This window comes from Carya illinoinensis, chromosome 12 (assembly GCF_018687715.1).
Source record: "Carya illinoinensis cultivar Pawnee chromosome 12, C.illinoinensisPawnee_v1, whole genome shotgun sequence".
Taxonomy (NCBI): Eukaryota; Viridiplantae; Streptophyta; class Magnoliopsida; order Fagales; family Juglandaceae; genus Carya; species Carya illinoinensis.
In genome coordinates this window covers 26711732-26770621 of record NC_056763.1, presented here as the reverse complement: position 1 = coordinate 26770621, position 58890 = coordinate 26711732, and the positions used below count along the sequence as shown (strand labels likewise).

Sequence of the window (58890 nt, the reverse complement as noted above, 5' to 3'; positions counted from 1 at the left end):
GAATATTTAGTAAATTGAAATATAGAAGAAAATACAAAAATAAAAGATAAAGTAGTTTAAAAAAAAATTGAACATTAGATATTATTACAAATAATTAGGGTATACAAAAATGGTAGGTGAAAATATTTTTCCTCTAATATTTTCATTTGTTTATTTCATTGTTAGCGCATAGTTCATTTAAATTTTTCCACGCAATGAATTTTACACAAAATTCTATTAAGAATTTAAAATATAAAAAAAATAAAACTTAAAATGTTGTAAAATTTTATTTGTTTTAATTTATACATTAATAATTATTGCAAATTTAATAATAATGTTTATAAAAAAAATTACTTTTTTAATTCATACATTAATCATTATTGGAAATTTAATGATAATGTTTTACAAAAATTTCATTACTTAACTATTAGCACATAGTTCATTTGTAAAATTTTATTTATTTTAATTTATACATTAATAATTATTACAAATTTAATAAAAATATTTATAAAAAATTTTCAATTTAGTGATGTATTATGGAAAAATATAAAAAATGATGTGTTGCTTGGGGTTGGCTGTGCGGTAGGAGAAAATGGGAAAAAAAATTCATAAATAGGCTAAATTGAAATGCAGAAGAAAATTAAAAAATAATAATTTAAAAAAAATTAACATCAGATATTATTACAAATACTTAGGGCATACAAAAATGTTAGACAATAATATTGTTCCTCTAATATTTGCATTTGTCTATAGAGTAAATATTTTTATTATATTTTCTTTTTTATATAATAAAAATATAATAAAATTTTAAACATTAGTTTATACCAATTGGTAAGATGATATTATTATATTTGCATGAAAATAGCCTGCATGGAAATTTTGAGAGTTTTCAGACCGTTGACTATGTAATCGATTTGCAATAGCATACATGAAAGTTTTGTTTTTTTATAAATATTGAATTTATCTATATCATTTCTTATTATTGTTAAAATATTTTTTTGATGTATTTTTTTTTTTCAAATTTATTGCTTTTGCTTTATTGTTCATCAATCTGGTTGTTATCAATTTCTTGTATTTACACTGTTTTTCTATTTCTCTTCTACTTCTTGGTATGTTCTTTTCTATCTCATTTAAAAAAATATTATTCAATTTATTCATATTTATATAAATGCACTTGTAATTAAGATTAATTATTGATATTATATCTTTATTGTGTCAATATTTACTTTTCTTATTATATTAATTTCTTTTAATACATTTGTTTTATTTTTGATATATATATATATAATTAGTATATATATTTTGTCCCCACTAGGCAAAGGTCCGAGGGACTTTCCTCTACTAGTATATAATAAAATGTTAGTAAGATATTAGTCTGGCATATAATATTACTTTTTAATAAATAAATCACCTGTAAATGGTTTTCAAAAACAAAAATCACCTGTAAATGGATACGTCACACAGTACGTATGCCGCCGAAAGATAATCAATGAACCATAGACATAGACTTAAATAAATAATAAAAAGAAAAAAAAATGTCGTCACGTGCGTACGACTAGATCAGAGACAGAAAGGATTAGATCCGAAGACGTCATGGCCTACTTAGAAACTCGAAGAGATAACCACAACAATAATAGTCTTATCATTTTTTTATTATTTTTTTTATCACTTTTTTTAATTTTTTAAAAATTTTTCTTTTACTTAATAATTAAGAAAGTAACTATCACTAAAATTATATATTTTTAAAAAATTTTTTTAATAATTAAGGATGTCAAAAAAATACTTAAAAAAATGATAAAAAAATAAATACACTACAAATGATAAAATAATAATAAAAAAGTGATAAATATATTATTATTCTTTATATAAAAATATAATAAATAATATTTAATTATTTAATATTATATCATAAAATAAGATAAATCAGAATCATAAGTAGCATTATTCTGCTATAAATACTTTTAAGTAATGAAAACCAAGGGCAAGAACGTCCGTAGAAATTCCACACAAATGGCAGAAACAGAACCAAACATGAATCCAACTGCAGGTACGAAGAGGTACTTAAAAATTATATCTAATATTATTTTTAACCTTTTATGGTACAATAAGATCTTGCTTAGAGATGAAAAATTTATAAATAATAATGAAATATTTTGTAAATAATAATAAAATTATTTGAGTTAAGATGTTTTATATGATTTTAAAAATAAAAAAAATATTATAATATAATTAAAATATAATTTTTTATTTTTATTTAAAAAAAATAAATTATATTTTTTGTTTTTGTTTATAATACTTTTTCTCCCTTTGTTGATTTTTTTAGTATTAACATTTGAGAGTTAGATAATCAGCCGAGAAAATAACGATTTAGGAAAGACAAGTTACAACAGCTCTGAAGCTGAGTGGACCCCCTGTGAATGGATGATGTCGCTGAATACGTATGCCGCCGAAAGAAATATAAGTCAATGAAGCAACGCTTAAATAAAAAGAAGAAAAAATGTCATCACGTGCCTGATAGAAGAGAGCAGCCTATTATTTGAAGCTATTTTTGACTTGGGAGAGGGTGGGTGGCCTAACAATTGGTGGGTAGTGGTGGGTGAATACATTTGGGTTGATTTCAACAAAACCAATTACTATAAATACCTGTAAGCTTTTAAGTAATTAAACCAAGAGCAAGAACATCCATAGAAACAAATGGCAGAAACAGAACCAAACATGAATCCAGCTGCAGGGACGAAGAGGTACTTAAAAATTTTGATTCGTTTGATGTACTTGGTCAAATATAAATGATGATTTATGTGCTTCTGCATATGTATCAAACATCATCTTCCTAGGATTGCAGTTGTAACTGGGGCCAACAAAGGGATCGGATTTGGGATATCTAAACAGCTAGCTTCAAATGGGATCAAGGTGATATTGACTGCTAGAGATGTGGAGAGGGGTAGTGAAGCTGCTGAAAAACTCCAGGCTGCTGGATACTCCGATGTCTTCTTTCATCAACTTGATGTTACCGACCCAGCTAGCATTTCTTCTCTCGCCAATTCCATAAGTTCCCAGTTTGGTAAGCTTGACATACTGGTACGTACGTGTATTCTCTCTCTACGCTCTAGCTAGCTAGCCATCTTCCTAATGAAAATTATGGGAACAACTGTTGGTGTGAAGATTATTGTCCATAGAATTATTCTATTATCAAATTAGTGTGTAATGAATATCATCATCATAAGTTAAATAATAAGATTTGATTTATAAAATTCAAATTTTAAAATTTATTTTTTAAATTAAATTATGTTACGCGGTATTCACACCGACTTATAAACAGAATTTTTCTTGTGCATATAGCTTCTTTAATGTTTGCAACTAGTTGATCATTATCTTTCTTTTTTCCCTTAAATGGGAGTAAACGTATCTTCTTCTTTCTCCTGCTTTAGTAGTTCTGATATTGAAAATTGTTTCAAAATTTCAGATAAATAATGCAGGGATTACTGGAAGCATAGTAGACCCAGAGTTTCAAAAGAACCACGTACTAGGGCTTGATGAAGTAAGCGTTTTGAGTTGAATGTTTCTTTTCTCCATTTCAAGAAAGGAAGTTTGTTAAAACGTGAGAAAAAAAAACTAGCATTCAGTCATGTATTTTTGAGTCTATATTCTATGTTATTTACACGGCATACCATGATGCAGATAGTAGGAGAAAAAGCCGAGTCCGTTAAAAAATTTGTGAAGCAAACTTACGAACATTCGAAGAATTGTCTACAAACAAATTATTATGGGATGAAGCTAGTTTCCAAAGAACTTATTCCACTTCTTCAATTGTCTAACTCCGCAAGAATAGTAAATATCTCCTCTGGCCTGGGACAACTACAGGTAACATATTATTAATTCTGCTATTTTTTGATACAACCATGATAATTCAAAGCACTTGAAGAACTTTATGGTTGTTTCTGATGATTAGTTGCAAGATTAGAAACATTGCATCTTGTGATTTGTGGACAGTTGTATTAGAAATTCTGTAAACATTTGGTGCTGAAAATGGTTTGGACCAAGTTGGAAAGGTTTTTAAATTGTCTGTTTTGTATTTCAGTTTATTTCAAATGAGAATGCAAGGAAGGAGCTAGGAGATGTAGATGAACTCACAGAAGAAAAAGTGGACAAGGTGGTTGAAGGGTTTTTAGAAGATGTCAAGGAGAACCTGGTAGAAATCAAAGGGTGGCCTAAAATATTTTATGCTTATATTGTCTCCAAGGCAGCTCTCAATGCTTATACAAGAGTTCTAGCTAAGAACTATCCCAACATTGCCATTAACTCGGTTAGTCCTGGCCACACCAAGACGGACTTGAATGACAACACCGGAGTGTTGAGCGTCGAAGAAGGTGCTAAAGGTCCTGTAATGCTGGCTTTGATGCCAGAAGGTGGGCCTTCCGGCCTCTTCTTTGAGCAGACAGAAGTGGCAGCCTTTTAACTGATAGCAGATGCAATATAATGCAGTTACTTATCTTTTATGCTACATTTCGTTGCAGTTTCATCGGTTCATGCAGTTGGTATATTTTTTCCCCCTTTTTTTTTTATTTTTTTATTGGGAATCTAAAGTGGAGATTGAATAAAGCTATCTGGCTATGTTCATATTTGATCAGCATATATTATAAACAAGCTATCTGGCTTCATTATAAGCTACTTGCCTTTGTGATTTCACAAAACATCTTATTTCATCTCATCTTACTTAATCATTATAATTTTTTTTAATTTTCACACAAAATAAAATAAACAATTCAATTTTTTCAAATTTCAATACAAAAATAATATTAAAACAATATATTTCAATAATATTTTATTCAACTTTTAACTTTAATCTCATCTCATCTCAACTTTTAACTTTAGTATATTGCAATTTGTTTTGAAAGTCAAAGGAGTTCTTTTTTTTTTTGGTTGACGAAATATAGAAATCCATGTTGAGGAATCGAGAAACCGTGAACTTTCATATTTCTCGTGTTAAAAACTAGAGCATCCCTCCATATTTCTCTGGGCAAAGTAGCTACATTTTGTGTTTGTGTGTGCGCGCGCGCGCCGTGTGGGTCTCAGAAGGTAACCATAGATTAAAACAATTTGTTCCATATAACATCAGAAAACTGAAAAATTGGTACACGGTTAACGCAACGCTTCCATTAAAAACCTTTCCAAACTTCCAACCCACTGCATGAGACAACAGTTGCTCACTTGAATGTTTCTTTTCAAGAAAAACAGTAATTAGAACAATGGGGTCTTTCTATTTTCTAATCGAGACTCCTGAAAATTAGTAGTTTCTCATCTTCATGCTTTAGAATGGTTCTGGGCAGCATTTCGTCTCGCACAGCACCCCACAAAGTATATCATCGACTACATTGCACAACAATGAAATATGGAAGTCAGGGCATTATTATTTACTGACTGAACGGGCGCTATGGAAAGATTACTTCCATGATTGTCACAAGTTGGTGAGGAATAGAGTGGAGTGTCTTACCAGGACGACAAATAAAACAATATTGAAGACAGCTACTACTCTCCATTCAATTTTCATGTATTGTGCAACACCAGCCCTGGCGATTGGTGAAAAGCAAATGTGGGAACATTTTCAAGCAATGTAGGAAAAAGAGGAAAAGATCATGAGTACAGGTGATGATTACTTGCAGGAATCACAGTTATAGCACTTGGTGACCCGGGAATTCTTGTAAAGTTTGCAATCCTTGCTGGGGCTGATTGGATGAAAGCTCAAGTCATAGTATGAAGCATTGACAGCAGGATAGCCACATCTGTAATTGAGTGGAATTTCAGAAAATAATAATGTCAGTGACATGAGTCATCACTATTCTGAATTATTGTCTGCCATATACTGCATGTATCATGTAAAGTGTAATGTCAAGAATAAAAACAAGCTAATTGACAATTAAATTTATAAAAACCTTGGAGAGAGAGAGAGAGGGGGGGGGGGTAAATTTTATAAATGAACAGTAAGGGACCTACTCAGATGGTGGTCGGCAGCAACCAGCTTCAATGGGACTCAGTTTTGCCAACTTATATTGTTTGAGAGTCTGAAATCCAGAACTAAAAAAATATTGAATCAAATGGTTGGCAAAAGCAAAAACATCGCCATTGTTTTACACTGGAGACAGATGAGTAAATTCAAGATAAAATTTTCAAAATCGGACCTTGTATTTTTTCGATAAGTTATTGCAATCTTCAGATTTCACAAGACAACTCTTCAAACGCTTCCAGTTCTGAGTATTGTTCAGCTAAACAAAAAGACCAACAGCTAGAATAAATACAGGGCAAAGTCTCACAACTATTCTTCACGTCGCTAATAACTAAAGATTCTCACTTGTTTTAGAAACCATGAATGGTATTCTTGAAGCTGGTACTCTTTATACCTAACCAGGTGAGATAGATTAGTCGCAGACATGCAAAATAGAATCAAAACAAAAAAGGAAGTGATGGCAAATTTATACCATTCAAAAGGAATTTCTACAGTAAATACCACAAAACGGCATTTTATCAACCAAAAACAAAGTGAAGGAAACGCTATCTGATGAATTACATGCATTCTCACCTCAATCCAGCAACGCTATGACCGGATCCATTATTCGTTACAATAAATCTACAAATAAAGGCAGGAAGTTATATAATTTTTTAATAGGTAAAAATTATATAATTTTTAACAAGCACAAGTAAAAGAGGGCGACTTGTTGATAACACTTCTAATTATGGACCAAAACAAAGATCAAACCATTTACACAGAACATGTCAAACAACATCCTCGTTTTCACTGAATCCCCTGTTTTTGTCACAGCATTCACTTAAAAGTAATATATAATACTATTAATTTTATAAGAAGAATGATCCCAATAGATCTGAAATACATAATAAAATGTTCCAACAAAAAATAAATGATCCAAACAAAATTGGAGCATATATGAAGTGGATCAAGGTCCCTCAAGTTCGGCCCACATCATGTCACTCTCTGTCGCACTTGAGGCCCTCAAGATTGGGTAACAACTTAGGGGGATCTTTTTAGATATGAATCAGGGGTCGCCCCAACCAAATAAATTCAGGGCAGTGTATGAGCATTCGATATGTCAAAACACACCATTTTGGAATATTTACTTCTTTAGTTGTAAGAAAACATACCAAGCCATACTCAAACCATCATTTCTACAAATATAACACCTATTTACTAGATTTCTCTCTTAAATGCGATTATCCCCTGAGAGAATATTCCAATAAGTAGCTTTCAATGAAAATCAAATCTCAATAGGCATATGGGCATATTTAGATTGAAAACTGCGATGTCAACATTAAAACTTATACATTAGCAACTAGAGCAAACTATAGAATAACATAACAGGGTTATTGCAGAAAATATAAAATTCTAATGAAAAAATAAATTATAAAGTCCTAAAAAAGGTTATGCAAGGCCTATCATAAGCTTCACTTGAGATGACAAATCACTTCGGCTTCACATATACTTACGCCATTACAGTGAATACCAGAATTCCCACCAAAACGAAGCACAACATAATCAGGTACTGCAAGAGAAGCGTCAAGGTCTACCCGCAAAAACAAAAAACAAAAAAGAGAGTGAAAAGGAATAATGTAGGTAGCACACAAATACTCATTTTGAAAAGGATACAATCCACAAGAGTATGGAGCTGTTTTTGAGTGCGCCAAAAAACCCGATTATAGATCTGATGTTACGGAAAACAGAAACGTGAATGTTTAGAGAATAAAGAGTAGGGAAAAGAATTGAAGTATGTGAAGGTGTCAGCGTCCATTAACAGAGAAAGAAAAACTTACATGACAAAGATAAAAGCACCAAGGCCTAAAACGGGGAGAGTGAGAGACCTTCGACAGCCATCGTGATGAGTGCTCATCCATATTCCAAAAATTATGACAGCTACGGATAAAAGCTGTAAAATGAGAAAACAGGAAGTGAGATCAAACCCCATATGGAAATTGTCAAAAGGCACATGATTTACTTATATTAACCATCGATGAGAGTTGTCCGTATCTTTTTGGTAAATAAAATTTCAAAAATAAACGGGTAGCGAGCTAAAAATATGGTTAGCACTACATCATAATCCAAAAACCATGAAGAAGAATGTGCAGAATCAACTGTAAAAGCATTTTGAGAGTAGATTGAAAAGTAGGAATCCGGACTTAGAGCGAATGACGGATAAAACCGATATGTCCGAAGTGACACAAACAGGCATTAAAGAGAACTAAAAAAGAACCCACCACATAAGAGAAAGGCGAAAGCCAAGAAATCGAGCACGCTTAAAGGATCAACTTTCGAAGTGAAAAAAATCAGGTAGATTATAAACAAATTAGAAGGAAATGAAGAGCACAAAGCTTACCATGGTGAGAAAGTTGATCCATCTGATAACAAAGGTGCTTGTTCCGATTCCCATTTTCACTTTCCCTACTTTACTGTCAGAAATTCTGTGTGGGAATTTATGTTCAAAACAAATAACCAAATATAAAAAAGAAATAGTTCCTTCTGAGCTCTGGAAGAAGTGGTACTCGGCACTGGATGAAGAGGGAGAGAGGGAGAGAGAGAGAGAGAGAAGTTGGGGGGGGGGGTGGAATTGGAGGAGGAGAAGGAGGGCTTGTCCTGTCCATGAAAATAATATAATATTATAAAGTAGTAAGGGCATTATCCCCGATACTAAGGCTATGTAAAAGTTTTAATAATAAAAGAAATAGATCTTAATTTTTTAACACTTTTTAAAATAAAATCCAATTTCTTATTATAAAAATTCAAAAATTTGGCAAGTCATTTCTCCTCCGCTCTCCATTAATAAACCCAACGGTCATGGTTCATGTTCTTTATTGTATGCCACCAAACACGACACGACATCCCGTCCAACGGAAAGCTGTGAACGAGGCAGAAGTCAACGACACGGGTTCAACTAACGTTGATAGTTGTGTGGGAAATAATAATAAATATGCCGGACCCCTTGGGTTTTTACTTCCTATTATTTTTATTTCAGAGTTTTAAATAAATTTAAAATTTAGAACAAAAATAAAAAATTTGTTTACATTGCCTACTTGAAATGAATATGTATTTGCCTTCCGTATCATTTAAATAGTAAAATGAGATCAATTCAGATAAAAATTAAAAGTTAAATAAAATATTATTATAATATTTTTTTTATTATTATTTTAAAATTTTAAATAATTAAATTATTTATTATATTTTATGTAAAAATTTAAAAAAATTATAATAATTAAATAGATTAAACACTTCTTACATTCAAACGGACCTTACACTCATTCACGACATCATTATGTTGTCTTACATAAACTTTATACATCTTCTATTATTTTACCACTTATTTTACAAGAATTATGCCAAAGGACGCTGCTAGCGTGCAGTCCATATTGTGATTTATTTTACAATAAATTACACTTTTTAATTTCTTTTTCTTTTTTTTTCTATATTTTTTTAACATATTTAAATATTTTTAAAAAATAAACAAATACACCAGTTCACTAATAGTCAATTCTTTAACTATTTTTTTTTTTTTTTTGGATAGAACACTTAACTATTAAGCAAAAAAATAATAATAATAAATTAAATTGCAGTCAAAGAGAGGACAAATCCATGAAGCATACTATCATTTTCCTTATGCCAAAAGAGAACATTCATGAAAACCTTAAAACCTAAAGCTTAATGAACATGAATCCCAACATGTGTGATGTGTCACATTGTTGATTAACAGTTACAGAGACATTCCCATCTCCTGAGTATATCATACACTCTCCACAGTCAAAACCAGCCAATTATTACTTCGTAAAAAGTTGAAACTAAGATCTAATTGCCAGAAACAGAGTACATCTAGAGATTCCATACAAAGTGCCTATCGATTTCGATGACCATGAAATCGATGGTTAATCAGCTGCATTACTCCCTCAGAGGAAAATAAAAAGACCACATTTGAACTGAATTACTAACGCAAAGTAAAAAAATAATAATAACTCTACCACTATAATTGATAGTTACAACTTGAAAGAAAATTACAGAAACTTGCCTCTATAAATATGATCAAGAAATTTCTGACCCTTCTGGCCTTTTAAAGATTTTCGTGTATCTTTCTTCCTCTAAATTTATTGGCGAGCATAATATGGAAATTTATAAAAACCAGAGAATAATAAACGACTATTACACTTTGTTGGTACATGTTAGAATTGCGGCTTTCATCTCTTCTTTACCTAGTGATGTTTGAACAATCACCTGCCCAAAATCATGATGAGAGGGATGAGATTCTAAAATTGAGCAAGATCAAAACTCTTATTCAGGAAGGAGAGTGATAGGTGGTTGAGTGATCTAGTTCTGTTGGACACCACCTATACAAGCAAATTATGACATATTTACCTCTTGTACTTTGTTACCAGATCGAGCTAGTAGCTTGTATTGATTCTCAAACATGGATGCCATATACACCTGCACCAGAAGATAAATGAATGAACATATTTTATAAATTGGATTCCAACCCAAAAGCACTAGAAGATCATATAGTCTTGATGCCCACATATCATGCACTCGAGAAAATGGAGTTTTACAACTGGGACTCTGGTACTGCAAACATAGTCAACATGTAATCTGGTATTGCCAACATGGTCAAAGAACCAGAGCATTTGAACTGGCACTTCCCGAAGTAAATGATTCTATTTAATTTTTATCAACATTTTAAATATTAACCCCCTGCATTATATCTGGAGATCTAGGTCTTTGTACCTGAAATGTTGGAGCTAAACCCGGGCTCAAGAAAAAACGGCCTTTTGATACAGACTGGATCCCTTCCATTTGTTGCAGTTCTTTGATAAGACATTCAATATCAACCCACTGTCCAAACACAAATAGAAAGCACATAGTGATGATAAGACATTCAATTGTCATAATACTATTTTATACAAAATATAGTCAAGACTATTGTTGTATCAGTGATTGTAGTTTTAATTCAAATATTCCAATTGTTAACCAGCTGTCCAAAGTAGTGAAACGGCCAGTAAAACTGACAGAATTATTCATTTAACTCTTTCATTTGCACCCAGGGGAACATAACCCCAAGCCCAAGGCCTTTACCACTTGAGCCAACCCCAAGGGGTTATGAATGTTTTCAAGACTTTCATTCTTAACTACAATCTTTATCAGTGTACTACCGTTCCCTGTAAATTAACCATGATAACACGAAGATAATTTAGTCCTCTACTCAAAGGGAACTTATCTTTAAAATAAAAAAATAAAAAAAAAAATAAAAAAATAAGGTCCTACTCAAAGGCTGAACATACTAACCTCAGCTTCTGCTTGAGCCACTTGTAGTCGCCCATCCAAGGGATTACGATCACCAACTACAGATTCCAAGGCCTCCATCAATGGATCTGGCTGCAACAGAAGAGTATGAATTTCAGTATACTATTTATACATACTTTCTTGATAAAAAGATAGTAATTCAATTATGGACAAGCAGATAGACATAGATTACCGAAATCTCCTTCAGTGACAAAAATATGCGTCCAAGTGCAAAATCCAATTGGTGAACCTTTGCCTCCACGATCTAAGACCACAATGATTTTCTTTAAAGTTCAAAGAAGATGTACATGATATATGTATATACATATATGTAAAGTGCTCCACAAGGTTTGGCTCTAAACAAAGCACTGAAATGAGATTGTAAGTAGGAAAGGCATGCAATCATTGTCAGGAAGATTCACAGCCTTTTACCCTAAGATTCATCAAATTAAATCAAATACTTGAATAAGGCCAAGTCATATTGAGGGAAGAAATATAGCTAATTTGTTATGGCATGGTCCTTCAGTAATACCTGACCAATTTTAAAGTATGACGAAGGGTCCAGAGTGGCATCCCATGAAACTTCTGTCTGATGAATCAATGCAGGCACTCCTTCAACCTTCAACAGATAAGTCAAATTTATGATGACAGAGAATCAGGTAGAAAATCTCTATGTCAATCATGTTTCCATGTTTTGTTACTCAATGGTCCCATTTACATGTTTTAACAGCTTCTCATCAGCTGTAATAAGACTGATTCCAAGAACGATGAGCAGAAGACCTTTAACTTACCTCAACAAAAATACCAAAATAAGTAATCTTCTTGATGCCACATTTCACAACATCCCCAACTTGAAGTTTAGCCTGTTACAGTACATGCTACAAGAGCTTCAAGACTGCATATTTCTTAAATCAAATTCAGAACCGAGAATGTGAAAATAGCTACTTTAAAAGTAAAAGGTCACAACTTGCGTCCTTCAAGTGCAATTTCTTAGCAAGCTTCTATCCAGGGTGCATGCTTGTAGGTACGAAAAGTTACCATCACACTTCCAGCCAATACATACATACATATATATATATATATGTTCATTTTTCCACTATCCTTTGCATGAAAAATTACGAAAAGAAGTACCACAAAATAGTGAAAACTAAAAGCCTTGAATTTCATACTATTTGACAGTATTGCTCCCGCCATAATGTGGCAGTTGCTTTCAAGCACTTAAAGAGTGAGCATAAAAAGAAAAAGAAAGGACAAAGAAATGAATCCAAGAAATGTCGCAAGAGGATGTAGCTCTAACCATGAGACTTCTCTTTTTGTCAACATCTTCTTCCTTCTCTTTTGGCTTGACTGAAAATACAAGCTTTCTAAATGTTCTGTCTGCCAACACCACATTTACTTTGATTTTCTGCAAGCATAAATTTTATAAAACTCCGAGATTGAATAGTCAAGTTTTAAAATCAAATCAGTTTTTTTTCCAAACCTGGCCCAAAAAGGATGACAAGAATTTAATTTTCTCTTGGTCATAAACTCTAAGAAGATCTTCCAATTTCATGTCCGCTGATATTTCTCCTACAAGACTTCTATCAACTTTTGGATCTACAGTTGAGTTAAGAGGAGTATTCCTGTTTGGTACATCATAACTTCCAATAGTCCCTAAATTTTGTCTATACATTGATGGGTCTAGGCCCTTCTGTCTCAACCATGACTCGAAAGCCAAGAACTTCCACTTGGCAGTAAGGTTACGGTATGGCAGAAACCCTATCAAAGAGCCAAAAGATACCTGTCAAGTGGTTCGATCAAGCTCAGAAAATCTGTAAAGATGGAAATTCTTAATTTGAAAATGCACATCATAAGGGAGAAGCAAAGCAGTGCATACTAAAGCACATTGGACTGCTGTCAAAAGTGCACTTACAACAAAACCTTTGGTGCTAGAGCTTATTAACTCCACTTCTCCCCTATTTCCTGTCTTAAACAGATCTTGTGCCTTGCTCCAATCAGTATCTTCGCTTCCCTACAAATGTAAGACATACAGTGAAGACAAAGGACTGGCACACTATACTGCTCAAACTAAACAAAATAAGGTTCATATAATCTGACCTCCAAAGGTGATTTAGCAACAAGATCGTCAAGCTCAGCAGCATTACCATAAGCTTCAGAATTCATGAGTACTGTCTCTCCTCTGATAGACTTTGGAGTTCTCTTCACGGATTGGTCTAATCTAAAGCAAAGAAACCTGCTAATCAAACAAAACTAGCAACAGAAGAACTGCAAATACAAAAATAGTAAGAATGACTTGAAGCACCTTTTTGGTTTTCCTTGTAGTGCAGCTTCCATGAACAACTTGGCTCTGGAGTCGACTGAATTTTTATCAGGCAGTCCAGTCAATGCAGTAACCTCCTGACTGGATCTCATATCACCCTGTTCGAGTGGCTGTACTCCTTAAAAGCCCCATCACAAAGTTAATATCAATAATTATAAATGATTAAGATGAATGCAATATAGAGCCACACCTACATTGGATTCAATCTCTTGCCCAGCTTCATTTGAAAAGAAGCCATCCTCGATCTCCATGAAATTGTCTTTTGTTGCATTCTTAATTCTGGTAGGTTCTGGCAAGCCTTTCAAAACACTCTCTCCAATATCATCCTGGACTTCAACTTCAGCACCCCCAAAGTAGTCATGCTCGTTCACAAGTTTTGTATTGGCATTCACTGGTTCAGGTCTTTCTAACAGTGTGAAAGCAACAAATTCATCATTTGCTTCTTCTTTCCTAATATCCGATTCACTAGTATCAACATTGGCATTCACATTGCTATAAGTCTCTTGTCTCTTCTCAGTAACTTTATTGACATTCACTGGTTCCGGCTTCCTTAACAGAGTCATATCACTAAATGTATCCTTCGCTCGCCCATTCCCCATTTTTAATGATAAATTTGGTTTATTCCTCAACTTCGACGGCTTTTCTCCACCATCATCGTTATTGAACAAATTTGGTTTTCTCAGGATAACATTGGGAACACTACCTTTAGTCTTAACTGCCGCCTTCCTAACCGCTTGGCTTGGTTTCTTTATCTTTGGTGGCTCGTCATCAGCTTTCAGAGTGAATCCTTTCTTGGGCACAGGTCGAACCAAGTTCAAACCATCCAACGAACTTGATGGCTGCACTTCCTTCGACCCATCAAAAGGAACCTCCTTTATTTCCACTAACTTACCTTTTCTCTTATAAAAGTTTTTCTCAATTTCAAGATACGAAGCATCTGGGTTCGCTTTTCTGCCCATTATCTGGAACAAGTAAATATATAACCTTCAGATAGAATCCCATCTAAAAAATAAATATAAACAAGAATAACTAAAACTATGATCAAACACTAACATCTAAGAAGGCACAATTCCAATAAACATAAATAAAAAATAATAATGGCAGCCCAAAATGACAACCAATACGTGTGTCGTGTGTCTTGTGTCGTGAGAAAGGAGGGAGACCTTGGCTAGGGTCAGTTTGGGGTCCTCGCCGAGCAAGTGACCATACTTGAGCTCCATCTGATCCCATTGGTCGAGCTTGGGAGGATCTCCATCTTTAGAAGCGAAAACAGTGAATCTATTACCCTTTTCCCTGGTGATGAATGAAACGGTTGTGGTTGTTCTTCTTCCTCGAGTGCAAGAGAACAACAAATAAGGACTGGTTTGGCTCGTGAAGAAGGAGCTGGTGTTGGCTACGGTGCCTGCACAGCTGAGAGAAATTAGACCATCCATTTTGTCATCGGAGTTTGGGGATTGCGGGATAGAATTAGAAAGGCCCGGGAGAGGGGTTTTAGTTATCTGGTCGAGAATACCGACGTGGCATTTTGTCGACGGAGAGTTTCTCAACTTCGTCCACTACAGTACTAGGTTGTCATTATGACAGAATTTCCCATTAATTAATTAGTGTATCAATAAATAGGGAAAAATATTTAATGCAAAGTCGTATGGAAATAAAATTCGGTATTTACAAAAATACTATCTATACTTATAATTATAAAAATAATAAAAATTTAAATTAATAAATATTAAAAAAATAAAATTACCACTTAATACGTATATTATGAGTAAAATTGCATTCAGAGCTAGCAGCATGATAAACTTTTTTCCTTTTCTGACATTGTTACACACATATATACAAGCAATTCTTGACCATTCAAGCCAACATCCTAATAATTTACATTTACCACTGGAATTCCTTAGTTCTCACAAATTAGATGTTTCGTTTCACACACACGTACCAAAGAACGCTAAAAACCAAACATCAGATTAGCAGATAAATACAAATCAGAAAACCAAGCCAAATGAAGATAATAAAATAGGCAAAGTCCACTTCGATGAAGTCCTCATTTATCTTTGTTATGAGTTCTTTCCCAGAGAATCTCAGTAGCTGAAGCATCCAAGAAGATTCCTAGGTACATATCCAGCGGTTCGAAACTTTGTAGCTGTGTCCTCTACCTTGATGATTTCTTCCCATCTCTTGGCTTCAACTGTGGCCCTCTTTTCTTCAGCAGCCCTGTGGATCGCAGCCAATTTGTTTTTCATTTTCTCTCCATATTCGGCCTTCTTTTTCTCAAATTTCTCCTGTCATGCAAGAGTCTTTCAAATGTTTTTCAATCAAGTATATGAACTGAATGTCACACACCACCATTTTCAGACTAAAATTGTCTTGGCCATCTAAACATACCATACCAATGATACCATTTTAGTTGAGTAGGTGACAAATTCAAAAACTACGAAATATCGAGGGAAAAGATAGAAAGTGGTTAATTGATATAATTACTTAATCCCAAGCCTTAAAGCTTAAACTTTTAGGTGTATCCAAATCCTGATATGCTTATTAAGAGTGTCTTGGTGTCCTTCAATAAAAGCAGATAAAAGTTCGATTTTTCTCCCTTTCACCAACGAACCATAATACCAATACGGATTATAACATTGTCATATAAAATGGTTTCTCAAATTTTATTTTATTTTTATTAGTAAAATGGTTTCTCAAAATTATAAGGTGAATAAAGAACTTGAAAATGGTTCTTTACTGTGATATCTTGCCAACTCAACAGAGATGCAGGATCTATATTACCAGGTTATAAAGGAAAAAAAAATAGCAGCTTCCAAGTTTAATACCTCAATCTTCTTGAGTTGTGCATCTACTGAAGCTTTGCTGCTGTTTTCCCATGATTCAACAGCAGATAGCTTTTTATGTGCCCTGTCAAGCGGAGAAAAAGCTCATCATAGAAAGAGATTGAGAATATATGCTACTAATCGGGTGCTTCCTTCAGGAATCAATTTCTTTTGATTCCAGAATCAACTTGGACACTACAAATTTTACATGTTGACCCTGGGGAAGATCAAGTCCTTAAACGGAAGATAAAACAATGAAACTAAAAAGAGGTAACTATGAGAGCCACAACCATGGCTCCCAAGGTCACCATGGGAGCCCCCTATGAAGATTTCTCGCAGTGGGTCACTAATTTTTACCATAAATAGTAAGTAACGTAGTTATATTACCTCTCATTTAATGACCAAATTGATACAATTAAGGGACAACTGTTAACACAAATATAAATGATTAAATCTACCTTGTCCCATCAGCTTTTAAGATTTTGGGATAAGTGTTGATTTCATAACAACGCGCAACAAAAATTTCTTTGGGGTCTGTCACTAATCATGGTTTCATTGATTTGGGAGTGAGATTATGATGATAGTTTCTAGGGATTGTCCGCAATTTACCCATAAACTTTGTTTTGTTCAGAAAGGATAAATATGAGTTTGGTCATGGCTGGCAACTTAGATTGTATTACCAAAATCTGGACAGATTAAATGTGTCAAGTCTACCGATGTAGGTCATATTTTGAAGTCATATTCAACTTAAAAAACGTGATTGTAAACAACAAATGGTTTGTCGAGTTTGCAGTGACCAAGAACTTGAAGAACATTTGAGTGAGTGCATGCAATGCTTTTGCCAAACAGATCTAAATTGATAGACAGAAAGTTCTCTAACTCCTGGAGGCAATTTGGAAATGCATGAAAAATGATATCACGAGTAGGTGAAAGGGATAAGAAAATTTTGAGATAGCCTCTTACTTGTTCTCTGCTTTTGTCTTTTCGCTTTCTTCCCAAGCTTTAATTAAAGCCAGCCTCTTCTCATTTGCAACCTTTGCAAGCACAGCATCTGAAAAAAACGTATCAAACAGTCACTGTATCTCTTACAATATCAAGTAGTGCACGAGAACAAAATTACCTCAGGCATTTACCTCTGTCAACCAAACCCCCCGAACTTTTCTCAGCAGGAGGATCTGCAACATCTGATTCTTCAAACTCGCAAAACACAAAATTGGGATTTAGAGACAAAATGTCCTCATTATACGAAAAATGTGGCCAAGGAATCGAGTAAATTAGAAGGAAAAAGAAAATCAAGTGACTTATTGCACGATAACCAAGGAAGATCATTTTCAGAAATTACTTAAGCAAATAAGAACTGACGACTAACTCTAGGGCTCCATTTCGTTGCAAAAGAGGTACAAGAAAATAATCGAAACTCAAAAGCTCAAATGCATTTTTCCACAAAATGCGAATCCGAGAAAACTAAAAACCTCCACCCAACTAGTATAAAACAAAAATATTTGTTGAAACTTCCACTCTCTCGCTCCGTTTTCTCAGGAACCAAACACGGAGAGAGAGAGAGAGAGAGAGAGAGAGAGAGAGAGAAGTCACTCACTTTCTTTGACCGGAGGAGCAGTCTTGTGGTCAGGAGGTGGGATCACACCCTTCTCTTCGGCAAAGTCATTTCGAGCCGCATCTTCTTCATTTTCTTCCTCTTTTTTCTCAGGTACTTCCAGCTCCTTATCAACTTTCTGGGTCCCCTCCTCAACCATAACGTAATCCTTGAATTTAGCCACGGTTCAGGCACCTCAAAAAGGAAACGAAAAGCTACAGTGGTGAAAGAAACAGCACAAGCAGCTAGCGTCGCCCAAACTTTGATAGAAACTCCGACAAGATGGATTAGAAATGTTGCTGGAGAGAACACATAGGGAGTATGAGGTGGTTGCGGTGGTTGGGAAATATCGCTCGAATCAACGCGGGACCTTGGCCTGGCCCACTTAACTTTTAGGAATAAAGGATTTTCAGCCAATTTATTACCAAAAATTCCAATTCAATTCCACCTCCAAACCCTTACCACTTTAGATCATTCAGAAACGCTTCAGACCGGTCGGGCTGTTTATACTCAAATAACAGCCCGCCAATCAGCTGATGCCACGTAGGAGAAAGCTGTAAACAGCCCATAGACCGTGAAGCAGAGAATCAGAAGGCTTCAGTGTGACTCTTGAAAATTTTCCCACGATCGCGAGCCAAGGGTTTTCTCCCTTCTGCCATTTGCCTCAGCCCGACGCCGACGGACGGCCAAAATCGCAGCCCGTCGCCGACGAAATTATCTCAGCCCGACGCCGACTCAATCATCGCAGTCCGAAACCGACACCGAAGTAAATCGGGGACGAGACCATTTGAGTCCGAAACCATTCACCATTCACCTAAGGATTTCTCTTTAACTTAAGCAGAGCGGTAGAGTCGAAATTTTCAAACCCAATTCAGCCGGCAAAAAGCGAGCAACAGACCCCCTCGATTCTCCGTGTTCATTACGACGCCGTTCCTTTTTCTTCTCCTAATATCTCTCCCGTGTCTGTATCGAGATTTACAAACCGAACAGCGGAGTTGCGGTCTCTGTTATCTTTCTTTTTGGTATCGACATGGCCTTCGTTTCGTTCGTCGGGAGAGTCCTCTTCGCCTCTCTGTTCATTCTCTCTGCTTATCAAGAGTAAGTCTTCAGATCTACTTTCTCTTCCTCTTATTTTGCTTTTCCTGTTTTGGAGCTGTTTTTTTATTTTTGATATGCTATGTTTCACTTCTGAGAGTGTGGGAAATGAAAGAGGCGAATTTTTTTAAAAATTTGGATCCTTGTGTTTCCCGGTGTTTTCAGTCTGGAAACCGACTCTGAAGCGGCTGCTGGGAAATTGAAAAAATAAAGCCGCATTTTCTGTGGGATATATACTAGAAGTGTTTCTTTCGGTTTTCGTCTTTCTTCCTCTGTTTTTCTCAGGAACACAACGAAGTTGTTTGGGACACTCCTTGTTGCACCGGGAGAAGCTTAGGGCTTCAACGTGAGGGAGGGATGAGGGAGGGCAGAGGGCTTCAACGTGAACGAGGGGAGGGGACTTCCACGTTCGGGAGAAGGGCTTCAGGGTGAACGAGGAGTTAGGCCTCAGTTACAAATGAGGGCAGGGGGCTTCCATCAGATGCTGGTCCACGAGTTACTCGGTGGAAGTCCTACGTGGCAGTTTATGATTGGCGGGCTGTTATTTGAGTATAAACAGCCCGACCGGTCCTAAGGATTTCTCTAGATCATTATCATTGTTTCTGTGTATGCAGATACAAAATCATATATTTAAAAAAAAAAAAAACACACTTATTTTAAAGATTATCTTTACCATCTTAAAAAAACTTTGATTATGTATCTTGAGTCAAAATAATAATAAATTATTTATTTTATTATTAATAATTTTTAATTAAAATTAATTTTTTTATATATATATTTTTCAATTAGCATCCATTCCATATATTTGACATTAATAATATAAACATAATAAAAAATTTATAATTTTTTTTATATATTATATTAAAAATATTAAAAAATGATAAAAAAAAATGTATTATAATAATAAAATAAAGATAAATGTGAAGATTCTCGTGTTGTTGAAAGAGAGAAGAGGAAATGGTTGAGAGAGAGAGAGAGTAGGAGAAGAGAGAATAAATTAATAAAATAATATTTTAGAAGTGAATAGTGTATTTTTAAAGATGTTGAAATATTATTCATATTTATGTAAAATTTAAGATATGCATAATCCAATGTAATCAAATTTAAGGTTTAATTATACAAATATATATTTATATTTGCATATAGAGATACAGATATGAATGCTCTTAAGTGCGGTTTAAATAATAAAATAAAATAGTTTAAAATAAAAATTTAATAAAAGAATTTGCATTCACATTATCTTATTGGAATTTTCTAAAGTGCAGGCAGAGAATTTTAACTTTTTCAAGAGATTCGGATGCATCTTTAATAAAGTCGCAAATTATTAATTGGAGTGTCCATTCTTTTGCTTTGTTTTTCGCTCTTTTCTTTCCTCTTTTGTTTATTATTTATTTAAGGTTTTATTTTTTACCTTATTAAATCAGTCCTTGTGTGAGCATAGTTATTATTTTTTTTTTAAAAAAAAAAAAAAATCTCCTTTGCAATTATTCTTTAAAAAAAGCAGTGACATTATAATGTGACACACCAAATGCAAGCAGATGTTACATTCAACAAAGCTTTTCAAAGTTCACATGCGATTCCTGCAGCCTATCCTTGTTCGGGTGGAACTGATAATTGGGCACCTGAGATTCGCATGTGATAAAACATATACAACCAGGAGTCAATTTCGTGACAAGAAAGTTATGTTATACACCACACTATTAATCTACTTTCATTTAAGCAGTATATAAGATATGACATATTTATTAAGAATATGCAACGTTCTTAGTGCAGCTTTGAATAAAAACTTATCAGAGTTTTCCAATTGAAAGGCATTAAAAGATCGGCAATGCTATATACAGTCGTGAAATTACAAACGCCGCGCAATTGTTTTGAAAAAAAGTGAGGTCCACGATTAAAAAGTTAGTTTTTTTTTTCATCTGGGTTCCATATTAATTCATTTTTTTAAAACGACTGCACGCCGCTTGCACAACCACAACTGCAAATATCATTTCTCTTAAAAGATTTGGGAGATGGGGGAATTTAAAAAGTAATCCAAACAATTAACAGAAGCTGAATACCACGGGCATGGCCGCTAGTGTTATTGTCACACGTCCCCAGCAAGCAATCAATCTTCTTGGAAAAGCTAGCAGCTTGTGAATTGAAAAGCGCAAAAGCTAGCACATGTCCCCAGCACCAACGCACAGTCATGAAAGCAAGTTTGCCCACTGTAAACATGACCCACCGTTTAAAGCATGCAGCAGCTACCATGATGCATGCTAAAACTAAGAAAATCAAGTGCATGCAGCTTTACATCCGAGTCTCCGATTCCTTTCTTTAATGTTACGGCTTAAAAATTCATCATGTAATTCATTACAGTTATAAATTAACGTGATTTAATGTGGTTTATTATATTAAAAATATATTTTTATTATAAAATAAATCTAAACCCATGTCAGTCTGTAATTTATTTTTATAAAATTTCTTTAAAACTGTAACGCTTCTCTAACACAATAGGATGTATGAAAATTGAGCCATGCCTTAAAAGCTAATTATCTATACGTTTTTTGGGAAAGAATCTTGGGGGTTTTCTTAACCCTTTCAAAAGGCTAGATTACTGATTCTCACTGCACATGTTCAGGACCCTCCGAATTTCGATCCATAGATACATCCTTTCTAACAATGGGCGGTAATTAATTATATTATCTTGAGTAAATAATTAGAGGCTAATTGTCAAATTAATTAACCGACCACGATGATGAACATCCATTGGTCTTAGGGATTTGGGACTGCCTAACCGGACCGGAGAGCACATGTTCAAGTTCTTCAACCTGTAGCTCACATTTTACAAAAACAGGACATATTTTTTGTTTGTAATGATATTGTGCTTATTTTGAAAGGTTTTTAACATAATTAGAGGCTAACTGTCAAATTAATTAACTGACCACAATGATGAACATCCATTGGTCTTAGGGATTTGGGACTGCCTAACCGGACCGGAGAGCACATGTTCAAGTTCTTCAACCTGTAGCTCACATTTTACAAAAACAGGACATATTTTTTGTTTGTAATGATATTGTGCTTATTTTGAAAGGTTTTTAACATATATTTATAATAAATAAAAGGGAGCTACTAGAGACACAAATGAATTTCATATACTAATGTGTTACAATATCAATGTGTCACGTGTCCATTTTCTCTAACCCATATTTATCACACTTTTCTTTTCTCTCATATTTTCCTTGTGCACTCCCTCCCCTCTATAGCGCCTAGCCCCTTTTCCCCGTGCGCCCCCTCCCCTCAATAGCACCCAGCACCACCATAGCTCTTCGACGGCCACCACTAGCGGCCATTCTCCCAACCCTCGACCAGACCCAGCCCTCACACACTGCAGCGCAACCCCTTTCCTCCTCTAAAATCTAGTTGTAAGTCCCTTCATCCGAAATCTAGCTACAAACTCCTTATTGGCGTTTCACAACGGTGGTGCCGCTTGGATCTTTAACGTCTTTTACCCACCGACCACCATGACTGGCGCTGGGAGGGGGCATGAGAGAGGGGAGAAAGAAAAAACGAAATCAAACTGCAACCTCCTTATCGGCGTTCCACGCTAGCGATGCTACTTGGACCGTCGGCATCTTTTGTCCACCATGACGTGACCACCATGGCTAGCACTGGAAGGGGGCACGGGGAGGGGTCAGGGGAAGGCACGCGAAAGGCACGGACAAAAATATATGGGACACGTGGCACGCATCAATATGTGATATTTTTGTGTCTAAAGTATTTTTCTAAATAAAAATAGCAACAACCATTTAAAAATAGAATAATGTTATGGACAAATTCCAAATACACTAACTCTTTATATATAAGTCTTTTATAAAAATGTGAATCTCATTATAAATAAATAAATTTTCATACTTTTTTTTTTTTTTTAAATATGTTCAAAACTTATACATTTGGTATTTGTATATATAATTATTTTAATATATATACATATATACATATATATATATGTATATATATATATGTATACATGCAAGATGCATGCGCAATAATCAGAATGGGACATATATAATGTAGTAAGAGCAATCGAGAAAAATATCATATTTTTTTTCCATTTTAAAACTTAAACACACAAATCAACTTAATTATAAAGTACCGGCCGGGTGACACCAATATCATGTGTCGTCGTGTCTATTCTTTTTGTCATGAATGCTGGGAAAGACATTCACTCGTCATTTACTTAGAATGCACAAAAAATTCATCTTCTTTCTCACCGAAAGTGATTTGCAGACTTGAGTACTCTATGTGTTGACATGTCACATGAATGCGTCACTTACTTGTAATGCACCAAAAATTAGTCCTCCTTGTCCACGAAAGTTATTTGAAAACTTGGGCCATTTACTTATGAGTATTGATCCTCTAACAATATATTTTCACAATGTATTTTACAATAATATTATAAGATGAGGGTATTTTTATAAAATAATGTTACTTGTATAAAATGTTTTACAAAATTATCCCTCATTTAACACATTATTGTAAAATGGGTTGCGAAAAATGTTGTATGAAAATCATTTTCCATTACTAATAATATTCTAAGTTGGATGGAAAATATATATATGTATAGAAATAATATTACTATTTTGTCTCTCTATTTTATCTTCTTATTTTTACCGTTTATATATTTTATTTTTTATTTTATTTATTGATTAAAAAAAGTAACTATATTGGTTTTTTTTTATATTAAAAATTATGAAAAAAAATAAAGAGATAATTTAACTAGATGACGTGCCCAACGGTCAATGGACGGCACGGCACCCTAGCACTCATATATAAACACATATTTTCCATAAAAATAATCCAAAAATAAAGGAAAAATAGAATAGATAAAAGGGCAAGATAGCCAGCTGTATTTTCCCATAGCAGATTTTGGGTTGCACGTACACTTGTCGAGTGGGGAAACTTGCTGGCTCGTGCCTCTACATGTACATGCACCAACTCTCCAAGCGTAACACAGCAAGTGAGAAACAACTTTTCCGACACCCACTGGACCTTGGCCTCACAACTGGCCGGAAGGTATTACTGCTTGTTTTGCATGAAAAAAGAAACATGGGGACAAACGCCCACGGTTTGCTTTGTCCTCCTAATTCCTATAAATGCGTTCCTAACCAAACCACTTTCTTCAAATGAGACTAATTTGCGGTCTCCAAAGCTCGTAACCATTTTACCCTACTACTCATTTTCTTTTCATCAACGATTAATAATAAGAATCATATATGGATGTGTTTATTCCAGAAGAGTATGTTATGAGGAGAAGAATAGAAAGAAAGGCAGCTGGGAAAGCTGTATCAAAGAGATCAGATCAGATGGTGTCAGACAGAGCTGCGAAGCAGAAGGAGAAGGAGAAGGAGAAGAAAGCCTGCAAGCCTCCACCAACTTTTGTGCAGGACAATGAGATTTTAGTCTCTTCTGGGCATAGAGGAAATGTTGCTTTCAGTTGCTTATTCTCGGCCTAAGTTGCCACTACTTAATTATTACACATATATATTAATATAATGCTTGTAATGTTTGGAAACATAAGGCATTTGATTAGGAGTTTAGTGTTATGGTAAGTTGCAATGTGGTCTTCTTGTATGCTTTATTTCTTGACCCAAAGGGGGGATTTTTCCGTGTTTCATTGACAATCACATATAGCAATTCACTGAGAACTCTCTCTCTCTCTCTCTCATTTTTTTTCTTTTATATTTTGTTTGAGAAATATTTTAGTTACAAATGAATTATATAAAAATAAATTATAAATTAATGTGATTTGATACAGTACTCTTATAAAGTAGATCTAATAGATCACATAATGTGATATTAATTTATAGATTTATTTTTTTATACTTTTTTTTTTTTTTTTGGTATATATAACCCTTCTCATTTTGCTATGGTCAAGTTCTTTTTGGATCTGTTTCAGGTACGAGGGATTGCTGAATCAAGTAACCCTGCCACTTTGTTAGAAGCCAAGCCCAATTCCGACACCTTTAGGGTTTTGATTTCACAAAACATCTCATTTTATCTCATTTTATCTCATCTAATTATTATAATTTTTTTAAATTTTCACATAAAATAAAATAAACAATTCAATATTTTCAAATCTTAATATAAAAATAATATTAAAATAATATATGTTAATAATATTTTATTCAATTTTTAAATTTAATCTCAACTTAATTACCTCATCTTATATTTAAAAACAAACGAGTTCTTAGGAATTGTATCAGCATTGATTAAGCCAGAAAACTTAAAATATTTATATATATATAATTAAATAGTTTGAAATTAAAAAATATTTTGTATTTAAATAATGTTTTAAAATAAAATATTTTAAAATAATGGAAAATATTTGTGTTGTACTGTAAGTATAAACAAAATTGGATTGGGTTAGTTGGGCCATTTATGGAATCTCCAATCTGCATAAATGAGCTTACTTTTTGACACCCTTTCTCATAGGGCCATGATTAGTGAAGTCATTGTGTTGAGGTCATGGGGAAAAATTGTCTGCCCGGGCCGAGCCAGATCTGTAAATTAAGTAAACTGTTACTCGTAACATAAATCTTCATAGAGAATTCGCACGTGAGTATAATGATATACCAGCAATTTTTTATAATTTATTTTTAAATTAAAAATAGAAATTCTATCACTTAATTAAAAATAATTTCAATTTTACATAACTTACTTCCGAGTTATGCTATAATGTTAATAATTCTTAGAAAGAGCAAACCCAACTTATATAAATCTACTCTACTTTATACCCATCTTAATCCGCGTTAGGGTATGTTTTCTAATGTTTGAGCATACTTGAAAATTTTAGTACATAGTAATGTTAATTTTTAAGGTGAAATTAATTATTTGTGACGAGAATATACTCAATTTGTCAAAAAATATTAATAAATAATTATCAATAAATAAACATTTTTCTTGTAGTGGTACTTTTTAACTTGATCGACAGACAGATGCCTCGTCATCTGAAACCAACAACAAAAATAAAAACAAAATCAAATGGGTTCCCTTGGTATGCTAAACATGTGCTTTTGCTTTAATACATAAATTAAATTATGACAAGAGAATTAGTGTTGTAGTCATAACAAAATTTTATAAAAGTAAATTTATAAACTAATATGGTTTCATGTGATATCTTAGATATACTTTATAATTTAATATAATATTATATCAAATCATGTCATTTTGTGAATTAATTACTTTTATAAAATTCATTTATAACCAAAGAATTGAATTTCTCATATATATGATAATTAAGGAGCATATTGCATGCCTACAATATTGCACCTAACGGGCCAATGGCAGTATATTATAAATCGAGTACCAGAAGTTGAACAGCTAAGAAAACTGTCAACCACAGACAGCAATCAACAACCTGCAAGCAAACCAAAACTCTAGCTTCTAACTATGTGTGACATGTACATGAGACTTGTAGGAGGAGATCTAATGAGAAGGTATACACCCTAAGCTAGCTAGAACTCTAATTTTTCCCTTTCAACAGGGGTCAAGTCGAGAGGAGTAGTGGAGTCAGACACCAAATTCACCAGAAAATCAAAGATATCGGTGGCTATAACAGCCGAGACAACGTCCTCTTTGTGAAGCGTCCTTCTCTTTCTTTGCATGGCCACCATCCAAGACCTACGTGTCAATTCCTCGATCAAAAGTTCACAAGCCTTGGAAAATACGATGGGAGCCTCGCCGGAAATCATGTTGACGTTGCCCCCAGACTTTTTCATGATCTTCTTTATCCTCGCCAACGGAAACGAATGAGGTCCCGTTCTACCTCCGGCGAGTATTCCCGAATACATTCCAGCTTGCCTCATGTTGATGATCTTTTCCTGTGTTTCTAAGGACTCCAGTTAACGTACTTTCTTAGAATATTTAGAGGATGGAGATGAGCACATAAAAGCTATATATATTTATAGGATCAGGAGTGTGTTCGGCCGGGGAAGGCTTGCATGGAGCTGGAAATGGGCGTGTAGTAGTGGTACAGGTGGCCGGCCAGCCCACTTAAAAGCCGGCTAAAACCCTATATATTAATTATAACTCAATTATTAATTTCTAATATTTGTTCACATTTTGTTGCTTTCAAAGAAGTTGAATTTATATATATATGGTCTTTGCCTGGTTAAATTAAAAATACAAGAATACGAAGCCAATCGAGTACGGCATAATGTCATAAGCTCTCAAATGCCCTATATTATAGAAGAAAAATGCTAAGAATAATTTATTAAAAAAAAAAAAACTTTTGTACATTGATATCTTGAAAATTATATAATTTGAAATTCAAAATTTTTATTTAAAAAAAATTGACAAAATAAATCTTATACGTAAAATTGTAAATACATATAATATTATAAATAAAAAGAAAGCCTGATGCTAATTTTATGATTGGCATCCTAATTAAGACTTCTTTTGGAATAAAGACTCATCTCAACTCATATGAGTTGAGTTCAAATTTAAGTCTAATTCAACATCTAAATATAGAACTTTCAAATTATTAAACATAACTCAATTTAAGACCTATTTACACGTGTGACCCACAATTTTTTTTAACTCAATACCTCTTTACATGTGGGACCCATAATTTTTTTTTTGTTAATTTCTCATAAAACATATAAATCCATATTAACATTTAAACACATCTAAATTCATCTTAGGCAGGCCCCACAAAACTCACTTCATCATCCTAACTTGCTACTATTCATAAAGAACTTAACTCATCTCAGCTTAATTCAACATACAAACGTAACTTTCTCAAAATAAATAAAAATTTCAGTTCAGACGTTATATATTTGATGTTCCGGCCCACTAAAATTAACAAAATTGTTTAAGATTTGATCCAACCTTATTGCATAAACAAATCTTCGTCAAATTTTATCAATTGGTTAGAAAAATTCCGAAGGAAGTCAGGCATTATTTAACTTTTAGAAGAAACCTTATTGCATGCGCCATGATATTACACAAGTGGACTGTATTATATAGTTATTATCGTAGTTGACAATATGGCAGGCTAGTCTTTGTACACGTACACTACACATTCCCAATTACATTTGACTCCTGAATTTATATAGTTATTTTCATGATTCTATCAAATTTTCTTGTCTTTATAATTTGTTGACTCCTGAATTTTCAATAAGATATGACGTTCCGGCCTAGTTCCTTTCATGCCCACCATTAGGCATATTTTAGTATATAATAGTACAAGAAATCATTAAAAATAGATTAAAATGTTACTTGATTTTATTAAAATTTAACAGGCGCATAGCAAAAGTCTACTTATATTTGCTCGAAGGATCCGGATCCTCCTGTAGATGCATTGGTGCGTGTCCGTTCGACCCGATCACCTGCATTAAGATCAGTGGGCTCTGAGGATCCGAATAAGGTTCGGCTCCGGGCTCCCTTCAGTAACCAATTTTTTCAACTAGAATGGGTTGGGCTGCTCGCACAACTCGTTCTTGGCGTTAAGGTGAATTCACTTTAGGCCTTAAAAAGAGTAATAGATTGGGCTTTGATCTAAATACAATTGCCTTCCAAACTATTTTTTGAATAGACTATAAGTTTTAAATAGTCAAGTTATATATAAGTCACTATAAAAAAGTGAATCTATATAAAAAAAATATATATATATATATATATATATAGAAAAACTATTATTTATTAGTGGAACTCATGTTTTTACAAAAGGCTTATATGAGTACTTAGCATTACTCTTTACCGAATCAATAGACGGATAAGACCACTTGATAAATTGATATATTTTAACAGAGTAATAATATACTTATAATTATTTTTTTTATCATTATATATAAATAATTGTAAAAATGGTGTGTGTCTATCATAACAGCGAAAAGCCCTTCTATTTGTCATAATTGGACAAAAAAGTTGATCTTTTTAATATCAATTTGCATATGATTGGAGAAATTCTTAGAGTATTAACAAATTAAATTAATTTTATCACGAAAAAATTAATAAAAGTCGATGCGACATATATATATGGCAAATAAATGAATGTATAAGCTAGCTGATGATGTGAATACTGATGGATGGTGTCTCATCATGATGATCTACGTAACAACAAAATATCATGTCAATTCCAATTGTTTTCTCTAACTTCAACACGTTATCCCCTTACCCCTTTTTTCAAACATAGGGAACTAATTATTCTTATTACATCTTTCAATCGACCCCATGTTAATCAACCTCCACCTCCAATCATCCAATTAGACGTTACGCTTGTACTCTCTCTCTCTCTCTCTCTCTCTCTCTCTCTCTCTCTAGCCTAGGTTGAGCTATTGGTCATCTTTCTTTCTGTTTTGGGTTTTCTAGCTAGGTTGGAATATTGCATAGTACTAGTTTAAGCTGTTTTTTTCCAGATTCTGCAGATAATATATATATATATATATATATATATGTATTGCTATGCTAAATTTATATCAAGTGCATGTGTACGTGCAAGAGCCAGCTAACTTAGATAAAGTCTTTTAACACATTAATGTAGGATCAGGAATGAGCAAAAAGGGAGGGTACTTGTCCTGATCACTGAAGTTCAAACTATATAATTGTTTTCTTTTTCCGTGGCTTTCTTAATAACCAAACAGATCACCACTCATTATAAGGCTGATTGCGCTTGTGAACTAGATTCACGTGAGAGCTATACACTCTTAATTGGGCTGTCCTAGCACTCCGTGATCTTTAGTTTTCCCTTGGGGCACTAGATCATATCGATGTTTAATTTGCATCCATGGTCATTTCTCACAGCTTTGATCACTCTACATCATGAGCTGCTTTTCTCGGGAGCAACTGCGTGGACGGGCCAAAACAAATCATGGCATCTGATGAAGCTTCTTAGAGAATTATGATCAGACACGTTGGATATGGTGTCCGTTGCATTTGATCTTTTTATCACAAGAGAACTGTACACTTTTGTCTGTCCTATCACTACTTGGTTCTTTATTTTTCACCTTGGCACTTGAAAGTAGTTAAACATCTTTCATCTTTGGCATCTAATCACGAGCTCATTTCTCACTTTCACTCCACGAGCTTCTTTTTTGGGTCCCGGCCCCTAAATTTGTCTGATCAAAAAAGATAAACAATTAGGAGAGTCGAATTAACATGATTAAAAATTAAAAGATTGTTATAGTTTTAAAGAGATTATATAAAAATAATCTTATAAATTAATATAGTTTTATGTGATCGTTTAGATCTATTTTATAATAAAAATAATTTTATAATTTGATAAATCACATGAAAATACGTCAATTTATATGATTATTTTTATGTAATTCTTTTGTAGCTAAAGTATTTCACTTAAAGATTATTAAAAATCAAAGAAGTGGCACGGGATATATATAATTAAGATTTAAGATTATTCTGACAGTGAATTAGTTATAACAGAAATTAAATAAGTGAGATTGAAAAGAGACAGTAGTACTAAAGATAAAGAGAAAATTCTAAAAGTTGTTGAAATGCTGATAAAAGCTGAATATTCTAATATTGAATCCGAAAAGAGCCATTCGAATTGGAGTCTTACGTGTAATTATACTAATAGCAAAAGTTAGATCCTAAACACCACACAACACGTTCTGCCATCATAGTCAAATCCCTGCATCAAATAGCTAGCTAGCTTCCAACCAAGAACCTGCAAAATACATCTGTACGTACAATAGCCTAACAATTATCAATAGATTTGAGAGGGTGAAACAAATTATAGATTTGTGTACTGCATTTTCAATGAATTTCACTTTAGATAAGATGCATTGATGCTGCTTCCAGGGCTGCAAAACCATGATGTACGATGAACGTCATTCTTTATCTTAAAGAATGACTGGACCGGCCGGACCCTTTGATCATTGATGGTGTCTATGTAATAGGGAGCGTGCATGGAGGATGCCTGGGGTCGACCACCTTCACGTGAGCACCTTCTGTTGTCTCTCATGCATGTCTGCACAATATTACAATATATATATATATATATATAAAAGAAGAACTAACACTGCTAACTAGCTAGCCTGATAAAGAAAAAGTACTAAGAGTAAAGAGAAAAGATGTAATTGTTGTCTTTGTGATCTTTACGTTTCTACAAGTTAATGGATAAAGACATTTAGGACCCTAGCTAGCTGCATCTGATACTGAAAGAAAAAGTGCAAATGAAACCAAAAGAAACCAACCTTCACGTGGCCAAAAGAAATGGAAACAACCAGCTAGCCATTAATACGAGGTTGTTATTGTTTCTTAAATATCCATTTATATATTATCTTCCTATTTATATATATATATATGTATATATATATATTCTTCCAATGCTACACACACATATATATATATGGGAACATGAAACGTCATGATCATGTTATGTTCTCAATAAGATAAGACAATGATCGAGTGAGAGTTGTAGACTCAATTATATATTTAAATATTGGAGTATACTATTTTTATATAATATTCTTTCCATCTTGCTTTCTTTTTTTTTACTGAGTTATAAGTGCTATGTCTCAAATTTCACCTCAATTTGGAAGTTCCAAACTCTTTTGTTCCTATGAAAGTAACATTACATCCAGATTTGGTGGCAATTTTCATTAATCTTTAATTGAATTATCATGTTCCTATCTTTGATATTATCATCATTTTTACATAATTGGTTCCCATAAGTGGAAGTTACCAAAACCATAAAAGGCACAGTTAATGGCCCCTACCCTTCCAATTACCAGCTAGATTGATCTCAAGATAGATGATCATAGCTTAATAAGACACCCAAAAAGGCTTTTATCTCTATGCATATTTCATGCACGTACATAAACGTAGAGTACTTAAGACGTGAATCAATTAATTAATATATATATATTAATGTGAAATAGATGGTAATTAAGTCTTAAAGTAGAATTCATGATGAAGTAGTTGTTAAGGGTCCCTTGTTGATCTTTTTGTGAAAGTTTGGAAAAGGTAAAAGCATGCATGCCCGCAAGTGATCTCAGATCGAGAACCCAAAAGAAAGGGACCTTGTAGCTACTGATAATGACCATCCTCCATCTCTTTCATCGTATTAATATGGTCCCTAACATGCATCAACATCTTTGTGGTTCTTACTTTTGCCTCACTGAAGTTGGAAGCCCGTCTACTACACCTTCTAATTAACAATTAATTATTTTCCTTTTTCCTTAATGCTACCAGTTTCCATTTGAATAAATTTTATAAATTCTTGTTAATTAATTAAATAGGTTTTCCTAGAATTATTATAATAAGATAATTATAGAATATATAGTTCATTGATCAACGTAATAATTAATCAATTAATCTTAGTACTCGAGATGAAAGTTATTCAGTAATTAATCATGAAGTGTTATATATCCAACTCACACACATATATGTAGAGTTTTGCTGCATATATATAAGATGGTATATTAGCACTCCATGCAGTAGTTATATGGTGGGATCGACCATTATAATTAAAAAACAAAAAAACAAAAAATCAATATTTTTTAGCATAGTTTCCAAATCAACAGTGTGCTAAATGCGTAAAAAATAAAGATTATAAATAGATTTTCTCATTAATATATATATATATATTAAAAAACTTATATCTCTTCAATTGCCTAAGAAAACAAAAAAACACAAATATCTCAATGATCACCTCTCAAGTGGCTGTGTGTCGATTCACAGAGAGAGAGAGAGAGAGAGAGAGAGAGAGAGAGAGAGAGAGAGAGAGAGAGAGAGAGAGAGAGAGAGAGAGAGCAACTGTAAAGTATACATTTCATGTATGGTGTATCGGACCTATAATATTGGTGGGTAGTGGCCCTAGTAGGGAGTTGTGGTCTTAATTGCAGTCGCACGCTTCATGCATATTCATGAGGGCTTCTGAATTTTGGTCGACTGCAGTTAATATGAAGCTCCTCTCTCTCATGTCCAACCCATGACCAGCTTTAAAGCCAAGTTAACATTGACGTACAGAAAGCAACTCTCTCTCTCTCTCTCTCTCTCTCTCTCTCTCTCTCTCTCTCATACCGCCACACACCACTCTCATCATCTACCTCAATCCTCTTTCTCTACCACCCCCACACACAGACACATAAGATATGACGATGACAGAGATGATGATGACATCTTTCCTTGTTTCTTAAGAATATATTATATAGAGAACTGAAAAACATAAGATAGATCATGTATATTAGTACTCATGCTTGTTTTGGAGTTCGATCTCTGCCTGCACTTGTTTAATTCTGTGCTGTTGCATTAAATTTCCTTGATATCTTTGAACACTGCATATATCTTGGTTTCCACTTAACATAGAACACCAAACGGCAGTTGCATTATAAGTCACTACATGTAATCACCTCTCTCTCTCTCTCTCTCTCTCTCTCTCTCTCTCTCTCTCTCTCTCTCTCTCTCTATATATATATATATATATATATATATTACTACTATTATTAAAGAACACGATTGTCATTTCATTCTTTATAAACTTGAATTTTACATTTTTTAATTTATATCGTATAATTTGTTTCAAAACAAGCATCCATTAACATATATATATTTATCCAAAAAGTAAAAAATAAATAAATAAATAAAATAGTGATTTAGAAAGATAAGAATCCAATGCTTCCACCTATGCGCGTTAATGTACTACAAAATTCCACCAAACGACATATTCCATCGTGAAAATATAGGAAATAATGTTATATACACTTTAGGAAGTATAAGGTCAAGTTTGAATGTTAAGTTAAATACTTGAGATGAGTTGAATTTTTTATAAATAGTGGTAAATTGATAGGGTAGAGCGAGTTTTATAAAGTCCACCTAAGATGAGTTTTGATGTGTTTGAATATTAATTAGATGAGTTTAGTGATATTTATGAGAATTTAAAAAATGTTATGAGTCTCACTATAAAAAATGTATTAAGTTGAAACAAATTATAGGTCTTACGTGTAAAAAAATTTTGAGTTAAGACGGGTTTAATAATTTGAGAATTAGATATTTAAATATTAGATTTAGTTTAAAATTAAAATAAACTGAATTGATCTCAGTTGGATTTAACAACCAAATAAGACATTGTTATGTGCATTATTTTATTAAAAAAAATGAGGCCTATGATAACTTTTCAAGTGATTCTCAAGTTTTTTTTCTTACTCTTTTTCAAGTGATTCTCAAGTTTTTTTTCTTACTCTTTTCAAATGATTGAATATATGATTTTCCAAATACAAGTCCAATCATAACATATTGAAACTCCACTTAATTTCTTAATCATATATATATATATATAATATATGCATCGTGCAAGGATGTAGCATGAGACGGCTCCCGACCGACAAAAGTAAAAAAGTAAGTTTTTTTTCATTCATTATTTTTTTATTTTTAAATATTTTTTTTAAAAATTTACAAGATCACTAAAAATATTTTCTTAATTATTAAATTAAAAAAAATTATCAGTACCAATCGGCACCGTAGCAATAACATTTCTGATATGTATATATAAAAGAATTCTTATGGGTAAAGTGTCATTTTCAATTAGGAGGTATCATTCAGTCACATTCGACCGTTGGGGTTTGCTTGATTACTTTTTATCTGTCGGCGCCACCGCCACGTCCCAACAAAGTAAGACTAAATGACCATAACACCCTTTTTGCATTAAAAAAGTAAACCATCAGAAATCGAAAATTAGCCAATCTAGTCATATTTACCACAAGATAAGATGCCACCAAACCCATATGACCCAACAATAAAAAATTAAATTAAATTAAAAAATACTTGCCCAGCAATTCTGCTGACAACCTAACAGTTTAATCCTCGAATTAGATAGTTGTATAATAGGTAAGTATAATTTATTATTAAAAAAATTAGATATTTTTATGTAACTTTCATATTTATTTATTTTTTTAAATTATACATATTGTACACATACGACTATAAATATCATTTTGAATTTTCTAAAATAATTGTTACATTTTTTTTTTTGCAAGAGTATATTTCAATTGAGTTGGGCTACAGTGCCACCCAGGCGAAAAAGAAATTTTTTTTACTTTTTTATATATTTAAATATTTTTAAAAAATAAAAATATATCAATACACTTAAAATTATTTTCTTGATTATTAAATAATAAAAATATATTTTGACCAGCGGTCAAACATAGGGGGCATACAAGCTTTTTCCTATTTCAATTAGCAAATTGCATTCTCTTCAATTATTTGTTACATACTACATTGTAGATCCGAATAAAATTGGACTTTATGAGATAATCAGAAATTTAAAATAGAGTTTGTAGCATCATAGTTTTACTTTGAGAATATAAAAAATTTACGTAGAGTGGGTAAGTTAAAAGATAGACATAAGTACTAAGTTTCCTCTAATATTTTAAAAAAATTGGCTAATATCCACAACATTATAATATAAATATAATTAGAGTAATATTATATATTATTATAGAGTGTGTAAGTGTTACATAATTATTTTAAAAAAGAGTAAGATTCATTATTAAAATTTAATTTTTTTATATAAATTTTATATTTATTATTTTTTAAAAATAATTATAAGAAGCTTACCTACTCTACAGGACCACAACCTTTTTCTAAAGATTTGTATAGGATTTATCCTGATGAATCCCAGTTGGATGACACGTGATCAAATTCAGACACCATAAAAATACATCAGTAACCAACAAGCAAGCACTGTCGTCGGATGTTGTTAATTTTTTAATTAAATGGCAGTAATATTGTATACAAAAGTACAGGGGTATGTATGTCAAACTCAATATATTCATTTCATACTTACTGTTCTCTTTGACTTGATCCAATGCAGAGATGCCCCATATGTAACTAATATTTTTCCTAATTCATTTATTTAAATCTCTGTTATTAACTATTTAACTTAAAATTTTACTGATTACATCCTCTTTGAAGAGTGAACAGATAAAATTTAAAAAAAAAAATTCATTTTTTCACTTAAATCAAACTCATAACTATTTTCCTTAAGTTTTCAGAAATTATTTTGTCCTCTTTAGAAATAATCAAAATAAAATAAATAAGAAAAAGGAAACCAAGTGTCATCTCCCTTTGTAAAAAGACTGTGTTGAGAGAGAGAGATTGAGAGAGAGAGAGAGAGAGAGAGCGCTGAGATCTGCTTTGTTTTTATTTTACTCTCTGTTCTCTCCTTTAACTCGCTACGAGTTTTCCATACACTACTTCGCTCTTTCCCCTGCTTCAGACCCTGCATTTGATCCTACTGAGTCAACTCGCTCTCTCTCTCTCTCTCTCTGCTTTTTCCATTGAGCTAAGGTTGCGGAGCTTCATCGTTTTGGCTCACATTGAATCGTGTGTTCACTCCCACACTCATGTTGTGGCTGATTTTACCGGAGCTCCGGTGATCGTGGAGGTTTCCGGTAGTTGGTGGAGCTCCGGCGGAGCTTGGATATTGCTAGGAAGACGCGGAGCTGAGAGAAGAGAGAGAGAGAGAGAGAGAGCGAGAGAGAGAGAGAGAGACAGAGGAGATGTTCAGGTCGGCGAGGTGGAGGAGCGAGAAGAACAAGGTCAAAGTGGTGTTCAAATTGCAGTTCCATGCAACGCAGGTGCCTCTATCATATCTCTTTTCCTTCAAAGAAACATTTTCGTGTTTTCAGTTTCGAAATCTTGAGTCTAATTGGTCTGAATTTTGTTGAAGAATTAGTTTTTTTATACTGGTGGATATGAGTTGGTTTCGTTCTGTTTGGTTTTCCGAGAAAATGTAGCAACAGAGACTGAAATTAATAAGCTTTAAAATACAACTATTTGGATCACTTGAGTTGAGTTTTTCATATTTTCGAAAAAAAAAACACAAGGCCTGCCTTACGATTCTGGTTTCTTCAACAGTGGAATGTGGCCGTGACTGTGAATCAAATTGTAGGGGGCAATGCAATTGGGGATTGTGATAAGTAAGAGAGTGTGGTTTTGTGATTTCAGGTATCGCAGTTTTGTGCAGATGCATTGATGGTGTCTTTGATCCCTGCGGATGTGGGAAAGCCGACTGTGAAATCAGATAAAGCTATGGTTCGGAACGAAACCTGCCGTTGGGAAAATCCAGTCTATGAGACCGTGAAATTCAATCGGGAACCGAGGACTGGGAAGATCAGTGAGAGGATCTACTACGTCCATGTCTCAAATGTATGCTATATAGTCAATGAAGTTGCTGGTTTTAAAATGTTTGTATATGAGATGTGGTTGTGTCGTGGTGGACGGTCAGTATGTGATTTTGGTTTGGTGTGTTTATGTAGGGATCGTCAAAAGCAGGTTCTATTGGGGAAGTTTCTATTGATTTTGCTGATTATGCGGAGGCCACAAAGCCATCCTCTGCCTCTTTTCCCCTAAAGAATCCAAACTCAGATGCCGTTTTACATGTTAGTACTCTCCTCTTCCCCTCACGTAAACATCTGTTGTCCATATATATGTCAGGATATCCTTCAGAGATCTGTCTTCTTGCTCCCATGATTAAGAATTGGTTGCACAGTTAAATTGAACTCTTCCTTCTGCTTTTGTACAGGTTTTGATCCAGAGGCTGCATGCAGATGCCGATCAAAGGTATCAATAATCATATCTAGTTTATTCTCTTTGAAGATTGTGGGATTTCTTTCCATAATTTATAATTTTAAGTCTGGCCTTAAATGAATTTTACAGAGAGGTGGAAGAATGTGAAGATGCGAAAATAAAATCTGAAAATAGGAGCTTGAAGACCTTCTTAAGCCATAGTGATGCAGATGAAAGTGTTACAAATGATCCTACTGAGGTAACGTTTCACCATATCCAGCCAAACAAATTTTGGTTTCCTTCTACCTCAGTTGTATATATATATTGTACCAAAAATTATTTAATTCCCTCGAAGAAGGGGAATGGGGAAAGGTGTGGAGGGGAGGCGAGCAATGTTGCCAAAACTTCTTTCATGTTTGCTTGCGTTATTCCATAAAAAAAAAATGTCTGCACAGTTTAGCTCAAACAAACGAAAACATTTTGAGCAAACATATGTGAGAGTGGAATTTTGTTCTTGTTTTAGATTTATTTTTATAATTTTAATGATTTAATACCATCATTTTTCTTTTTCCCCCACTGTTTTCCAGGGTGGACCATCCAATAAAACTACCCCTGATGCTGACTTGAATTGTACCTGTAGAGCATCAATTGGATCTGACGTCACATTATCAAGTTCAGAAAGCAGCTCTGGACTTGATACTCCACGAGAACTTGGACTGAGAAATGGTAACATCCATCAGGACCCTTCTAGTTTCCTAACATCTGTGAGCCACACCTCATTGCCTCATGAACAAGCAGCAAATGCCTCAATGACAGTATATGACGAGGAGTGGTCAGGCAGTTCTGATCATGGCATAAGTACAGATGACTCAACTCATAGTTCTCACAACACCTTTAGCAGAGAGAGATCTCAACAGGCTTCAGATACTGAGATGGAAAAGCTCAAGGCTGAGCTTGTTGCTTTGGCTAGGCAGGCAGATGTCTCGGAGTTGGAATTACAGACCCTTCGAAAGCAAATTGTAAAAGAGAGCAAAAGGGGGCAGGATCTCTCAAGAGAGATTGCTAACATCAAAGATGAGAGAGATGCACTCAAGTCAGAATGCGAGAAACTCAAGGCCTTCCATAAACGTATGGTTGAGGCAAAAGCTAAAAACAAGTTTCAGTCAGAGGGTGGAGATGTCCGTGCTCTTGCTGAAGAAATCAGACAAGAATTGACCTATGAGAAGGACCTGAATGCCAATCTTCGGTTACAACTGCAGAAAACGCAGGAATCTAAAACGGAGTTGATTCTTGCTGTAAGGGACCTAGATGAAATGTTGGAAGGAAAGAACAGGGAAATATCTGATCTTTCCAACAAAATAGGATCCTGTGAGAATGCTGAAGAGTTGAAGGTTAATCACTTGAAATGTGAGACAGATGATGATGAAGAGCAGAGAGCACTGGTAGAGCTTGTTAAGGAGCACAGTGATGCCAAAGAAACATACTTGATGGAGCGAAAGATCATAGACCTATATGGGGAAATAGAGATTTATAGGAGGGATAAAGATGAGCTAGAAATGCAGATGGAGCAACTAGCACTTGATTATGAAATTTTGAAGCAGGAAAACCATGACATGTCATATAAACTGGAGCAAAGTCAACTGCAAGAACAACTGAAGATACAATATGAATGTCCATTTCCTCCTACTGGCATAACCCAACTAGAAGACCATATTGAGAGCTTGGAAAACGAATTGAAGAAGCAGTCGAAAGAATTGTCAGATTCTTTGGCTACCATAAGAGATCTTGAAATCCATATTACAAGCTTGGAGGAAGAAATGGAGAAGCAGGCGCAGGGATTTGAAGCTGATCTGGAAGCTGTGACACATGCCAAAGTTGAGCAGGAGCAAAGAGCCATCCGAGCAGAGGACGCCTTGCAAAAGACAAGATGGAGAAATGCTAGTACAGCTGAGAGGCTTCAGGAGGAATTTAGCAGGCTCTCAGTGCAAATGGCCTCTACATTTGATGCAAATGAGAAGGTGGCTATGAAGGCATTGAAGGAAGCTAATGAACTGCGTTGGCAGAAGAGTCAACTGGAGGAAATTCTCCAGAAAGTCAAACAAGAGCTTCAGACAGTTAGAGATGATTACGAGGCAAGAATACGGGAGCTGTCCAACCAAATAGATATGAACACGTGCCAGATAGAGCAAATGTTGGTGGAAATTGATAATGAGTCCAAGCAGCTTGAATATCAGAAGCAGCATGGCGAAGAAGTTAGCAGGGCTTTCTCTGAGGAGATTGGAATGCTCAAAACAGAGATCAGAAGGCTCATTGCTGAGAATATATGCCTTTCTGAACAAACAGAACAGCAAGAAATTTCTAGAGCAGAATTCGAACATATGAAGGCATCAATTAAGGAATCTGAGATGTTGGTACAAAGAGCAAATGTAGAAAGAAATGAACTGGTGAGCACAATTGCTTTGCTGAAGAAAGAAGCAAAGAAATCTCTGGAGGAGCTAAGTAGAATTAGGCACCTCAAGGATGAGAAAGAGGCAACAGTTGGTTTCTTACAATCAGAGATGGAAACGCTTAAAGCTCAGTGTGCTGATTTGAAAAATTCCTCGTTTGAAGATGAGGTTGAGAAGGAGAAACTCAGGAAGCAGATCTTCCAATTAAAAAACGACTTGAGGAAGAAGGACGATACATTCACCAATATAGAGAAGAAGCTCAAGGATAGTAGTGGGCGCACGGTTTCTGATGGAGCTAAAAATACTTTGAAAAACAATAAATCAGCTCCAGTTCCCCATGGTTCAAAAGAAGTTGCAACTCTGAGGGAGAAGATAAAATTGCTTGAGGTAAATTACAACTCCCATGAGTATATATTTTTTTTGGATAATTAATAAGATTTTATTACCATAAATAGGCATAACCCAAGTACATAGGAAGTATACAAGAGGAAATACCTACATATAGCAACCAAAAAGCTAGAAAAAACTAGAAAAACTCCAACACATCATCACCATTCATTACATTAGCCTTAGCCCAAAGACAAAGTGTTTTAAAGAAAAATTCCCTAATTTCATCCAACGATCGTTCTGTCTTCAAAACATCTCCTGTTCCTTTCTAGCCATAGACACAACATCATGCACGAAGGATTCATATTCCAAATGGCTGCAAAAGGTTGACTCCGCCCATGAGTATATCAAGTCAAGATTTTTATAAACGATGTGCTGGGGCATAGATGATGTAATGTAGATGACTATGCCAATGCCAAAAGTCTTGCGAGAGAAAAAATATGATTTAGAGTTCCCCAAATATGTTTACGAAGCTTTATTTACCGTCCTTAATACATACTTTTGGCCCTTCAACAAGGATTTTTTGTCTTGATAATGATTTTGTCTGGCAGGGAGAGATAAAGTTAAAGGAAACTTCCCTGGAAACCTCAACAAACTCATTTTTGGAGAAGGAAAAGGATCTTCAAAACAAAATTGAAGAATTAGAGAACAGGGTGGGAGAACTCAATCAGATTAGTTCATTTCAAAAGGTTTGTGACTGTGTATTAGATAGTGTTATACCATCTAATGACAAAAGTGATCTTTTCCTGCCCTGTCTCTTTATCATGATTGGAGGATTGATAAAATCTACACATAGTTCTGCTTTGTTTTTTGAGTCTGTTCAGCTTCATTTCCCTTCAATTTCTATATCAAGCTTGACTACAAAACTAACCATTTTAGATTGCTGTCTGGCATTGTTGTTCCGATTCCTGTATGTACTTACTAATGCCATTGAATGATACAAAACTAACCATTTTAGATTGCTGTCTGGCATTGTTGTTCCGATTCCTGAATGTACTTACTAATGCCATTGAATGATACTGTGCTATAAGTCGATAGTTTTTTTAAAATGAATTATCTCATTTTACAGGTCATTATAGATGCAAGTGGCATCATTTCAAACAGCGGGGTACCTGAAGAAGCAACAGCTGCGGATGACCCTATGAACAGTACAGCTTGCATGCCGAAAGAAAATGGGAACACATGGTCAAAATTCAAGAGGTAAGACAGAAGGGTACCACTTACTGATGTTTAAATGGATAATTGCAGTGATATTAACTGCTCTTCCTTCTTTATTGCAAGTTACCAACATATTTATCTAATGTTTCTCCACAGCATTGATGAAACTTCATCAGAGAAAGAACTGATAAAACACTCCAGTGTTAGTAAGAATGACGTAAATCTTGATTTAATTGCTGAATTGGCGTCATTAAAGGAGAAGAACGATTCAATGGAAAGTGAACTAAACGAGATGCAAGAGAGATATTCAGAAATAAGTCTCAAGTTTGCAGAGGTAGAAGGTGAAAGACAAAAGCTTGTAATGACAGTACGCAACCTCAAGATTGCTATGAAGAGATACTAACATTTTCTTTTTTATATACCTGAGTATATATACTGTGTACAGTTAGAGTCGCATGGTGTATACCAAATGAGAGAATTCCGATGTGCAATTCCATCATAGTGATGAGAAATGATAATTATAATCGTGAGTGTGTAAATGTCATGCAATCACTTCGAAAAAGTGAATAAATATGGGATCCATATGAAAATTTTTAATTATGGACCTCACTTTTTTTCAAAGCGACTGCACGACACTTCCGTATTTCACGACTATACGTAACATTATTTGTAAATTAATATGTTCATCCGTACCATATATATAATTTTTTTTTTTTCTCTCATAGTGCTATATGTCTGCCTTATTGGGTACTTCTAGAATACGGCTATGTGGTATTAATCCTACCATAGGATGTCTTAAGTATTAATTTTGAATAACAAGATATCGCGTGATAGGATGGAGTACCATATCATCCGTATTCCAAAAGTATTTAATAATTATTTATTTAACATAAGTTGTCTAATATATCCTGGTCTTATACTTTTTGTATTGCGTCCAATGACTCCAATCCACGTTCTTCCTGTAATATCTTTAGATCTAGCTTCTAATGATACATGTGACGTTTTTGTTATCAATATTTATGTAAATGTATTAAATTTCTTGGTTGAAATAATACATAGAGTAATCCTAGTCATGCTAGTCGGACACCCTTTAAAAAACGTGAGGCTTGCAATAAATAAAATAAAATTTTTTATTCTAGATTTAATCATATTTTTTATAAATTGAAGGTACGAGATTTGCACATTTATAAATAATTTTTCAGAATTACGTTATTAAATGTATAGAAAATTCTTGGCGCCATCGTCGTTACAAGCGAACTGGGTTGTCATGTCTATCCATAGCCACGTCCTAATTCATGTTCCATTTTTTTTTTATCTTTTGGTAGGTTGGCCCATTCCAAGAGGAAAACTATGATTTTGTTAGAGCATGTTAAACTGGAATCCGGCTTCATCATATATCTCGATCATATATCTCGAGAAAATTGAAGACATTTTGGATAATGTGATCGATCGTACTTTTCCACGTTATTTTTTATTCGATATTTGGTCTGATCCCACTGATCACGTTTAATGGATGGAGCATGTTCAGATATGGGTCCCCTGAATTATTGCCATTCATATTTGACTTCTTGATATATTCCAAACATTACAGTGCAACAAGTATGTACGACATGAAGATCATTGGTTGGAGGCTTTTTATTTATTTTTATTACTTTATAAATTTTCTTTATATCATTTGTAAGGGCTTGTTCTTCTTATATTCAGTGAATTTATATTCAAACCACATCACCATGTTTGTGTAAATTGCATCTCAAATATTATACTAACATCGTATTAATGTTGACGAAATCGTGAAATAGTTGAGTTTAACCTGTTTGATATAGTGCTTTATATTATAAATTTATTTTTATTATAAAATAAATTTAATATATTATATAAAGTTATGTCAGCCTGTAAATTATTTTTATAAAATTTTTGTATAATTAACAATTCTAACGGTACTCGTTGCTATTTTCGATCTTTCTAAATTCATAAACTTGTTGGCATGCATGCTAGATGGCTTGGGAGACAATATTCGAGCTACTTCGAGATCAATACTTTATATTTCTTTAGTATCAGTTCACAACCAGTACTTCGGTGGACATGACTCATGAGTCTTTGCAAATCAAATAATAATTAACAGTACATGGAATGAATTATTACATGATCATCATGGTACTGTTTCTGATCTCCTCTTCTAATTTCTACTCCGATCCCTCTTTTTTCATCTACAAATAAAATTGATCTACAGAACTTCATTCACAAAAACACAGCAAAAAAGGAGAGAAAATAACAGAATCAGAAGCCCCAAAAAGAGATTAATGCCTCTGCATTTTGTGGTTAAAGAAGATTTGTACGTCTTGTTAATTTATACTCTACGTCGAATGAGTCCATACACAATCACTAGAGCCATGATGAGGGAATGATCCATTTGAGGCGCCACCACCAAAGTTAAGACATCATCTCCCAACAATAATCCAGAAGATGACCGCTTTGGTTTTGCCTGCACAAAGATCAACCAAACTATTATCATTTTGTACGTTGCAACGTCGTCTTCCAAAGAATTCCGATCGATATCCAAGAAAATAAACTCTCTCTCTCTCTCTCTCTCTCTCTCTCTCTCTCTCTCTCTCTCTCTCTCTCTCTCTCTCTCTCTCTCTCTCTCTATATATATATATATACACACACACACACACACACATACTAACCTCTGCAACAATATCTCCATCAGTATTTACAATTCTGAAAGCTGCTTTGCCTGCCAATTTAACAATCCAGTATTTATCATATCCCACGGTAACCTGACAAGCTAAATCTCCCATAAACAAAACTGATTTGTAGCATTTTTTAACTCGAAACCATGGCTTCTCTTCGTTTACACAAGAACCATGAATTCTGCATCTATAGCCCTCCCAACCACCAAAAGCTAATAATTTCTGCAAAATAATCACCAACCCAGAAAAAACCGAAGTTAGTTCATGCCAATTAATTAATATATATAGATTTCCAAGGTGACAGACCGGTAAAAGAAACGATCGATGGAAACTCCAAGCAGCTACCATACCTTTCTTCTTATGGTAAAAAGAACTTTGCCTCGGAGATCCATGAGATGAACTTCACTGCTACCTTTCTTTTCGTAGTTGTCAACACGATAAACAATATCACCAGTTGTGTTGTAAACAGTGCAACCATTTGTCTGATACACCAGAGATTTCATCCATAGAGTAAATGTTTCTCTCTTTGAGGTCATGTAGGCCGGATCAGAAGAGCTGCTGGGCTGTTCTTGAGGATACACTTTAGCCATTTAGAAGGAATAAGAGAGTTTGGCCAGGTTTGTTCATGTACTGGTGCTGAAGCCTGTCTGATCCTCAGGACAGCTTATATATATTGATATTTTGTGGCAGGCTTGATGAGGCTGCATATATATATTATATTCTTTTACAACTTGACCATATTGGAGCACATAGATTAAGCGAGACAATTATTAGGATATATAGAATTTAAGCCTCTGGATTAGGTTTTTATTAAATTATTATTCTAATTAATTATCTAATTGGTTTCATTAGCGCCTTAATTGCAATATGATTAAAGTTTTCCATAGATCTGCATATATAATCTGAGATGGCAAGAAGTGATTGGTTGCCAAATGTAGGAAACTCGGTCAACTGGAGAGAGGAGTTTTACAGCAGTGATCAACACACGTTTTGGGCATGTCTCTTTAGCTAGCTAGCTAGGTACTTTCCTTTTTATATTAACTCCAAAGAGCCACCATCTTGTATTATTTTTTTATTTCTCAGCCACCCTCTAACACATTCCAAAAATAAAAAATAAAAAGGACTAATATAAAAATAAAAATAAAAAAATAAAAAGTGCATGATACTCCATTTTCTAATGTGCTCTTTTTCGCACCCTTTTGTGAATAATGGTATTTAACTTTTATTAAATCCTTTTTGCGAACTAAAGGACAGAGGAAAACGCCAAAGCTAGCCATCTGAATTAGCTTGATATATAATTAAAACGCATTGCCGATGTCATGCATAAAAAGGGCACGTATTCCTTGCCTGCTGTTTAGTTTTTTATTATTTTATTATTTTTATAGGATAAATAAGTAATTGTGTTAATAATAATAATAATAATAATAATGAAAGTAACATATATGTATATATATTAAATTCGCTTAAAATAAGCAAAAGAATCTCTATAGGTCCTTAAGCACAACCTTATCCTCTTATTATCTAATTAAGTGGATGTCAGATGTCTTTCCTTTTTACTAGATACAATGTGACCCGGCAGCTTGGTTCTTTTCCTTTGCACGTTTATTTTTGTAGTTGTTTGTAATACACTTACAACTATTTTTAACAATATGACGTTATATAATCATGTTTTAAAAATAAAATTATTTTTATAACTTATTTTACTATAACGACAACTAATTCTCGATGGTTGTATTTGATAATTCTCTAGGAACGAATGATCAACTGCCTTTTTTCCTACAAATATAAGTATAGACCCATCTCATTACAAAAAAATGAATACTTGTGACGAGTTTGTTGCCCAGATGACTAATATAAGAGGGGGGTGAATTGAGTTATATTTGAAAAAATAATAATTATAAATCAAATATACAATATAAAATATAAACAAAATGCGAAACAGTAATAAAAATAAAAAGTAAGAGTAAGAGAGAAGCAAACTCAGTATGTTAACGAGGTTCGGCCCCATTGCTTACGTCCTCGCCTCAAGCTACCCCTTGAGGATCCCCAAATTCACTATTCAACCTCTTTCAGGTGGAGATAGAAACTTATTACACCTTTGAACAACACCGTTACAAAGGATCCGTGTAGAACACCCTCTACACTTGTAATCACCTTACACGTGGTGATTCAACTATTCCCCGTGTAGAACACTTTCTACACGCACAAGGGTTATACACACCATTTTTCTGATATAAGAGCTGATAGTGGGTAGGTTATCAGAAAATACTCCTCAATGAGTGAAATAAGAACACTACAGCGCAAACTATATCTCTCAAAATGAATAAGGATTAAAGTTCAATGCTTAGAGAAGAAAGAATGAAAGCTTTGAATGAATGTTGTATGTTCTGGATGTTGTAAATGTGAAACTCTCAAATGATCTATTTATATGCATATGAGACTTCATATTCAAATTTAAAAAGATTCACATGTCAAAGACAACATCATTCACTTTTTCAAAAAAATCAAACCTAATCTTTTACTTTTGGCATATGACAAAAGGAGCACACTTTCCTTTTCAAAAAATTCAAATCTAATCTTTTACTTTTTACATATTACAAAAGGAACACACTTTCTTTTTCAAAAAATTCAAACCTAATCTTTTACTTTTTGTATATGACAAAAGGAGCACACTTTACTTTTCAAAAAATTCAAACAAAATCATCTACCTTTTGTATAAGTCTAAAAAAACATCAATCACTTTTGAAAATATTCAAATAAAACATGCACATGTAAAAGATGACAATCAATCATTTTTAATATTTTCAAAGTTCAACCCTTTAATCAAGGCATGCACATGTAAAAGATAACAATAAATCATCTTTCAAAATTTTCAAAAAATTCATGCACATGTGGAAAGTGTATTTTAATGCTTTATGATAAAATATTAATTTTGAGCATTAATCCTAATTTTGAATTTTAAGAGATTTACAACATTACTCTATAATTTTAATGTGAACTTGTTTCCTTCTTGCTCATGCTTGGTTCTTTGATGTGCTTGACTTTATTGTGTGGACAACTTGAATTTGAAACTCCTTTATTCTTTGAATTCATTTGTTATCATCAAAATCCATGTGTAGATTTATAATCATATGAAACTTGAAACCTTGGATTCAACATAGTTATTTATAATGAAAATATACTCATTCTGACAAGATAGGAAATAATAATAAATTTTTTTTATAGTGTCTGTTCTTTGCTGAACTAAACCCCACCAATTACCAACATTAATCAAAGTCTCATTCCGATCGAAAAAGAGACATCGCAAGTTACATGGCAGTTAGAATTATTGTAGTCATGCTGTAATAATGCTCACTAACCGGCCTACATGAGTGACAAGGGAATTCATAGATGTATCCGAAAACGTGGCAACTACTTTTAGGGAATCTTTCGAATGTCTTCAGTTTTATGAGTAAGGCTGACTAAGCTGATAGTTAAGTCACGAGAAAATTAAAGATAATGGATAAAATGATGCAAACTATTATAGCTTCTTGTTGAAGTAATTTTATGAGTGGGAATATATCTATGGATACGCCAACACTGTTTTGATTGCCAAAAATCTGATTCTGGTTGTATCTGAATATTAAGGTGATCTCAGTTATTCTATAAATAATAAAGATAAAATAATAATAAAATATTTAATAGTAGCAAATAGAAATACAAAATAATAAAAAGTACGTGAAAAGTAATGATAAAATAATCAAAAAATATTATTTGAACTGAGAATTTTGATAAACTTGATTGAATATTGTTTTTTTCTAATTTTTTTATTTGATGATTAAAGAAGCTGTGTCTATTAGTGAATTGATTATTTTTTTAAAATATTTAAAGATGTATAAAAAGTTAATACATTTACACTTATCGGTACAACAATGCAGGCTCCTAGCATTGTTCTTCGATCTTAATCAGCCCACATGCACATTATAATTGATATAACTTTATGTTACATTATATATATTTTATAATAAAAGTAATTTTATAATCTAACGTACTGTATCAAATTATATCAATTTATAGGTTTACTTTTATGTGATTTCTTTATGACTAAAGCATCCTCTCTCTCTCTCTCTCTCTCTCTCTCTCTCTCTCTATATATATATATATATATATATACACACACACAAAACATGCATGTATATCATGTATGTACTTAATTATTGACCCAAAAATAACTAAGAAAGGATAGATAGATCACCTTTTTCCTTTCTTAATAAGGAAGCTGATCCTAAAACAGGCCGGTTTAATTGTTAATGAACAAAAACAAAGATTCATGATCTACTCATGTACGTGTTGGAAGCTGCAAGATGAAGAAAGGTAGATTATTTATATTAGAACTGCTAGGTGCAGTTGGCACATGCAAACGACATATAAGTAGATGTATGAAAGGAATAAAAATAAATAAAGGACAAAAACATACATCTCTCTTTCTTTTTCTTCTTTTCTTCTCTTTCGTCTCTCTATTTTTTTTCCTAATCTCTTTCTTCTTTTCTTCTTTCTTGTCTCTCTGTTTTTTTTCCTAATCTCTTTTTCTTCCCTAGGTCGCAAAATCTAGCCCGTTTCCTTCTTCTTCTTTTTTTGTTTTTTTCCCCTTCTTCTTAACTCACATACACAGCTTTTTCTCTCTTTTAAGTCTGAGTCAGCCATGGGAGCAAAAGATGGATGCGGTGTTCAGAATGCCTAAAAATAAACCAAGAAATAAAAAATGCAAGTTTGTTGTTAAATGGCCATAAAGGTTATAGTAGAATAAATACAAATTATTTTTATTACCTTGCTCTATATGGCTTGGTTGCATTCCTTAAATTGGATTCAATGCTTAGTCTTATTTGACTATATTTAGGTACGGCTCTGTTTTGATGGGGAAGGGGTTTGCTAACTTTAAATCTGTCATGAAAGCATTATTTGTTCTGATAGTAACGGTATTAGCCATGAGTGAGACATTGGCTAATAGCTATGACCCCAGATCTCTTGAAGGGAAACCAAATGGTGGCATTAGTCTTTGAAGTGATGGACAGAAAGAAAGCCAATCAGATGACGGGTGGCATGGGAGAAGGCCGACATTAAGCACAATTTACGAGTTTATATAAACACTTGAAATTGATTGGAAGAAGAGAATGGAGACAACTCTAACAAAATTGATAGAGAGAGAAAGAAAGAGAGAAGAAAAATATATATTAAATGGCGCCGGTTGCTCGCCGTTTACATCAGACACTTGCAACAGGCATTTCATATTTATATATGCATGGGGGTTATGGTTTAATTCGTTTATATATATATATATACATAGCACCATGCCAGGGTGAATAATTAATATTAATGTTCCAATTGTTGCTATATAAGCTGGATATATAGGATTTGAAACCCATGCGCAAGTGGCCGTGACAATTTCAATGGTACGTAAATTAACAATTATCACCCCATATATAATTAATTAGCTACTTTAATTATTTCTCATGGGAATTAATATTCATGTGTAGTTAATTGGCCAACAAAGCCAGCTCTGCGTACGTACAATATTTTTGTTTTGTGCAATTGTTACTGGCCGTACAACGACAGGAGCAGTTGATATTGAGAAATTGTCGTATAAGTATTTAAATGGTTTGCTGACTATAACCTTTGGGAATATTCCAATGCATGCTCATAATTAATTAGTTATATAATATCTAATTCCACGCACCTTACATATATAATATATATTAAAGTTGACCTGCCAATTAATTTAGGGGTAAATATATGGAAATTAATCCTTATAATTATTAATGGAGGGGGAAAAAAAAAGCTTTGAAAAAGATTGCCATGTCCCACGAATCCACCGACAGACATGGCAAGTACTAATCCCATTCGAAATCACACATATCATGCATACAAGACATTTAAAGTGGTTCTCATTGCATTTAAGAGGTTTGCAAATGCAACCACGTACCTAATATCATGAGTCAAATTAGCAAGTATGATGAAGACTACTGCATCTAAAACAAAGAGGAGCATTGCAAAAGAAAATATGTACTTATGCATAAGAAAAGCTACGAAGAAATTACGTAAAAGTAAATTCTTATAAATTAATATGGATTTATGTAATACCAATACGTACATGATAATTAGATTATAAATTTATTTTTATTATAAAATAGATTTATCATATTATATGAATTTATATCAGTTTCTGAATTTATTTTTTTGAGATTTAATTTTTTGTGATGGTAACAATTATCCTTTTATATATATATATATATATATATCCACTCTTCTCATGCAGCTTACATTATCTCTACAAACCAAATGAATAATGGATACAAAAATTAAATTAGTAATAATTCTATACCAGAAAAGAGGGGAAAAAAAAATAGCATGTCAGAATCATGCAATGCTGGGAGGAGATAATTACAAGCCTGATCGTGTACTGATCGATGAAGATTATAATTTACAATCTACGTTGAATTATTCCGTACACTATCACAAGAGCCATGATTAGGGAATGATCAAGACGAGGAGACATCACCTCCAAAGTTAATACATCTTCTCCCAGCTCTACTCCACAACATGAATGCTTCGGCTTTGCCTACACACACACACACACAACAGATATATCCAAAAATCAAAAGATCATCAACGTACGAATGGTGTTAGTACTCCGACGTGGTAGTACTGATAAGTTTATATCATATTAATGTTTCTCATTATAATAAACTTTTATTAGCAAATAAATTACCAAAAATTACTCACCTCGGCGACAACCTCCCCATCAACTCCTACAATCCTAAATGCTGATTTTCCGGCGGCCAATCTAACTATCATATACTTGTCATATCCCGCAGTAATTCGACAAGCAACATCTCCGGCCATAAGCTGCATTAATCTGCAATACTTTTTGACTTGAAACCATGGCTTCTGCTCCTTGTTTATGGCAGAACTGCTGCTCCATCTATAACCATTCCAACCACCAAAAACTTGTAATTTCTGCAAATAGTTAAAAAGTACATACTTGATGAGAAACCCATTAATTAATTTACTATTATATAAGGTCTGGATATCACAAACCGCATAGACACAGGATCATGATCTCCAGTGGAATTCTGCCTGAGTGGTGAAGGAGTTGAATGGAGTAAAATGGAAAGTCTGAAAACAAACCGATCTTGCCCACAAAAGAGAGAGAGGGAGAGAGCTAATATTTGAAAATCATGGTACTAACGATATTTTCGTTGTATGTGTAGAGATATTACCTTCCGACAAATAGTGAAGAGAACCCTTCCACGAAGATCCATGAGATGAACTTCACGGCTACACTTGGTGCCATAATTATCTACCCGATAAACGATCTCCCCCTTGGAATTGAAAACAGTGCAACCATATGTATGGAATAGAAGCGATTTCATCCATATAGTGAATGTTTCATGACCTAATTTTGAAGTCATGTACGTAGGGAACGAAGAAACAGCAGTACTCGAGGTCTATGAGGATGGATCGTAGCCATTAATCATGTACATGAGAAGCATACTTTGATCAAGAGTTCGGAGATGATCAGTACTTGGTCTGGCCGATCGAGGAGCTAGCTAGATTATTTAAGTAATTCCCACGTATTAATTTGGTGGGCGACTTCAACCTTATAAAATAATGTAATCTGACAGTTAATTATAAAATAAAATATAATTAATAACTTGTTAATTAATGTTCTGTTTTACATATGTTGTTTTTCCTTTCTTCAACCTTAGCTTAGTGTCTATATACATATATTTATATATGATCACTGTGTGGAGGCCGAGCACTTCATTTAAATATTGACTCGTTAAGATTTTTTCAATAATAATGATTGTTATTATTACGTAGAGACGTGGGTCAAGTACCGGAAAGGAGTTTCTACAAGAAAACGTGTTGTGTAGGCTGTGTCTTCTTGGAATATTATGCATAATATGGCAACTTTTTCTCCAAAGAGCAGCCCCCTACAGTAGTCTTCGAATTCCCCTAGCTAGCTTTATCAATATAATAAATATTATTTCTAAGTTCGGGAGAAACACTTCAAAGAAAAATATACTGAAGCGAGACAAATATAGCTAGTTATTTAATTAATCCCGCAACATTAAATACAAGAATGAAATAGAATTTATCTCTTTTTGAATTGTATAAAATATTAATTATATAAAAAAAAATTACAAGAAAAGTTAATCCATTCAAAATTGATGCAGATGTCATACACGATTGCATAAACAGATGAACATATCACGTATAATTTTTTTGTCGCTAAAATCCAAAGGATCGCCCTCATTTTCACATCAATTTTGTATTCTTCCAAACTGTTCTTTCTCAAAGGATGATGGGACGCATATATTCTGTGAAAGAGATGGCGCGCTTGTGAAAGAAATAAAAGACAATATCATCATTTAGAAGCAGCAGCTAGCAAGCATTTCGTCTGAACCAAATCGAAAAAGATTTACACGTGAGTCCTACGTAGATCTAGATTTTGATCGGTGCAATATTGACTAGAATCACACGTTTAAAAGTGTTGTGGTGTGAACTTACAAGAACAAGAACAAGAGCATCGATGAAGAGGATATCGTCCAGCTCGGACGACAAGCCGTTGAGACCCAGCTCTCTCACTAGAAGGAAAAATAAGTTCTATTATTCGAATTCATTTTGCATACACACATACATACATACATACATACATATACATATATTATGTATGTATGATGGTTAGGATAATGGGCTTTGTTAACAGCTAATAAAAAGCAGCAATGGATCTAATGAATTTGGATTTTAGTGATGAGAAATGATATATACAAATGTATAAACATCGCGCAAACCCTTTATAAAAAAGTAAACACACCAAAAAAAAGTGTATAATTTTTTATGAGATCCACATTTTCATGAAAAAAAAAAAGAACTTGTACAAAGTTTCAGATCCAAAAAATTACTAAAAGTGGTTATGAGGCTTGCATATATAGATTGCTGGGCTTTATGGTTCATGGATTGATGTGAAATAACATGGAACCAAAAGAAAACACAACCAAGTCTGACCTCATGATTTGAATGGGCCAATTTCAATCCCTCTCCAACCTAAATGGCCCAATATCACTTCAAGTGTCCAACCTTATCAAATTATCGGCAGAAATTAGAAAAACCCATGTGCTGATGACCCAAGGTGTCTTGGCCCAGTTTAGATCCTTAACTTACTTCAACTTATATCAACTCATTTTATTATTATAATTTTTTCAAATTCTAACACAAAATATAATAAACGATTCAATTTTTTCAAATCTCAAAATAATAATAAAATTAAAAAATAATATTCTAATAATATTTTATTCAACTTTTATCTCTTATCTCAACTCAACTTAACTCAACATCCAAATGCATCATTACTTTCCGATCATGTTGAACTCATTTTCCATTAGAAGCTAAAGAAAATCATGAATAGTTACAATTGGGTCATTGTGTATTCGGAGAGCATCGGATGTGATCGCCCCAGATTCCAGAGTTCAAGTATTCAAATCGAAGTTCTCATTCTAGCAAGCATATGTTGAAGAACTAAGCATTCAAATCCACAGAACTCACAGCATAATACTAAAGTTATACGTTGATCCCCTCAAAAAAAAATAAATAAATAAAGTTATACGTTGAAATGATAAAATTCTGACCATATATACATATAATTAAAAAATAATTGTTGAGATTCTGATAAGTGTGGAATTTTCTAGAGCTAAAAATCTAGAATAATGTTACGTATGTGTTTTTGGTATGCAAGTCTTGTGCAGATCTTTGCAGAGAAGTAGACTTAAAAAATATATATATATTTTTATGGCGGAGTTCACTTAACAAAAGATCTGTGAGAAGTATATATACTTGAGACGTGTATAGAGTATTACTAAAAATTCTAAAAAAAAACACCTTATTTATTACGAAGCCTGTCAGTACTCTAATTAAGAATGGTCATTATAAGGGTGATTCCAACTTATATATGCAGCGTTTAGGACCCTGATGACGTGGATGGTTTACAACCTCATTGAGTCATTGGTCCAAATGGTAATGAGATTTCTCGAACTGCCGCACGATTTTGCTAACCTAGTCGTTCAAATGTGATTCGGCGTGTCATCAATACGACAACATCTCCGAAATCGCTATTAGTAGTTTGATATCAGAAAAAATTAATAAATATAAGAGTATTTTTTTTTTAAGACAATAAATATAAGATGTAATGCAGCTTGAAGTAGTTGGAGCATTTGTGGTCCATAGAGTACGATGATCAATTGGATTGATGATCGATATTCCCAAACTTTCCGTACAAAAATTTATCAGCATTATATTATAAATTATGCTATTATCAAGTTAGTATATAATTAAATATGTCCTCTACATAATTTAAATAATAAAATTTGATTTGTAAGATTTAAATTTTAAATCAAAGCATTTCACGTAAATAGTATGTGTTAATCGTGGTAATTGAAGTTATAATTCCTTTGTTAACTCTCAAAGGTGGTTGAAAAAAGTGCCATTTTCGATGGTCGGCATCAACAACTTCTGGTATGTGAGTAGACTTATGAGCAAGTGATTGTGGAAACTCAGGCCGACACACAAGTTGGTCACTGTTTTTATGGTAAGTTTTGCCTCTACTGATCTGAGACTTAAAAAACAACCTAATTTTTAAGCTACGATTACAGAAACCTTGGATTGCAACTGGTGTTGGAGGAAACAGAAATATGATTTGATCGATACTATACATATAATGTAGGGACACTTGCTTTTATATATAATGCTCAACCGGAAATTGAGAACATTGGAAATATCTTTTGGTAGTGCGCGCGCGTTGATGGTGAAGGGGACGGGTTATCTAACCTTTGCATGCTAAGCGACACAAGCATTATAGATAGATAATCAAATGCATGTCTTTGTGATCCCCACCCCACCTACATGTATGCATGATACACACCTCACGTATGCATGGCCATAGCATCAAATGATGACGATAGGCGGCTCTGCAAAAATTAGCATGCCATTCTTCTCGGTTGCCTTGATTGCCCCCATAGCCCTAATACCTCCTCTTATTTCTTTATTCCATTTGTAAATACTTTTGACAGTAACGCATGGTTTAATTGGTGATTTCGAACCATAGCGATGGTTAATATATACATGCAGACATATATGATAACTGCTATAAGGAAATTTCACACAATATATCTCTAATTAATTAATATGTGATTTATTATTTTTATTATTTATTTAAATATACACATATTTAAGCATTAAGATAGATAAATAAAAATGATCAATCAGATGTTGATTAAGTAGAGATGTATAGTGTAAAGCTTTTATGCAAAAACTCTCTCTCTCTCTTTACATATATATTGTATTTGACCTTTTGGATATGTTATTTTATTTTCATTGCTTGGTCAGACCATAATTTTAGTTCTGTTACAGTGTTACGGGAAAACGCGTGAGGATCCTTATCAAAGAAAGCAAAAGTGGAGTGTCCATGTTCACAGCAAGCGAGAGTGGAAAAAGGGGACCCTCCTTGCCCTTTCCAACATGGATGCGAATATGAACGAGACTTTACAAAAAGCAACAGACAAATGCATTCTCGGAAAAATCCTACCATGAAGGACCCATCGTTGTCTTTGTGCTCGATCCATCCACTCGGCAAATCAGATGTCGGCCATGTAATGTAGAGCCAAGGTCCTCATGTCATAAGCTGATTGGCTACTTAGTTCCAAATGGTCCCACAACTTTGCTCTTCTATTGGCTGAACTGATCTTCAACATGGTCCCACAATTTGCTCTTCTTTTTGACTTCTCCATTCTTTGAGACAATCCACTCTTGACATGTGTCTAAAGTTCAACTAGACTCGACCCCACTCGATCATTGCAGAGCCTTCCTCTACCTCTAAAGTTTAAACACACTCAACAAAGTCTACTGCATGGAAGCATTGTACCTGAGGAGCCTTCATGCTTAAACAATCTCCCACATATTCTGTAACCTAAAAATTATAAACAACAGAGATTCATTCACTCACGACAAGGCAGAAAAAGGAAAACCCATAAATATTTTTAAGAACTTTACCCATATTTTATTGCTTGCTTCTTCCATTATACCTAATCCACAAGACAGTTCCTAATTATTTGCATTCTATGTAGTAAAACTTACAGGAATTCCTTTCATATATTTTTTTAGGTATGAGTCTTTTCCTGACCCCCAAAGAACAAACCAGAAAATAGAAAAAGCAGGCCAGCTGTAAAGCAATATATGGAAGATGGAATTGAGAAGAAAGTCTAAGCTTAGTAGGCTGGTTTTCAAAGAGGGTTTTTGCTCAGATAACCAAACTAACTAAACAACGAGAAAGTATTCAAAGGAATAGTCTTTTTTGTTTTGTTTTTTTTAATGATATGACTTGGCTTTTGCTTTTCTTTGCCAATCAACGATCCAAGGGGATATCATACTCAATTAGTAAGATATTGAATAAATAATAAAAAATATTTTTATATTAGGTCAATATTTTAAAATAAATAGTGATTTTACGTTACATTAGACTAAAGTTTTGAAATCTGATTCTACACTTAATTTTATTTAATTAAATATTCTAAATATTCAACAGTTTCTAATTCCAAACTAACTTTACCATGTGTTAGTTTTTGAAACATTAGTTATAAATTTTAATGAAATATTTTAAATTTAATCCATGCACTATTTCCCTATTTTCAGATATTTTAATCATAAAAAAATTCTAAAAATTCCAACGCTCTTTAGGTTTTTAGATAGATAGATTAATGCATCACTTATTGTTCTTTAAAAGAAAAAAATAATTCCACGTTAAACCAAATCGAAGCTGTAATTAAAATAATTGGGTTGGAAGGATCATCTCATAATATATCATGGTATTATTTTACTATTTTATTTTTATTTTTATTTTTTTATTTGGTAAAACGAATGAATGAAACGTGCGGTGCGATTGCTAACGTGTGCTGAGATTGCGGCACATGATTAGCAGCGTGGATGTCGGAAAATAACTAAAGTTAATCGTGGACCCGCAATGTAATACGACGACGTCCAGTTGCCTTCCACTTCCCCCAACCCCACAAAAATCCAATACAGCTAGTAGCTTTGCATGCATGGATTTTGTTTATTTTTTATATTTATTTTTCTATGAATTTTTTCAAAGTTAAATTGAAGACTTTAAATTAGGAAAGAGATGAGATGCAATAGACTAAAATGAGATAATATTATTTAAAATTAATTATTATTATTATTTTAGAGCTTAGGAGAGTAGCCCTTGGCTCCTCCTAGCTAATTTCCTGGCAACTTGAGGGATAAAGAAAAGTCAAAACATTAAAAAATATAAAATAATTAATTATAAATTTAAATAATATTGGTTGATAATTGATGTACACGTGAGTTTTGCTCTCTGAATGTATAGATTATAAAAAATGATGTTTATAATTGTAAGTGTGTAAATACTGTATAATTATTTTTAAAAAAATTAATAAATATTTAATTTATATAAAACGACTGTACGATGATTATATATTTTATGACTGTCCGTAATATTATTCATAGACTATATGGAGATAATGTATATAACATCTGTGTCCAATTTTTGCATTCCAAATGTTTGCTACATCATCCTCTTATGATAAACTCTCCAAAATAATTAAGTTAGGTGCCCTTTAAAATAAGAGCAAAACAATATTCTTTTATTTTCTCGATTATTAAATGAATTAAACAACATATAGTTTTGAAAAATACTTTTGCCCCTAAAAGCATTAGCATTGGCTTTTGATGAAGCAAATGTATTTTTAAATTTTGATGAATTTATTTAAAATAAACTTGCATTAGATTATCAAAAAGGTTTTTAGGAAGATTTGAATTACAGTATTTGTTGATCTTTCTTCAAATTTAAAGGTTTACTATTCCACATTCAAATTAATATTTTATTTTAATTTTAATAGGCAATAGTTTTATTTTATTTTATTCTAAATTAGTTGGGAATCAATTATTTAAGTACCAAATTAAATTATTAATATACATATAATTAGTATAATTACAAAATATGAAAAAAAATTGAAAATATTATTATTAAAAAATAATATTTATATTATTATTTTGATGAATCTAATGGTTAATCCAATATAGAATTATAGATATGAAAGTTTTAGATTTATGAAACATTTGTAATTTTCATCTAATTTTGAAGATAAATTTAGTTAAATTCCATGCCATTAAATTCTTTACCCTCCTTCAATAATTTAATCATTTAAATTCTATTATTTAGTTATTTTGAGTCAAATTAATTTAAAATAATAAAAATATTTTTACACCACACTATATAAGAGATGGCGATATCCATCTTGTAAGAGCAAATAGATTATAAAAACTTAAGTAAACACATTTCACCTTATTTTAAATATAAAGAATCAACTTTTTATTGAAAGAAATTGCAGCACATGATTTAAAAAAAAAAAATATTTACAGTCTTAAAATATACATATCACGTACATTTTTTAAAAAGATTAATATTTAAAATTCGCACTATTATTTTAATGATAGATTATA

The 58890-nt window shown here is 33.3% G+C and overlaps 6 protein-coding genes and 1 long non-coding RNA gene across 11 annotated transcripts; 3 read left to right on the top strand and 4 right to left on the bottom strand.

The window, feature by feature from the left end:
• Nucleotides 1-2592: 2592 nt before the first annotated feature.
• On the top strand, nucleotides 2593-4647 carry LOC122289987 (salutaridine reductase-like). Its single transcript, XM_043097484.1, has 5 exons — nucleotides 2593-2720; nucleotides 2814-3057; nucleotides 3443-3517; nucleotides 3658-3840; nucleotides 4058-4647. The coding sequence occupies exons 1-5, from the start codon at nucleotides 2674-2676 to the stop codon at nucleotides 4433-4435; spliced, it is 927 nt and encodes a 308-aa protein (XP_042953418.1). The 5' UTR covers nucleotides 2593-2673; the 3' UTR covers nucleotides 4436-4647.
• A 417-nt stretch (nucleotides 4648-5064) lies between these two features.
• On the bottom strand, nucleotides 5065-8597 carry LOC122289986 (tetraspanin-10). Its single transcript, XM_043097483.1, has 11 exons — nucleotides 8358-8597; nucleotides 7798-7910; nucleotides 7634-7688; nucleotides 7474-7529; nucleotides 6554-6601; nucleotides 6326-6374; nucleotides 6156-6239; nucleotides 5971-6038; nucleotides 5634-5759; nucleotides 5471-5546; nucleotides 5065-5346 (listed from the first exon to the last, which is right to left on the bottom strand). Exons 1-11 carry the CDS (start codon nucleotides 8409-8411, stop codon nucleotides 5281-5283), a joined length of 795 nt encoding a protein of 264 aa, XP_042953417.1. The 5' UTR covers nucleotides 8412-8597; the 3' UTR covers nucleotides 5065-5280.
• A 1369-nt stretch (nucleotides 8598-9966) lies between these two features.
• On the bottom strand, nucleotides 9967-15153 carry LOC122289677. Of its 4 annotated transcripts, none has more exons than XM_043096878.1 (15): nucleotides 14780-15153; nucleotides 13915-14578; nucleotides 13807-13875; nucleotides 13599-13734; nucleotides 13394-13514; nucleotides 13209-13307; nucleotides 12777-13076; nucleotides 12594-12701; nucleotides 12088-12159; nucleotides 11829-11915; nucleotides 11490-11561; nucleotides 11300-11389; nucleotides 10742-10849; nucleotides 10379-10447; nucleotides 9967-10237 (listed from the first exon to the last, which is right to left on the bottom strand). In XM_043096878.1, exons 1-15 carry the CDS (start codon nucleotides 15047-15049, stop codon nucleotides 10166-10168), a joined length of 2337 nt encoding a protein of 778 aa, XP_042952812.1. In that variant the 5' UTR covers nucleotides 15050-15153; the 3' UTR covers nucleotides 9967-10165. The 4 variants fall into 4 exon arrangements, with proteins under 4 accessions (XP_042952812.1, XP_042952813.1, XP_042952810.1 ...); XM_043096879.1 differs by having other exon boundaries at nucleotides 13599-13726; nucleotides 13811-13875; nucleotides 14780-15152; XM_043096876.1 differs by having other exon boundaries at nucleotides 13807-14578.
• A 189-nt stretch (nucleotides 15154-15342) lies between these two features.
• On the bottom strand, nucleotides 15343-18383 carry LOC122289678 (remorin-like). Of its 2 annotated transcripts, none has more exons than XM_043096881.1 (5): nucleotides 18033-18383; nucleotides 17569-17619; nucleotides 17399-17486; nucleotides 16439-16520; nucleotides 15343-15898 (listed from the first exon to the last, which is right to left on the bottom strand). In XM_043096881.1, the coding sequence occupies exons 1-5, from the start codon at nucleotides 18187-18189 to the stop codon at nucleotides 15698-15700; spliced, it is 579 nt and encodes a 192-aa protein (XP_042952815.1). In that variant the 5' UTR covers nucleotides 18190-18383; the 3' UTR covers nucleotides 15343-15697. The 2 variants fall into 2 exon arrangements, with proteins under 2 accessions (XP_042952815.1, XP_042952814.1); XM_043096880.1 differs by having other exon boundaries at nucleotides 17569-17625; nucleotides 18033-18372.
• Nucleotides 18384-25586: 7203 nt separating this feature from the next.
• Nucleotides 25587-27225, top strand: LOC122290229. Its single transcript, XR_006236330.1, has 2 exons — nucleotides 25587-25677; nucleotides 26650-27225. It is a non-coding gene; the product is annotated as an uncharacterized LOC122290229 (long non-coding RNA).
• An 8980-nt stretch (nucleotides 27226-36205) lies between these two features.
• On the top strand, nucleotides 36206-42348 carry LOC122289510 (myosin-J heavy chain-like). The gene is made up of 9 exons (XM_043096558.1): nucleotides 36206-36703; nucleotides 37074-37274; nucleotides 37385-37507; nucleotides 37651-37688; nucleotides 37785-37893; nucleotides 38222-40468; nucleotides 41020-41157; nucleotides 41538-41668; nucleotides 41783-42348. The coding sequence occupies exons 1-9, from the start codon at nucleotides 36626-36628 to the stop codon at nucleotides 42027-42029; spliced, it is 3312 nt and encodes a 1103-aa protein (XP_042952492.1). The 5' UTR covers nucleotides 36206-36625; the 3' UTR covers nucleotides 42030-42348.
• Nucleotides 42349-43639: 1291 nt separating this feature from the next.
• On the bottom strand, nucleotides 43640-51926 carry LOC122289377. Its single transcript, XM_043096351.1, has 7 exons — nucleotides 51576-51926; nucleotides 51079-51312; nucleotides 50781-50914; nucleotides 50222-50278; nucleotides 44670-44910; nucleotides 44314-44541; nucleotides 43640-44108 (listed from the first exon to the last, which is right to left on the bottom strand). Exons 1-7 carry the CDS (start codon nucleotides 51765-51767, stop codon nucleotides 43974-43976), a joined length of 1221 nt encoding a protein of 406 aa, XP_042952285.1. The 5' UTR covers nucleotides 51768-51926; the 3' UTR covers nucleotides 43640-43973.
• Between the last annotated feature and the right edge of the window lie 6964 nt (nucleotides 51927-58890).

Excerpts from the sequence above, each read along its gene's own strand:
- LOC122289987 (XM_043097484.1), top strand. The coding sequence starts at position 2,674 with ATGGCAGAAACAGAACCAAACATGAATCCAGCTGCAGGGACGAAGAG. Across the intron at positions 2,721-2,813 it reads CCAGCTGCAGGGACGAAGAG|GATTGCAGTTGTAACTGGGG; the intron begins GTACTTAAAAAT and ends TCATCTTCCTAG. Across the intron at positions 3,058-3,442 it reads TTGGTAAGCTTGACATACTG|ATAAATAATGCAGGGATTAC; the intron begins GTACGTACGTGT and ends TCAAAATTTCAG.
- LOC122289986 (XM_043097483.1), bottom strand. The coding sequence starts at position 8,411 with ATGGGAATCGGAACAAGCACCTTTGTTATCAGATGGATCAACTTTCTC. Across the intron at positions 7,911-8,357 it reads GGATCAACTTTCTCACCATG|CTTTTATCCGTAGCTGTCAT; the intron begins GTAAGCTTTGTG and ends CTCATTTTACAG. Across the intron at positions 5,547-5,633 it reads TATAACTGTGATTCCTGCAA|GGCTGGTGTTGCACAATACA; the intron begins GTAATCATCACC and ends ACCAATCGCCAG.
- LOC122289677 (XM_043096876.1), bottom strand. The coding sequence starts at position 15,049 with ATGGATGGTCTAATTTCTCTCAGCTGTGCAGGCACCGTAGCCAACACC. Across the intron at positions 11,916-12,087 it reads ATTTTGGTATTTTTGTTGAG|GTTGAAGGAGTGCCTGCATT; the intron begins GTAAGTTAAAGG and ends TATCTGTTGAAG. Across the intron at positions 11,390-11,489 it reads TGTCACTGAAGGAGATTTCG|CCAGATCCATTGATGGAGGC; the intron begins GTAATCTATGTC and ends CTTCTGTTGCAG.
- LOC122289678 (XM_043096880.1), bottom strand. The coding sequence starts at position 18,189 with ATGGTTGAGGAGGGGACCCAGAAAGTTGATAAGGAGCTGGAAGTACCT. Across the intron at positions 17,487-17,568 it reads GGGGGGTTTGGTTGACAGAG|ATGCTGTGCTTGCAAAGGTT; the intron begins GTAAATGCCTGA and ends CGTTTTTTTCAG. Across the intron at positions 16,521-17,398 it reads AAGACAAAAGCAGAGAACAA|GGCACATAAAAAGCTATCTG; the intron begins GTAAGAGGCTAT and ends TCCGCTTGACAG.
- LOC122289510 (XM_043096558.1), top strand. The coding sequence starts at position 36,626 with ATGTTCAGGTCGGCGAGGTGGAGGAGCGAGAAGAACAAGGTCAAAGTG. Across the intron at positions 37,275-37,384 it reads ACTACGTCCATGTCTCAAAT|GGATCGTCAAAAGCAGGTTC; the intron begins GTATGCTATATA and ends GTGTTTATGTAG. Across the intron at positions 37,508-37,650 it reads ACTCAGATGCCGTTTTACAT|GTTTTGATCCAGAGGCTGCA; the intron begins GTTAGTACTCTC and ends GCTTTTGTACAG.
- LOC122289377 (XM_043096351.1), bottom strand. The coding sequence starts at position 51,767 with ATGACTTCAAAATTAGGTCATGAAACATTCACTATATGGATGAAATCG. Across the intron at positions 44,911-50,221 it reads AGAACCACTTTAAATGTCTT|AATGGCTAAAGTGTATCCTC; the intron begins GTATGCATGATA and ends TTATTCCTTCTA. Across the intron at positions 44,109-44,313 it reads ATGGAGATATTGTTGCAGAG|GCAAAACCAAAGCGGTCATC; the intron begins GTTAGTATGTGT and ends ATCTTTGTGCAG.